The 72,089-nt window shown below is 34.5% G+C and overlaps 3 protein-coding genes and 1 non-coding gene across 10 annotated transcripts; 2 read left to right on the top strand and 2 right to left on the bottom strand.

The window, feature by feature from the left end:
- Positions 1-14,670: 14,670 nt before the first annotated feature.
- Positions 14,671-14,777, bottom strand: LOC125495294 (small nucleolar RNA R71). The gene has a single exon (XR_007271934.2). It is a non-coding gene; the product is annotated as a small nucleolar RNA R71 (small nucleolar RNA).
- Positions 14,778-27,297: 12,520 nt separating this feature from the next.
- LOC104887554 (probable prolyl 4-hydroxylase 10) lies at positions 27,298-58,239 on the top strand. 7 transcript variants are annotated; one of them, XM_048639714.2, is made up of 11 exons: positions 27,298-27,667; positions 31,459-32,036; positions 32,573-32,618; positions 32,843-32,940; positions 33,082-33,179; positions 35,334-35,466; positions 35,587-35,774; positions 36,490-36,554; positions 37,068-37,175; positions 38,195-38,299; positions 44,542-44,644. In XM_048639714.2, exons 3-10 carry the CDS (start codon positions 32,616-32,618, stop codon positions 38,291-38,293), a joined length of 792 nt encoding a protein of 263 aa, XP_048495671.1. In that variant the 5' UTR covers positions 27,298-27,667; positions 31,459-32,036; positions 32,573-32,615; the 3' UTR covers positions 38,294-38,299; positions 44,542-44,644. The 7 variants fall into 7 exon arrangements, with proteins under 7 accessions (XP_048495671.1, XP_048495669.1, XP_048495676.1 ...); XM_048639712.2 differs by lacking the exon at positions 27,298-27,667 and adding an exon at positions 27,990-29,530; XM_048639719.2 differs by lacking the exons at positions 27,298-27,667; positions 38,195-38,299 and adding exons at positions 47,481-47,540; positions 47,643-47,778 and having other exon boundaries at positions 27,991-32,036.
- A 1,619-nt stretch (positions 58,240-59,858) lies between these two features.
- LOC104887524 (two-component response regulator ORR9) lies at positions 59,859-62,527 on the top strand. Its single transcript, XM_010672177.3, has 5 exons — positions 59,859-60,342; positions 60,774-60,883; positions 60,998-61,075; positions 61,193-61,263; positions 62,033-62,527. The coding sequence occupies exons 1-5, from the start codon at positions 60,246-60,248 to the stop codon at positions 62,256-62,258; spliced, it is 582 nt and encodes a 193-aa protein (XP_010670479.1). The 5' UTR covers positions 59,859-60,245; the 3' UTR covers positions 62,259-62,527.
- Positions 62,528-65,672: 3,145 nt separating this feature from the next.
- LOC104887525 (hypothetical protein) lies at positions 65,673-69,565 on the bottom strand. Its single transcript, XM_010672178.4, has 5 exons — positions 69,364-69,565; positions 68,565-68,817; positions 68,349-68,444; positions 67,193-67,401; positions 65,673-66,089 (listed from the first exon to the last, which is right to left on the bottom strand). Exons 2-5 carry the CDS (start codon positions 68,749-68,751, stop codon positions 66,054-66,056), a joined length of 528 nt encoding a protein of 175 aa, XP_010670480.1. The 5' UTR covers positions 68,752-68,817; positions 69,364-69,565; the 3' UTR covers positions 65,673-66,053.
- Positions 69,566-72,089: the final 2,524 nt, after the last annotated feature.

Raw genomic sequence — 72,089 nt, 5'->3', positions numbered from 1 at the left:
TCATTGTGGAGTTTTACTGCTTAAGAATATACAATATTGTTCAAAAGGTGAAAAGCTACCTTTTAAGACGGTATGTTCCGTTTTTTTTTTCTTTTTTTTATCATGTGGAGTGTCAGACACAGAAGAGAAAGAAAAAGAGCATTTGATGAAAAACCTAATATCACAGAGAAATTGCAATCCACCCTCGATGCCGTAACTAAAAAAATACGAGATGAGTTGAAGTCTATGAAGCCACATATTTGTGGTGCAATTATTGATTTCATCGAAAAACATCATTATATGATACGGTGTAGAATGAAAAATTGAAAGACATTTGTGATGAGCATCGTAATATCCTGAAATTTACACCTATCAACTATAGCGATCTCACTTTCCTGACAGAAAATCAGGTAAATTGCATTTCGATTTCGATGTTTTGAACAATCATATAAGTTTTCCATGTCACAAATCACTCACTTTTTTTGGTAGGATGATGAACAATTGTACACAACACCTGTAGAAAAAATACGAGAGAAACAGACGGGAGAAGATTTGTATGTGATATTTTATCTGCTTTTCAATTTTTTATAGCTTTGTCTAGTTATTTTTCACGCTGATCTTTTATTAATGTTTGTGTTAGAGATTTGCTTTAGCCATTGCAGCATTATCGGGAGGAAAGCTCAATGCTGGATCCAAAAGTAATGTTTGTGTTTCACGTTGACCTTTGTTGAATTTTATTATGTTCATCTTTTCTTTGTTGAATCTATTTATTTATTTGTGTCATAGGTAGTTGATAAGTTCTATGATATTCTCTTCGAAGCTTTCAAAGACAAGTCATTCAAGTTTGTGGGTCCAAAAGTAATTTCAGCAGTGAACTATTTTTGCATTCTGGTCCCATTTCCTATCGAAACCCTACTTTTAGTTTTTTTATTGTTCTTATTTTTTCTGTGATTATTGGCCTTGCAGTTTTGGCAAGCCAATATACACCGGTTGACAAAAGAATACAATTTTTTCCATTCTATATATTTGAGGTTGATATTGATAAGGTGAACCCGAAATGAAATTAGTATATGTTGCTTTATTTCCAACGTGAAAACGGTGCTTGACTTATATTGTGTTGGATCTTTTCTTTTACCATTCAGATTTTTATTGGTGTGTTGGATGGTGAGCACTTCTTCAGTATCATTGTTCATGTAAATGAACAACAGATCTACATACTCGATTCTCTGGATAATGGCATTTCTCCATATACTTATATATCACATGTCTCTGTGTTGGTACTAGTCCATGTCTATTTCTATTTTGAATTGTTTGATATTTACAAGTTTCTAACAAAGCACTAATATATTCTCCACTTCTTAGGTAAAACATCTGTATCACCACCATAGTGTGGACATGAATTCTTGGAAACTTTTTACTGTAACAGGGAATGCCAGGCAGGACAATGGGTATCATTGTGGAGTTTTCATGCTTAAGAATATACAATATTGTTCAAAAGGTGAAAAACTACCTTTTAAGACGGTATGTTCCGTTTTTTTTTCTTTTTGATCATGTGTAGTGTCAGAGAAAGAAGAGAAAGAAAAAGAGCATTTGATGAAAAAACTAATATCAAAGAGGAATTGCAATCCACCCTCAATGCCGTAAGTAAAAAAATACGAGATGAGTTTAAGTCTATGAAGCCACATATTTGTGGTGCAATTAATTATTTCATCGAAAAACATTATTATGCATTTAAGGGCAGTACATGGGTATGCTTCTTGATAGACTTCTGCTCTATATTTGCTTTATTGAAAGAGATTTGTGATGAGAATCGTAATATCCTAAAATTTACACCTATCAACTATAGCGATCTCACTTTCCTGACAGAAAATCAGGTAAATTGAATTTCGATTTCGATGTTTTGAACAATTATATAAGTTTTCCATGTCACAAATCACTCACCTTTTTTTTGGTAGGATGATGAACAATTGTACACAACACCTGTAGAAAAAATACGAGAGAAACTGACGGGAGAAAATTTGTATGTGATATTTAATCTGCTTTTCAGTTTTTTTTATAGCTTTGTCTAGTTATTTTTCACGCTGACCTTTTATTAATGTTTGTGTTAGAAATTTGCTTTATCCATTGCAGCATTATCTAGAGGAAAGCTCAATGCTGGATCCAAAAGTAATGTTTGTGTTTCACGCTGACCTTTGTTGAATTTTATTATGTTCATCTTTTCTTTGTTGAATTTATTTATTTATTTGTGTCATAGGTTGTTGATAAGTTCTATGATATTCTTTTCGAAGATTTCAAAGACAAGCCATTCAAGTTTGTTGGTCCAAAAGTAATTTCAGCAGTGAACTATTTTTGCATTCTGGTCCCATTTCCTATTGAAAGCCTACTTTTAGTTTTTTTATTGTTCTTCTTTTTTTTTGTTATTATTTGCCTTTTGCAGTTTTAGCAAGCCAATATACAACGGTTGAAAAAGAATACAAGTTTTTCCATTCTATATTTGAGGTTGATATTGATAAGATGAACCCGAAATAAAATTAGTATATGTTCCTTTATTTGCTACGTGAAAATGGTGCTTGACTTATATTGTGTTGGATCTTTTCTTTTACCTTTCAGATTTTTATTGGTGTGTTGGATGGTGAGCACTTTTTCAGTATCATTGTTCATGTAAATGAACAACAGATCTACATACTCGATTCTCTGGATAATGGCATTTCTCCATATACTTATATATCACATGTCTCTGTGTTGGTACTAGTCCATGTCCATTTCTATTTTGAATTGTTTGATATTTACAAGTTTCTAACAAAGCACTAATGTATTCTTTACTTCTTAGGTAAAGCATCTGTATCACCACCATAGTGTGGACATGAATTCTTTGAAACTTTTTATTGTAACAGGGAATGCCAGGCAGGACAATGGGTATCATTGTGGAGTTTTAATGCTTAAGAATATACAATATTGATCAAAAGGTGAAAAGCTACCTCTTAAGACGGTATGTTCCGTTTTTTTTTTTCTTTTTGATCATGTGTAGTGTCAGAGAAAGAAAAGAAAGAAAAAGAGCATTTGATGAAAAAACTAATACCAAAGAGGAATTGCAATCCACCCTTGATGCCGTAAGTACAAAATACGAGATGAGTTGAAGTCTATGAAGCCACATATTTGTGGTGCAATTAATTATTTCATCGAAAAACATCATTATGCATTTAAGGGCAGTACATGGGTATGCATCTTGATAGACTTCTGCTCTATATTTGCTTTATCTTCTCATTTTTCGTACTAACTCAAATATGACACGGTGTAGAATGAAAAATTGAAAGACATTTGTGATGAGTATCGTAATATCCTGAAATTTACACCTATTAACTATAGCGATCTCACTGACAGAAAATCAGGTAAATTGAATTTCGATTTCGATATTTTGAACAATCATATAAGTTTTCCATGTCACAAATCACTCACTTTTTTTGGTAGGATGATGAACAATTGTACACAACACCTGTAGAAAAAATACGAGAGAAACTGACGGGAGAAAATTTGTAGGTGATATTTTATCTGGTTTTCAGTTTTTTTTTATAGTTTTGTCTAGTTATTTTTTACGCTGACCTTTTATTAATGTCTGTGTTAGATATTTGCTTTATCCATTGCAGCATTATCTGGAGGAAAGCTCAATGCTGGATCCAAAAGTAATGTTTGTGTTTCACGCTGACCTTTGTTGAATTTTATTAGGTTCATTTTTTCATTGTTGAATCTATTTATTTATTTGTGTCATAGGTAATTGATAAGTTCTATGATATTCTCTTTGAAACTTTCAAAGATAAGTCATTCAAGTTTGTTGGTCCAAAAGTAATTTCAGCAGTGAACTATTTTTGCATTCTGGTCCCATTTCCTATTGAAACCTTACTTTTAGTTTTTTTTTATTGTTCTTATTTTTTCTAATATTATTTGCCTTGTAGTTTTGGCAAGCCAATATACAACGGTTGACAAAAGAATACAAGTTTTTCCATTCTATATTTGAGGTTGATATTGATATGGTGAATCCGAAATGAAATTAGTATGTGTTGATTTATTTGCAACGTGAAAATGGTGCTTGATTTATATTGTGTTGGATCTTTTCTTTTACCTTTCAGATCTTCATTGGTGTGTTGGATGTTGAGCACTTCTTCAGTATCATTGTTCATGTAAATGAACAACATATCTACATACTTGATTTTCTGGATAATGGCATTTCTCCATATACTTATATATCGCATGTCTCTGTGTTGGTACTAGTCCATGTCCATTTCTATTTTGAATTGTTTGATATTTACAAGTTTCTAACAAAGCACTAATATATTCTCCACTTCTTAGGTAAAGCATCTGTATCACCACCATAGTGTGGACATGAATTCTTGGAAACTTTTTACTGTAACAGGGAATGCCAGTCAGGACAATGGGTATCATTGTGGAGTTTTCATGCTTAAGAATATACAATATTGTTCAAAAGGTGAAAAGTTACCTTTTAAGACGGTATGTTCCCTTTTTTTTTCCTTTTTGATCATGTGTTGTGTCAGAGAAAGAAGAGAAAGAAAAAGAGCATTTGATGGAAAAACTAATATCAAAGAGGAACTGCAATCCACCCTCGATGCCATAAGTAAAAAAGTACGAGATGAGTTGAAGTCTATGAAGCCACATATTTGTGGTGCAATTAATTATTTCATCGAAAAACATTATTATGCATTTAAGGGCAGTACATGGGTATGCTTCTTGATAGACTTCTGCTCTATATTTGCTTTATCATCTCATTTTTCGTACTAACTCAAATATGATACGGTGTAGAATGAAAAATTGAAAGACATTTGTGATGAGAATCGTAATATCCTAAAATTTACACCTATCAACTATAGCGATCTCACTTTCCTGACAGAAAATCAGGTAAATTGAATTTCGATTTCGATGTTTTGAACAATTATATAAGTTTTCCATGTCACAAATCACTCACCTTTTTTTTGGTAGGATGATGAACAATTGTACACAACACCTGTAGAAAAAATACGAGAGAAACTGACGGGAGAAAATTTGTATGTGATATTTTATCTGCTTTTCAGTTTTTTTTATAGCTTTGTCTAGTTATTTTTCACGCTGACCTTTTATTAATGTTTTTGTTAGAAATTTGCTTTATCCATTGCAGCATTATCTAGAGGAAAGCTCAATGCTGGATCCAAAAGTAATGTTTGTGTTTCACGCTGACTTTTGTTGAATTTTATTATGTTCATCTTTTCTTTGTTGAATTTATTTATTTATTTGTGTCATAGGTAGTTGATAAGCTCTATGATATTCTTTTCGAAGCTTTCAAAGACAAGCCATTCAAGTTTGTTGGTCCAAAAGTAATTTCAGCAGTGAACTATTTTTGCATTCTGGTCCCATTTCCTATTGAAAGCCTACTTTTAGTTTTTTTATTGTTCTTCTTTTTTTTTGTTATTATTTGCCTTTTGCAGTTTTAGCAAGCCAATATACAACGGTTGAAAAAGAATACAAGTTTTTCCATTCTATATTTGAGGTTGATATTGATAAGATGAACCCGAAATAAAATTAGTATATGTTGCTTTATTTGCTACGTGAAAATGGTGCTTGACTTATATTGTGTTGGATCTTTTCTTTTACCTTTTAGATTTTTATTGGTGTGTTGGATGGTGAGCACTTCTTCAGTATCATTGTTCATGTAAATGAACAACAGATCTACATACTCGATTATCTGGATAATGGCATTTCTCCATATACTTATATATCACATGTCTCTGTGTTGGTACTAGTCCATGTCCATTTCTATTTTGAATTGTTTGATATTTACAAGTTTCTAACAAAGCACTAATGTATTCTTCACTTCTTAGGTAAAGCATCTGTATCACCACCATAGTGTGGACATGAATTCTTGGAAACTTTTTATTGTAACAGGGAATGCCAGGCAGGACAATGGGTATCATTGTGGAGTTTTAATGCTTAAGAATATACAATATTGATCAAAAGGTGAAAAGGTACCTCTTAAGACGGTATGTTCCGTTTTTTTTTCTTTTTGATCATGTGTAGTGTCAGAGAAAGAAGAGAAAGAAAAAGAGCATTTGATGAAAAAACTAATATCAAAGAGGAATTGCAATCCACCCTCGATGCCGTAAGTACAAAATACGAGATGAGTTGAAGTCTATGAAGCCACATATTTGTGGTGCAATTAATTATTTCATCGAAAAACATTATTATGCATTTAAGGGCAGTACATGGGTATGCATCTTGATAGACTTCTGCTCTATATTTGCTTTATCATCTCATTTTTCGTACTAACTCAAATATGACACGGTGTAGAATGAAAAATTGAAAGACATTTGTGATGAGCATCGTAATATCCTGAAATTTACACCTATTAACTATAGCGATCTCACTTTCCTGACAGAAAATCAGGTAAATTGAATTTCAATTTCGATATTTTGGACAATCATATAAGTTTTCCATGTCACAAATCACTCACTTTTTTTGGTAGGATGATGAACAATTGTACACAACACCTGTAGAAAAAATACGAGAGAAACTGACGGGAGAAAATTTGTAGGTGATATTTTATCTGGTTTTCAGTTTTTTTTTATAGTTTTGTCTAGTTATTTTTTACGCTGACCTTTTATTAATGTTTGTGTTAGAGATTTGCTTTATCCATTGCAGCATTATCTGGAGGAAAGCTCAATGCTGGATCCAAAAGTAATGTTTGTGTTTCACGCTGACCTTTGTTGAATTTTATTAGGTTCATTTTTTCATTGTTGAATCTATTTATTTATTTGTGTCATAGGTAATTGATAAGTTCTATGATATTCTCTTTGAAACTTTCAAAGACAAGTCATTCAAGTTTGTTGGTCCAAAAGTAATTTCAGCAGTGAACTATTTTTGCATTATGGTCCCATTTCCTATTGAAACCTTACTTTTAGTTTTTTTTTATTGTTCTTATTTTTTCTAATATTATTTGCCTTGTAGTTTTGGCAAGCCAATATACAACGGTTGACAAAAGAATACAAGTTTTTCCATTCTATATTTGAGGTTGATATTGATAAGGTGAATCCGAAATGAAATTAGTATGTGTTGATTTATTTGCTACGTGAAAATGGTGCTTGATTTATATTGTGTTGGATCTTTTCTTTTACCTTTCAGATCTTCATTGGTGTGTTGGATGTTGAGCACTTCTTCAGTATCATTGTTCATGTAAATGAACAACATATCTACATACTCGATTTTCTGGATAATGGCATTTCTCCATATACATATATATCGCATGTCTCTGTGTTGGTACTAGTCCATGTCCATTTCTATTTTGAATTGTTTGATATTTACAAGTTTCTAACAAAGCACTAATGTATTCTCCACTTCTTAGGTAAAGCATCTGTATCACCACCATAGTGTGGACATGAATTCTTGGAAATTTTTTACTGTAACAGGGAATGCCAGGTAGGACAATGGGTATCATTGTGGAGTTTTCATGCTTAAGAATATATAATATTTTTCAAAAGTTTAAAAGCTACCTTTTAAGACGGTATGTTCCATTTTTTTTCTTTTTGATAAGAATTATGTGCTAAGATAAATTAACTTACAAAATCTTGCATTAGGCTAATGCTACAAATGCAAAGTTTATCATATTTTGGGAAATTTTGAATAATGAGTTGGCTTCCAAGGATTGCTTCCTCTAAGGTACGAGTAATGTGTGCCTTTACTTCCTTTATTTACCTTGAATTATAATAGATTGTTTAATATTGATTTTTTTAATAAAGATGGCCGCAGCAGGGTCAACGATGTATCAAGAAAAGTGGGCATCGTTCTAGATGGGGTTTTGATCTTCCTTGGTGCAAAGTTGTAGAAGCTTTTTGTTATTACTCTCATGGTTTTGATTAAAGTCTTAGAAGTATTTGTTATTACTTGATCATTGTTAATGTCTTAATGACATCGAGATTAGCCTTGTTTCTATTGAGAAATTAGGAAGGAGCTTTACTGATTTACTTAATAATATGATGAATGAATGATGTATTGATGATGAATTTAGATCATTAGGGTCCCCTTCAATTTGGCAAGGCCAAAAAATTATATATACTATACATACATATCTTTTAACCACAATAATTCCTGCTGAATCAGTATATTGACACATAATAACATATTGTTAAAAAGACATGAACTCAGAAAGAGGTTAGTAGCCTTATTATGTCTTTTCAAATGGTTGAACATGCACACGAACGCAAATATTCTGGAGGAGGAGGCCAACATGGTATTTATGTTGTGAATTACAAAAGACATTATTTAACATTGTTACAATTGGGTATTTGAGCATTAAAAATCTTAGGTATCAAAACAATAGATTTATATATATATATATATATTTATATATATATATATATATATATATATATATATATATATATATATATATATATATGTATATATATATATATATATGTATATATATGTATATATGTATATGTATATATGTATATGTATATATGTATATATGTATATGTATATATGTATATATATACATATATATATGTATATATATATATACACATATATATATATATATACATACATATATATTTATATATATATAGATGTATATATAGAGGAGGCCAACATGGTATTTATGTTGTGAATTACAAAAGACATTATTTAACATTGTTACAATTGGGTATTTGAGCATTAAAAATCTTAGGTATCAAAACAATAGATATATATATATATATATATATACATATATATATATACATATATATATATAAGCTAAAAATAAGTTGGAGCAAACAGGCCCTTAGGGTTGATAATTTTTTTTTTGAGGGTTAGGGTTGATTATTTAAATGTTTGATGTTAAATTTAATTTTTTTTTAAAAAAATTTGCTAAGGGTAAAATTGGAAAATTATTAAATTTATAAATCAGTTTACGGGTCATTTCGGTTCAGTCAACTAACAGTTAAAACCATTTTTTGGTTTAACTTAGTTCAATTAACCAGTAAAACCAAATAATTTTCAAAATGGGTTAACGGTACAGGTTCAGGATGACCCAAACAAATTAGTTTAATTTCAATTCAGGTTGAATCAGGTCGACTTGCCTGACAGATCAATTCAGTTCCGGTCTGGTCATTTCGGTAACAGGTCATAACAAACTATTTTTTTCGGGATCAATTCAGTTTTTGTTCAAGTCATTAACACGTGAGCCAAAATCAGTTCAGTCCAATACGATTCAAGTTAATAAAGGTCGACGACAATGAACAGGTTTATTTTAGGTTAAACATGGGTTCTTTCGGGTTTAAATTGGGTCTCCATTACGAATGACATTGCTAAAAATTTCGAGTACACAATGCTTTTGTGGTTGTTCCTCGAATTCAGTTCAGCTCATATAGTATAACAGATTGATTACTATTCAATTCAGTTCAGTTCAATTTAATTCATTGAATCTACGAGTTGGATACATGTTACCTTCAGTTTAGGTCACTTTTGATCTGGGTTCAGTTCATTTTAGGTTACTAATTTACAGGTCAAGAACAATTCAGGTCGAACTCAGGCAGGTTAATTTCAGGTTACAAGTCACTTTCAGAGGTTTATTTCGGTTGAAGTTTGAAATCGAGACACTGTTACAAAAAATTGGATTGGACTAAAATCTGTTCGAATTGGATCGGATCGGAGTCAACAAACTATCGACTCAGACTTGAATTCAAAATTTAAAGGTTGCATCACTTTTTCATTAGAGTTACATCACTTATTCATAAGAGTTATAGCGCGTGAAATTCATTCTGATTTCTCATGTAAGAATGGATTCTCATATGAACTCACTTCTATATATATATATATATATATATATATATATATATATTATATATATATATATAAATATATAAGGTTGTAACTAATTGCGTTGAATTGAGACGCAGAAAAGCAGTATTCATGAAAGTAAACATTTTGTTAAAGGAAACTTCTCATTGGTATACGTATACTTTCTTAGAATCCTAGAGGTGTATTTCAGTTTTTAAAATTCTCAATGGTATATTCGAACTTCTTTCATCTTCCTAGACATGGTTTTTTTTCACCAAAAATCTGTTAGATGTCATTGCACACAAATCGATATGATTTTGAAACATAAATCGAGGTGAATCTAATTGTTTTTTGCAAATTCCTACCTCAAATTTGATCTTTAAGGACTATGATGACCCCCAAAACCTTGAACAACTTATTTTTTTAGTATGCAAACAAATGAACGCAAATCGAGGTATTATGGAACACTAATCGAGCGAACCTAATTGTGTTTTTTTTGCAAATATCGATCTCAAATTTGACCTATATGACTAAAATGAACCCCAAAACTTTGATCAAACCATTTTTTTCGGCACGCAAACCAATTCGCGAAAATCGAGCTGAATCATTTTATTTATTTATTGGTTAACAATATATTCTGCTACTTAATGGAAAATTCCCTAAAAAGGTCATGGTTTGGAGCATCAATGAAGTTCAGTACACCAGTGGGAATTTTAAAAACTAGGGTATACCACTGGGATTATGAAAAAGTACGGGTATATTAGTGAAAATTTTCCTTTTCTAAAACAAGAAAAACATTCTTTATCAAGTAATTAAAAAGCAAAATTTTGGCAAAACAAACAAAATGATACTTTTAATCGGGTTGATGAGTGTAATTAGTGGATTGAGTCATTAAAGAGTCATCTTATTACAGTGAAATAAAGGGTCGAGCCATAATGGTTTGCGCGTCGGTAATGATGGGTCGACAAACGAACAAAGCAAAGAGATGTTTTTGATGTACTTGTATTATTTAAAGATGAGAGAGAAAGTTTTAGAGAGAGACACTCTAGGCAAAAAAGAAAACAGAGAAAACGATTCTAATCTTCCAAACCTTAAATCTACTCCCAAATCAATTTGGATTATTTCCAAAGTAATTCCAGCTATTGCTAGCATTAATTCCCTCCGAAAAGCTGTTGCAATCTATTTCATCCTTCTTCAATGTTATAGCCTCCTTGTAGGTTGTAGTGTTGCAGGAGGCTTTATTTCCCCAAATCAATTGAATGTCTATGGTTATGGCTATAGAGTAGCGAAATTATTTCAATCCCCCTCATTTGCTATAAGCTACGCTAATTTTTTGGATTTCCAGACTGAATTTGTCCATAAAACTTCCGAAAGCAACTTTAATTGGATTAAGAGTTTTGTGTTCTCTCCTATTAAGTACAAGCCAGCTGGTATTTTAGGGTCTGCTTTTTCTCAAGCATTAATGGTGAGTGACAATTCTCACTGGTATTTGGGAGTGTTAAGTCAGAAAAGAGTGAAATTAGATGGTAAAGTTTCGAATTTTCCTGATTTATTGTGTGTGCTGCTGGTAAAGCGTGCGAGGTTTGGTAATTATTATTTGTTCTTCCCTAAATGAAGCATTTAATGCGATGGAATTGCTCATTCCTTCGGCGGATTCAAGTAATTTCATACTTTCAATTTGTCTTCATGTTCGTTATCCCTATAAAAGGGATATACCCAGGTGATATCTCTTCATCCACAATCTCCCTTATCTCCTCTTCTTTATTCCTGTTTGGTAGCAATTAATATTTCTGCAAGTTCGTTCTCATTTAAGATGAATAGTTCTAGTAATTTTAAGGATGCTCTTTTATCAAACCCTAACCCTAATTTTGAAAAGGGTTCTCCTGTCCCTGCTTTAGATATCCCTTCTGATGATGGTATTTGCAAAATGATCCCCCCATCCCCCTTCTTTTCCTGAAGTTGTTGTGCTAGATTATTTGCCTCAAGTGCAAAAGGACATTTTAGATTTGTCCAAATCTTATCTTTTTGGCAAAATGCTCTCTGCTCCTTGGACTTGCGTATCATTATTGCAAGAATAAAAGCAGTTTGGAAGATTATTAAAGGTGAGGTTAATTTTATGCAAATGGGTAATGGCTGGATTATGTTACGTTTTGCTAATCCTCAGGATCTTTCTCTCCTTTGGAGTGAAAGACCTTGGCATATTCAGGGAGACCTCTTTGTGTTATCCCCATGGAAACCGTTCTTTGATCCCTATTTGGAAGAGATCAAATGGGTGGATTTATGGGTTAGGATCCCTAAACTCCCCAGTGAATTATTGAACTTTGATTCCATTGCTAATTTATTAGCTTCTAATGATATTGGTGCTCTTATTAAGCTTGATCAAAGGTCTTTATTAAGAAACAAAATTCGTTTTGCTAGAGCATGTGTTAGTGTTGATATTCAAGGTCCTTTACTTGAATTTGTTGAGTTTAGTAGAATTGGTGAGTTGATTCATGGGTATGTGATCTGATATGAGGACTTTTCCTCTGATTGTTCATTTTGTGGTGAATCTGAGCATGTGATTGAAGCTTGTCCCCTCCTGAATTCCCCTAAAAAGCAAGTTACCATTCAACTTATGAAGAACCCTAAACAGATTACTCTCTATGATACTCTTGCTAAGGCTACTGGGCAAGCTTGTCATGTTACCACAGCTGAGCAAGAAAATGTGGTGCATGTAAAGCCCAAGTACCTTACTAAGCCTCCTGTTGCTAAGTCCCTTTCAAAAAGTTTTTTGTCTAATTCTCTTACTGATGAGTCATATTAATGTAGGTATTTCATGATGCATTTAGGTTGCATTTTAGGATCATTTAGTTGCATTCTTAGTCCATAATTGCATATAGTTACTTAAGTTGAGAAGATATCACTCTTATGTGTGCTTTTGGTGTTTTTGATAGTTTTCAGGTATTGAGAACACAATTGGAGTATTATTGGACAAGCTTAAGCATGAGAAGCATCTAGGAAGGAGCTAAGTCAAATGAGAAGTCCAAAGGGCATCTTCAAGTCGGATTGCAACTCAAACATAGCGGAAACATATTAAAAGAAGTATGGAAATTGAGTCATGTGCACTCTTTTGATCATAACTCATTATCCAGAGATCGGAATTTAGTGATTCCAGTGGGGTTGGAAACTAGACTTGAAGAGCTTTCCAACGGTATATCACGCCCCGATACGACTTCTAGTTTGAGATATGGTCTTTCAAGTTGACGCTGTTTTGCAGGCCGAAAACCCGCGGCCGCGGTTATTCCGGGTTTCCTAGTCGAATAAGGCTTTATCTTTTGACGAATTAGACTCTATTTTTCTAGTTGTTTTAGGAAATAGAAAGGTATAAAGACTCAAGGGAATATTATTATTTCCTATCTTATTTTCTATTTTGTTTTTTCCATCATTAATTCATTAAAGATTAAAATTTTTCTCTCAATTAGTAAAGAACCCTAGTTTTGCTTTTTCCCGAATTTACATTGAATTTTCAATAGAAGCTTTGATTTTTGCAAGATTGGTTCTACAATTGGTATTATTTCTCTTCTCTTCTTATTCCTATTCAATCCTTTGATTATTAATTCATGTTTGCTTATTTAATTATGAATATGTTTTCCCAATTATGATTGAGTAGTCTATTTCTAGGGTTTAGGGGATCCATGATCAATTAGGAAGGGATGTTTATTAAAGTATTGATTTTTATTGATGCATGTTGATTCCTATTGAATGTTTTTATGTCTATTCAATCCAATTTGGCCAGATTTGATTGTTATAGTGTTGCAATATTAGGTTATGCGCCGAGAGGTATAAACTTGATATTAAGGCTAGTTTCAATAGGTAGATTGGTTTAATAAATTGCGAGAGCCTGTTAATACGTTCTATGTTGATTTAGACTTGAGAGAGCGAATCAATCTATTTAACTGCATTATTAATTGTTGATTTTTGTGTTTCATCCCGAAATATTGATCATTGGTGAACCTATGCCCTAGACTTTTTATTATTGATAATTCTTGATATAGTTATAGTTAGTTTAGTATAATTACTCACAAACACTCGTTCTATACTCTAGATTTGACTGACAATTAGGAAAAGAACACTGTTTCTCTGTGGATTCGACCCTACTTCCCTGACTACTATTTGTTAGAGGACTTTAGGATTACTTTTGATAAGGTGATACGACTTTAGCCTGTCAAAATTTGGCGCCGTTGCCGGGGAAACGGTTTTGTTCCATTTTCTTTAATTGTTTTAGAGTCTAGATTATATACTCTCGTCTCAGAGAACACTTGTTCTTTGGGACAAAATCTCTTAATTGTTTGTTCTTTAGTTCTTCTATGCGCAGGAGTTTGAGTTCAGATTGCCTACAATTTGATCCTGAAATCGAAAGATCCTTTCATAGACAGAAGAACTTTTCCAGACAGTTGCGAGATAATCCAAGGGAAGATAATCCTTTGGATTCTGACTCTGATTCTACAGCATTGTCTCTTTCTCCACCAGAATCAGAGATGGCTCAGAGGCTTACTGATTTTCCCAACCCTCTTTGGCTGAACTTCCCAAGAAGCAATCAAATGCCTGAAATCGAAGCTGTAAATTTCGAGATCAAACCTGCATTGCTAAACATGATCGAAAGAAAACAATTTGGTGGTGGACCTAATGAAGACCCAATCTTCATTATCAAGATTTCTGCCAATATTGCTCTACCATTAAGCAGCAGGGAGTGACACAAGATCAGATTCGGGAGATTCTTTTCCCATTTTCACTTCGAGACAAGGCAAAGATGTGGTACAATGGGATTAATCGAGCCACTCTTGGGATCACTGATTGGAATACCTTGGCTCTAGCTTTCTACAGAAAGTACTACCCTCAGAGAAGACTGCTAGGTTGCGTAGTCAGATTACAAACTTCACCCAAGGGACTGATGAGTCTTTACATGAGGCATGGGAAAGATTTAAAGATCTTCAGAGAGAATGTCCCCATCATGGTCTACAAAAATGGTTCCTAGTTCAGAGGATTCTACAATGGTTTGGGGAACAACTCGAGACTTATCCTTGACTCTGCAGCAAATGGGAGATTCATGAAACTAGAAATTGATGCTGCACATGATTTGATCGAGGAGATGGCTATCCACAACTCTCAATATGGTAATCCTCGAGGACTAGCTAACAAGGGTGGAAAGCATGAGATAGATTCTATATCCTATTAGCTGCACATGAATGCAATCAGCAATAAACTTGACAATATGCAACTCTCCTCTCCTGCAAGTGTTGCTGCTTTGGGTACTACATCCGGATTTTGTGTGATAATTGTGGTGCAGTTGGACATTGGGCACAAGAGTGTCGGAGTTCTCTCGAACAAGTTAATGCTTTTCAAACATATCAGCCGAACAACCCATACTCCAACACATACAATCCAGGGTTGAGAAATCATCCTAACTTGTCTTACAAGAGCACTAATGTCCTAAATCCTCCTGACCACAACCACAAGCACAACAATTGAACCAGAGGTATACACAACCTTCCCAACACCCTCCTGGTTTCTCTAGACCACCTTTCAATCCATCTCAACAAGCACCTCCTGCGATCCAATGATGGTTGAGATGAGAAACATGATGCTACAAATGCAAAAGGATCGACAAGCTGACAAGCACAAATTGAGTCCATTCTTGCTCACAATAAGATGTTGGAGAATCAGTTGGCACAATTGGCTACTTCGAACTCTACTCGCCAACAAGGTGCTCTTCCAGCACAACCTGTTCAGCCTACAGATTCGGCAAATGCCATCACTCTCCGAAGTGGTTCTCACTATAATGGACCACCCATGCCTATTGATGATACTTTGAGTGTGAAAATGATGGGAACAGGTCTCAGCTGAAGCTAAAAATGACAAGGAGAACTCTAAGCAAGCACTGAACATGAAGAGACCAATGAAGCCAAAAAGCCTGCTATTGAGGTTCCTCCTATCAAACTTCCTTTCCCCAATCGTCACCTCAAGAGTAAGCTAGACAAGCAATTTGGTAAGTTTTTGGAAGTCGTCAAGAATCTTCAGGTAAGTTCCTTTCACGGAATTAATTACTCAAGTGCCTGCTTATGCAAATTTATGAAAGATATCTTGACTAGGAAAAGGGCTTTTAACGAGGTGGAGACAGTTGCTTTTACTGAAGAATGTAGTGCCTTTTACAAAATAAATCTCCACCAAAATTAAAAGACCCTGGTAGTTTCTCTATACCTTGTCACATTGGTAGTTTGTCATTGATAAAGCTTTATGTGATTTGGGGGCTAGTGTGAGTGTTATGCCATTGTCTGTTTCCTCAAAATTGAATATGGGAAGTTTGAAAGTTACCAATATTACTCTACAAATGGCTGACCGTTCTGTTAAATACCCCCTAGGTATTTTAGAGGATGTACCTGTTAGAGTAGGTAAATTTTTATTCCCGTGGACTTTGTTGTACTTGATATGGAGGAAGATGGCAAATTCCAATCATTTTGGGTAGGCCATTCCTTCATACTGCAGGTGCCGTCATTGATGTGAAAAATGGTAAGCTTACACTATCTGTTGGAGATGATGAGGTCACTTTTAATCTAAGCACTGCTTTGAAAAGTCCTATGCTAGAGGAAAAGTGTTGGAGTATTGATGTGGTTGATGTAATTTGCCATGATAACATGCCCCAAGCTCTCTATAGAGACCCCTTGGAGGCGGTACTTTGTCTTGATTCTTCCACAGGTGATGTCAGTATATGGAGCAATGAAGTAGATGCTAGCAAGTGAAGACTTTGACCTTGATGGATGCCAACAGGTAAAGAGGTTCGATCAATCTGTGTGTAATGTAGAGGTAAACGGTCGTGCGGGACCTGCATAAACCAGCGCTATTCGGAGGCAACCCGAATCTCTAACTCTTCCTTTTCCTTCTACTCTTCATTTCTCTAAACAAAAGAAAAGAACAAAAATATTTGCATATTGAATTTACTTGAATTCAATTCATTTTTATTTTTTGTGTTTTTGAATTCACTTGAATTCGTTTCTTTTTTTTAGTTTAGTTAGTTTCTTTTCGTAGTTTCTTTTAGTTTTTGAATTCACTTGAATTCAATCTTCATTTTTTTATTAGACTAACCATGCTAACAAGTGTTGTTTAGTGGTTTTGGTGTGCTAATTTTGACCCTAGGTGAAAGCACAAGCTCAAACATGCGCCCGCGGGATTTACATGCTTTACATTAACAATTACTGCTCACCTGCGGGATTTATCCCGCGCCCGCGGCCAGCACTCTCCCAATCTCACAAATTTCTGCCCACCCGCGGGGTATAGCCCGCGCCCGCAGCCTGCACTCTCCCCCAACATCGCCCATAGTCTGTCCTCCCGCGGGGTCGAGCCCGCTCCCGCGGGTTTTCGTGCTGCACTACCACCATCCGCACAAAACCAAAATAATAATAAAAAAACCCCAACCTCAAACACTCTCCCAAAACCCCTCTCGACCCAGCACCCCTCTCGACCTCTCTCACCAGCCTCCTCTCCCGACGACCGGCAGGCGTCCGACGAGCCCCGACCCGCCGGCGCCGCGAAGCACCTCTCTCGCCTTCTCGACCCCCCATCCCTCTTGATGCTTCGTCGGGGGTCCGACCAGCGTCCAACCCGCCGGCGAAGCGACCCCCTTGGCCACTGGCCATCCACAAAGCCACCTTTCCCCCTTTTTCCATTCACATATTCTTCAAACCCTAAACCTTCTCATTGAATTGGGGTTTCTTCTTGAAGGTGCTTTGAAATTTCAATTGGGACTCTTGGACACATACTTGGATTTCCTCCCTCAAGTCCCCTACATCAATCAATCTTGTACATCACGTGGTAGTAAGTTTTCGATTTGTTCATTTTCATTCCGAATTTTGAACACTTATTGTTTGTGCCTACTACTCATTATTGATACTTGGTTGCTATTCAAGTTGTTTATTGTTGATCAATCTTGGTTGGTGTTTAGATCGTGGACGAAGCTCTCGTTGCGTGAGCTTTCTTTTTTCCCTTCCCTTACTTTTTACACAGTGAGACACTGTGTTGTATTTAGCTTGGGGGAAGGATATTCTATCCACTATTGCTTTCTAGTGTAGTTTTTATTGCTTTGTAGTTGTTACGCGCTTTTTCCTGTTCATTAGGAATAGGATTTTACGTGTAACCAAAAAAATGTACTGCTTTCTTAGTTGCATCATAGTTGCATTTTAGCTAGCTCATTTCATTCTAGTTTTCATCTATGGGACTATTGTTGGCACACCTTCGAGAACTTTGTGGATATCTCTACTACAGCTCTTCAGCTTTGTTGTACAGTGGTTTCATGATTCTTCATAGTATAATTGTGATACGATTGATTGGCCTTGGTAAGACTGTTTGATCTCTCTGGCTGGCTTTAACTTTACTGTGCAGACAAAATTGACCCATGTTAGCTTCTGTGCCTAATAAACTGACGAATCTGTGTCAGTTATGTTCTTTCATGAGTGATTAGTTCCTCAGTTGATGTATTGATCTTGATTTTGACCTAGTACTCCTTGATACTTGATTGTGTACACTATTTGATATGATTGAGGCGTTCATTTCATGATTTTAGCTTTGTTGTACAGTGGTTTCATGATTCTTCATAGCATAATTGTGATACGATTGATTGGCCTTGGTAAGACTGTTTGATCTCTCTGGCTGGCTTTAACTTTACTATGCAGACAAAATTGACCCATGTTAGCTTCTGTGCCTAATAAACTGACGAATCTGTGTCAGTTATGTTCTTTCATGAGTGATTAGTTCCTCAGTTGATGTATTGATCTTGATTTTGACCTAGTACTCCTTGATACTTGATTGTGTACACTATTTGATATGATTGAGGCGTTCATTTCATGATTTTAGCTCCAGAGTTCTACTTGTTTACATATTTCCCGTCTCTAGCCCCGCTGAGCTTTCCTGACCTTTGCTTGCTACTTTCACCCATATTACAACCCTTAACCTCATTTGACATTGTCCCAAGCCTAGCTTGGGGGAGCAAGTGTTAGTTTTGGTCATACTGTATTACATTGATGTAGTTAATGCGTGGTTTTGTTGAAGGAAAGTGTTATTAATGAGCTTTATCATCGAATTCGAATGTGGTTCAATTAGATTTTGGCAATATGGAAAAAGAATGAAGAAAAAGAATTGAAAGAAACAAAGAAAGTGAACATATTTTGAAAGAAAAGTGAAAAGGTTATATATGGGTTACTATGCATGAAAGATAATGTGGCAATATTTTGGTAATGATGGTGTTATTTGAAGTTGTGAATGATTTGTTAGGCCGTTTTTACATTGATATTTTCTCCCCTTCTTGGCTTTTCCACCACATTTCCCAAAATATGATCCATACCCTTAACCCTAGCCTCATTACAACCCTTGAAAGTCCTCTTGATCTTTGTGTGTTACACTTTTCGTGTTGAAAGTGAGTCAAAAGGTCAAAGTTAAAGAGTACTGCTTCTTCTGAGTTGATATATATAGGTTGAGATCGTTAAGTGTCATTGATTTTCGCCCTAAACACAAGAGAGTATTAGTTCACATGCCTATAGTGAGGTCTGTCAAGTTTTGTTAAGTCCAGCTTGGGGAAAGGGTTTGTGGTAAGATTGTTGAGTTGATTGGTCACATGACGTGCTATGCGGCTTTGTTTCATTGATACTCGATGCTTGGTTCGTGTAGTATTGATATCTCTCGTGTTTTGGATTGTGTGCTTGACCCTGTTTTAGCCCCATATTGTAGGTTATCATTTTCTTCCCGTGTCTATTGTTTGATTGCTTGAGGACAAGCAACAGTTTAGCTTGGGGGAGTTTGATGAGTCATATTAATGTAGGTATTTCATGATGCATTTAGGTTGCATTTTAGGATCATTTAGTTGCATTCTTAGCCAATAATTGCATATAGTTACTTAAGTTGAGAAGATATCACTCTTGTGTGTGTTTTTGGTGTTTTTTGATAGTTTTCAGGTATTGAGAACACAAGTGGAGTATTATTGGACAAGCTTAAGCATGAGAAGCATCTAGGAAGGAGCTAAGTCAAATGAGAAGTCCAAAGGGCATTTTCGAGTGAGATTGCAACTCAAACATAACGGAAACATATTAAAGAAGTATGGAAATTGAGTCATGTTAACTCTTTTGATCATAACTCATTATCCAGAGATCGGAATTTAGTGATTCTAGTGGGGTTGGAAACTAGACTTGAAGAGCTTTCCAACGGTGTATCACACGCCCCTATACGACTTCTAGTTTGCGAGATATGGTCTTTACAAGTTGACACTGTTTTGCAGGACGAAAACCCGCGCCCGCGGGTTATTCCGTGTTGCCTAGTCGAATAGGGCTTCATCTTTTGACGAATTAGACTCTATTTTTCTAGTTGTTTTAGGAAATAGAAAGGTATAAAGACTCAAGGAAATATTATTATTTCCTATCTTATTTTTTCTATTTGGTTTTTTTCCATCATTAATTCATTGAGATTAGAACTCTTTTTCTCTCAATTAGTCAAGAACCCTAGTTTTGTTTTTCCCCAATTACATTGAATTTTCAATAGAAGCTTTGATTTTTGCAAGATTGGTTCTACAACTAGTATTATTTCTCTTCTCTTCTTATTCCTATTCAATCCTTGATTATTAATTCATGTTTGCTTATTTAATTATGAATATGTTTTCCCGATTATGATTGAGTAATCTATTTCTAGGGTTTAAGGGGATCCATGATCAATTAGGAAGGGATGGTTATAAAGTATTGATTTTTATTGATGTATGTTGATTCCTATTGAATGTTTTTATGTCTAGTCAATCCAAATTGGCCAGATTTGATTGTTATAGTGTTGCAATATTAGGTTATGCGCCGAGAGGTATAAACTTGATATTAAGGCTAGTTTCAATAGGTAGAGTTGGTATTAATAAATTGCGAGAGCCTGTTAATACCGTTCTATGGTTGATTTAGACTTGAGAGAGCGAATCAACCTATTTAACTGCATTGTTAATTGTTGATTTTTGTGTTTCATCCCGAAATATTGATCATTGGTGAACCTATGCCTTAGACTTTTTATTATTGATAATTCTTGATATAGTTATAGTCTAGATTAGTATAATTACTCACAAACACTCGTTTCTATACTCTAGATTTGACTGACAATTAGGAAAAGAACACTGTTTCTCTGTGGATTCGACCCTACTTTCTTGACTACTATTTGTTAGAGGACTTTAGGATTACTTTTGATAAGGTGATACGACTTTAGCCTGTCACTTACTGCTGGTATTCTGCCTCCCCCTTCTGCTAAAGGGGTGATTATAAAGGATGTTGTTAAGCTTGCTAACAAAGTTTCTGATGTTGCTACTCTTGTTCAAGGAGAAGGTAAAGGAAAAATGATGGTTGCTCATTCTTTTTGTTCTGATGATTCCTCTGATAATGAGGTTGGGCCTATATTACCTCGGGTCTCTCCCCATCTTGCTCCTCTTCAGGGGAAGGTTGTAGGTGCCACTGGGCTGGCTCTTCCTCCTAAGGCTCCTTCTCCTACCTAGGTTTTCTGTGCTTCTGATCTGTTTGATGAGAATCAGTTCTTATCTTTGATTTCCTTGAGGTACCTGCTCTTACTGATTACTGCTAATGATGATGATAATGCTATGTTCTGTAATGAAGAACAAGATGACATCTCCCTTGATAGGAATAATTCTCTAGCTGAAAATTCCTTCCATTCAATTCACTCTGGCAGTTCAATTGTCAAACAGATAGAAAGGATGGGAGTGGATGCCTCCCACCCAGTGGAGCTCTCTTCCCCTTCAGGATTAACAAAGAGGAGGATCGTAGACATGGAGGATGAGGATGATGCCTCATCTGCCCTGAAGAGGAAAAGGAACTAAGTTCTTCTTATATCCACTTTGCCAAATTCCCTCCCTTTTGTGTTAGTAAATAATGTCTATTGCATATTGGAATATCCGTGGTTGTGCTAGAAAGAATGCCTTGGTAGAAACGAGAGACTTTTGTGTGTTCCATAATATTAAAATTCTAATGTTTTGTGAAGTAAAATCACAATCTTCCCCCTCCCAGGCAATGATAAACCAATATGGGTTTTAAGATTTTGACGTAATTCCAACATTAGGCTTTTCTGGTGGATTATGGCTTATGTGGAAAAAATGTAATGTTCACCCTTTTAATCTATCTATTCTACTAAAAGCTTCTCGTTTTATCTCTTATTTAGTTCATTTAACTGTTTCTAATGAAGAATATGTTATTATCTTTATTTATGCCACTGCTAAGAAAGAATTTAAGAACGAACTTTGGTTAGAAATTATTAATTACACGCTTTCTCTATCTCTTCCCTTTGTCATTATTGGTGATTTTAATGAAATTTCAAATTTAGAAGATAAACTAGGGGGTGCAAATCTTAAGTTATCTTCCTTGTATTGAAATTCCATTTACTGGCCAACGATTTACATGGCGTAAAAACAAATCTGGCATTGATAATATATATGAAAGGTTGGATAGGGGTGTAGCTACGACTTCATGGATTTCGATGTTTCCTCAAGCAAAATTGCATCATACTATATTTACTTCATCGGATCACTGTCAGATTGTGCTTAACTATCTTCCTAATACTAATGCTAAAGTTCCCCGCTTTAGATTTGAAAAAATGTGGTGTCTTAGGAAGGATTACGATACGCTTGTTAAGAAAACATGGTGTACTAATTTTTTTGGATCTCACATGTTTAGACTTGTAAAAAAGTGCAAATTACTAAAAGAAAAATTGAAAATTAAACTTGGAATAAATTCCAATTTGGGAATATCTTCCGTCAATTAAGAAAAGTGGATGACCAACTAAAAAGTATTCAAGCTGATCTTCTTAGCACCCCTCTTAATACTAAGCTCCTGGAAAAACAAGATTTATTTCTTAATAAACGTTCTAAATTATTAACATTTAGTACTGAATATTGGAAACAAAAATGTAAGTCTGATTACTTGTTATTTGGGAATTCTAATTCCTCTTATTATCATGCTCACGCGTCAATTCGTCGAAACAGAAACCATATCAAAGAATTATGTCTTCCGAATGGTGATAAATTTCTAATCCCAATGGAATTGCGCAAGAAATAACAAACGCCTTTGTTGACCGTTTCTCGTCTGATCATACTACTTCGTTTGATATAGACTATGATTTCACGCTTCTAGAACCAATTATTTCAGAGGATAATAATTCTTTTTTAACCTCTCTTGTTTCGGGAGATGAGATAAAGAATGTTGTTTTTGATCTAGCCCCGGATAAATCCCCAGGGTCTGATGGGTTCCCACTTTTCTTTTTTCCAAAAGTATTGGACTCTTGTAGGCAATAGTGTAATCAGAGCAGTTCAAGCTTTCTTTCATTCTGGCAGAATGCTAAGAGAAATTAATCATACTTTTTTGGCTTTAATCCCTAAAATTGATAATCCCTCGTCTGCAAATCACTTTCGCCCGATTAGTGTTTGTTCTTCCATCTATAAAGTTATTTCTAAAATCCTTACAAATAGATTAAAGGAAGTGCTCGGTCAAATTATTCATCCTCTTCAAGATGCTTTTGTCCCAGATCGGCTTATCCAAGACAATATCCTGATTGCCCATGAAGTCTTTCAGTCTTTTAAAACTAAATCTTGTGCTACTCGGTGGATAGCCATTAAACTGGATATGGAAAAAGCTTATTGTAACACCCCGATAATTCTCTCTTTTCAGAAATACCTTTATAACATAAAACTTAGAGAATTACCAAAGCATTATCGCCCGTATGATAACGTATCGGCTTATTCAGAATTTTACAGCGGAAAACAATTAACTAAACTTTAACATTTTATTATAAATAAATAAGTATTTAAAACAACCAATCTAAATGAGTCTACTCAAACAACATAAAAATATGTTCTTATAAATGCAGAAAAATAGAATATACTAGTTACACATTCTCTCAATTCCAGATTCCCAATGATGCACATCCGCGAACCTGTAATGTCAATACTTTACTGAATCTGCTCACCAAAATGGGTCATCACAGGATCAATAAGGCAAAGCCATGATCACACACACAAACAAAGCACGTAATCAGCAAAGCTGAGTACTACATACTAAACATAAGCATTCCTAACACGATGCTAAATAATAATGTGCAAGGATAATAATAATATAATCATATAACATTCTGCAAACAACTTTTATTTGAACTAAACTCTAAACATCTTTTTATTACTTTAAAATGGAATAGTTATTGGACCGAGCTGTCCTACCAAAAATGCCTTCACTAAGAAGACGAAATACGGGAGCTACCACGTATTCCAGAATGACCTGCGATATCGAGGAACCTTTGAAATAAAAGAGGGATGGTGATCAATCCATTCCTAGATTAAGCCATGGCACACTCACCATAACCCCAACTCCCCATGTCCAACTCTAGACGTGCACAAGTCTAAAGTCTACAAGTATTCTCGTCACACTTTACATTAATTACCAATTATTACTTGTTATAACACACACATACAAGCAACACAGAAATAATCAAATAATCACAATGAACTTCTTTTATATTAGGATTCAATAAGTGATCACTACTTACAACCCAAAATTAATTTTCTTCAATCCAATAATCCATCTTATTTGTTGAACTTAGCCAACAATCCAACTTACCTTTATATAGGCATAATTCCAACTTACCAAATAAGGCCCACAGTCCTCATAAGATAATAAAAATAATACTTGTGAGGAATACATGAATAACATGATTCAATCTCTATAACATATATTAATTCCTCATGCGAATTAATAAATAAAACTTTCTCTTCATGCTTGCATCAAATATTCCATACAAACATACAATCTAGTATTCATAATAAATCTCAAATCACATGCTTGCACACAGGCATAAAACATGTAACAATCAAATACTAGAAATCATATATGAATATAATAAGTTCCTATACATGATACTAAAATTCTTTCTCCTTAAATCATGATACTAATCACATAGCACACAGTATGTACAGTACCTTTGTAAACTAGTCGGCAGACCACTTTTAACTCCTTAAAAGTGTCCTACAAATATTCTCCGCCTAGAAATCAATATAACTAAAATCAATACCCTTACATAAAAAATACAACAACTCTAAAATATTTAAAATCCCCCTTAAATATATTCAAAAGCTGGTTTTAATATCAGAACTCCAATCACTTTTAATTCCTAGCATAGTTAGTAATTAAAATTCTTAAAACTCCATAAATAAAATCCTTTATGAAATTCCAGCAACTTTAAAAATCATAAAACCTTCTTTAAACATATATAAACATGTTTAAAATCATAATCTAAATCAATCTCATAGTATCTAATATGCTACTATGGTTTTCTAGTAATTAAAACCTAAAAATCATGTTTAATGATTAAAACTACAATCTAACCATAATAAACAAATCTGAATTTTTATTCTTATAATATAAAATATATATGAATCAAGATTACTTATTAAAACAGTAAATTAAAACCAATAATCATGATTAACATTAAAAGAAAGCATAAAAACATAGTCTTTAATGGAAACTTGAGGAAGAAGAAAAGAAAAGGGAGAAAAAAGGTGAAATACCGAAATCGCGAGTGAAATATGGCAGCAGAATTGCGAAACTTGCAGAGGTCATAACTGATAGATAATAATCGGAATCGAGTGATTTTTGAGCCTAAGTTCAATAATTTTCGAATCTACAATTTAAGAAGGAAGTTTTGGCTAAAAACAAACGGAACTATGAGAAATGTGGCCAATCAGATTCGGGTGAGAGAAAAAAACGAGTGAAGAGAGGGAAAGAAAACCGTGAGGAGAGAAGAAAGAATGGATTGGCCGAAATCTTTGAGAGAGAGAGAGAGAAATATTCTTTGTGTGGGGTAAAATAATTGGATATTAGGATATTTATAAAAAAGTTTCCTTTTGGGCTTAGGAAAAATAGATTGGGCTCAATTAAAATTGATGCTGAATAGGATAAGCAAATTAGAACTTTTATCATCAATATGACTCATTTTCCTTATCCATTTAGGATTTTGGGTTCCTCAAGTCCATTAGACTTCTTTTTCAATATAAATTAGTATTTAAAATTTTTATCAAAGCATGCTTAATTAAAATATTTTCACCTTTCTTAAATCCTTAAAATAATTTCATTTGACTTTGAAAATAGTCAACCTTTTTAAATAGTCAAATCATTTCAAAACTAGATTATGTTTAAAAATAAATATATAAATACCAAAATATATTTATAAAATCCTTTAAAATTATGGAGGATTACACTTATGATAGACTAGAATGGAACTATATCTTTACTACGCTTGATAAGTTGGGTTTTTCTGCTACGTGGATAGATTGGATTAAGGTCTGTATTGCATCGACCCCATTTTCAGTTCTGGTTAATGGAATTCCGGGGGATAAATTTTCCCCTTCTCAAGGTATTCGTCAGGGAGACCCTATCTCCCCTTATTTGTTTATTTTGTGTGCATAACTTTTAGCTAGATTAGTTTCCTTTGCTGCTAGTAGTCCTTCCAAGCCTATTGGTGTATCAATTGGTAAATCTGGAGTGAAAATTTTATTTTTAACTTCTGCAGACGATACCATGATTTATTTTTGCTAAAGCAACTAATTATAGTTGTTTGATTATCCGATAAATTTTAGATAAATATTGTTCTATGTCTGGTCAAGTAGTAAACTATCACAAATCAGCGTTTCAATGCACTAATAACGTTTCAGATGAAGATAAATGTGAATTTGCTTCCATATTAGGAATATCATAAACTAATAATTTGGGTGATTATTTGGGTTGCCCTATCATAAATTCAAAAGTCTTAAAAGAAACTTTTAGCTCAGTCATTGATAAAACTATGAGTCAGCTTCCCGATTGGAAGGCCAATGCTTTCTCCCAATCGGGTCGCTCAGTTCTTCTTCAATCTAATTTAGCCTCTAAATCCAGCTACCAAATGCAAAGTTATCTGCTTCCTAACTCTATTTTTTTGAACCTTGATAAAACATATAGAAATTTTTTCTGGAATAAGGATAATCCAAATACCTCTCCTAACCTTATTGGTTGGGACCGTATTTGTAAGCCAAAGTCTGTGGGGGGGAGGGATTAGGCTTCCGAAAAGCTATTGTTAATAATCACGCTCTCCAAATGAAAGCGCTACAATAATATTTTTTTTTTCTATTAAATCTTGTAAGTCCGCTTCATGGCAATGGCGCAATCTTTTAATTCTTCGTGATACCTTTACAAAGGTCTAAGGTGGAAGATTGGTGATGGTAAAAGTATCAATTTTTGGTCAGACAACATGGTTTTTCAAAACCTTCTTAATTCAATTATTACGCCTACTCCAGGATCAACAGATCTTTTAGTTCATACTCGTTTAATTTTTCGGCTGATGGACATTGGGACACCCAAATCCTACTTTCTTTGCACAACAAGAATCCGCGCTTTTAGCGTCTGAATTTACCATCCGGCCTCATCAGACGCAACTTAGCGTCCGTTATTGTAAAATTAGTGTCCGTTTTGAACGGACGCTAATTAGCGTCCATTTTTGTAAAATTAGCGTCCGTCTTCGGAGCGGACTCTAATTAGCGTCCGTTTTTCAAGTTTATCGTCTAACTTGACGGACGTTAATTAAAAAAAACACGACCCTTCCAACCCCATCTCTATCTATCCTTATTGCTTATTCTCTCACCTCACAACCGTCCTCTTTCTTCTTCTTTCTCTCACCTCACATCATAACGGGATTCAATGGACGGTATTTTTTTCTCTCTCACCGTCGACGGTATTCAATGCTCCGCTACCACACTTTCTCTGATGTGAAGGAGGTTCGATCGATTTCTGAGCCAATCACCGTCGCAGGTTTTCGTTTTAGGGTTAGTGATTTTTTGGGGTTTTTTATGTGGGTTGTTTCAGATCTATTTTTTTTTGTTAATTTCTCAATTCTCCTTCAAAACCTTTTTTCGATTTTTATTTGCGAACCTTTTTTCGTATATTTTTTTCGTTTTCTCGATTTTTGTTTCAGATCTGGTTTTTTCTTATTTTTTCGTCGGGTTTTTGTCCTAATTATTTCGAGGTTTTTTCTTCTCATCAGATGTGTGGTTTTTTGGGGATTATATATGATTTTGTGTCGAATTTTTAATCTGGTGTTTTGATATGTTGCCTTTTTTCTTATCTGAAAGTTAGTTTCAGTTTTTCTGGCGTGCGATAATTTTTTCACTTTGGTGAGTTTTGATTTTCACTTCACTTTCCTACCGTTTCCAGTATTTCTTGCCTTCCTCTTTCTATGAATTGGTAGCTTTCTTTAGTTGTCACCCAAATCAAGATGCTTCCAATGTTCTTTTGATTGCATGCTCAGCAGGTTTATCATGATTTTCTTGTTGATTTTGATGTAGTGGACGAATACATGATATATTATGAGTTTGGTATGTTTAGTTTGGTAACATCTCACAGTATATCAAACACAGTATATCAGACACTTCAAGATAGTATGTATGGTAGCTCTTAGTTAGTATCTAGCTGAGAGAATTAATAAAGGTCATATATGAGAGGTGACGATTAGCATGATTCATATGGTTTTTGCTAAACAGCTTTAAGACTTTCTCCTTTGCTGATCGTTTTAGTTTAGCTTGTATATACAGTAACGAGACAAACTTTGCATGTATAATCAAATTCGATAGAGCGTGTTGTGATCACCTTGCTGCCTTGACTATTGTTATTATCATCAGGCTAATCATGCCTTATGATTCTGCTATAGAGTTGGCAGTGAATAGGGGTGAGTGAAGGAGTTTTTCTAGAGTGAACACTTTACCTGCAGAGAAGTTAAATTCTGATAAACTAGAGCCTGATTTGATCAATCCTAAGTTGGATCATAAACCTGAAGTGTGATTCTTATTCTTTCTAATAATTAACATTAGTCTAAGTGTTACTGATTTCCTAGTAATTTGTGCTTTTAATGTAAACTCTGATCTGGTTTACATCTAATATAAACCTGAACACTTTAATGTTAAGAGCAGTCGAGGACTCGAGGTGGACTAAGGATTACATGGATAAAAGGATTAAAGAGGATAGGTAATAATTGGGTATACAGGTTCATATTGCAGTGAATAGGGGTGAGTGAAGGAAGATGATTTATGCGAATGACTGATGGGTGACATGTGGAGAGAATGCTCTTGCTGGTTGTTGATCATCTGTTACATTCTTACTTGTGATCACTAATCTAATTGGTGTTTCCTATGGAGACCATTTTTGTTTATAGCTGTTGGTCCGGTGCATTGAGCCTTGTGCAGCCACTTTGTGCATAATGCGTTTTGGTTGTGGCTTAAACCGGTCGCTAATTAGCGACTGCCTAAGCGGTCGCTAATGAGCGTCTGTCTTTGGCGGTCGCTAATTTGCGTCTCCGGTGAAGCGGTCGCTAAATTTCAAATATCGGACGCTAAATATTTAGCGTCCGCTTTGCGGACGCTATTTGGAGAATTAGCGACCAAGGTTTTGCATCAGCCGTTTAGCGTCCGTCGGCGGACGCTAATATATTTAGCGTCTGATTCCGTGTTTTTAGCGTCTGATTTTGGCGGACGCTAAAGTCTGACATTCTTGTTGTGTTGGTTCCTTCTAATATTGTGTCTCAAATCTGCTCTATTTATATTCCTTCTAAGTCCCAACCAGACTCGCTGATTTGGGGCCTCACTGCACGGCTGATGGTGAATATTATGTGAAATCAGGAACACTTCTTGCTCAAGGTATGCTCCCCTTTAATAATGAAAAAGTTGAGTATAACTGGATTTGGAGTCTTAACGTCCTTCCTAAAATAAAAAACTTTCTTTGGAAAGCTTGTAATGATGGTCTCCCTTCTAAGAGTCGATTAGAAAAGAGCCATATTTATTTACCTCAACAGTGTGTCTTTTGCAATACCAATGGGGAATCTATTGCCCACCTTTGTTTTGCATGTCCATTCATAATAGATATTTTTTTGGCATCTTAATGCTAGTTTTTCTTGGCTGATTCCCCCTTCATGCCTGCAGTCTATTGATCTTCCTCCTTTACATCAGTGTTAGAATCTTGCCATAGTATTTCTTCCAACACTACTACAAAACAGGGCAAAGATAACACCCCTAAATTAACACTTATTTTAGCAACTATTATGTAAAGTCTAAATTTAACGTTTTAACATCAAAACTGTTATCTTAACTTGTATTGATAATATATTCTTAACAATTATCTTAATGTGTGTTATCTTTGCTATGAAATTAGTATGTGTTATTCTATTATTATTATTATTATTTTAAAAGGGATGTGGTGCTTTATTACTAATAATAAAAAATATGTCAAAATAATTATATTATAGTCCATTTATTTGGCTAGAAATTAAGAGCACTTTCTACATAAACCACTTGCTCTAAAACATAAAATAGAAACCGCAAACCCTTTTCTTTCACTTTTCAATTGCTGTAATTGAAGTCTAAGGTATCGTTTGGTTGCACATGGGAAGTTGATCTTCCCTTGATTTTTCACTTCCCATGAAATTTCACTTCCTAGGAAGTAAAGAAAATTGTTTGGTAAGCTATGGGAAGATGGAATTCCCATGGGAAGTGGCACTTACCTAGGGGGAACTAGGTAAGCAACTTCCCCCATTGTGTGGGAAGTAGAACTTCCTAGGAAGTGCAAATTCCCATGATTTTGCCAACAAAACCACTTCATATACTTCTACTTCCTAGGAATTTGCACTTCCCATGATTTGTTTTGTCAACCAAACAAGGCCTAAGTATTGTACATAACCACTTGCTCGTACCTCCGATTTCCCCTTCAGTTTCCAGCTCCGGTGATCATCTCCGATGAAGCTTCATCCCTCACAGTCTCAATTTCATTCGAGAAGACAACGTGGATATATTCATCGAAATTCGCAACTTCATTATGCCCAGTAAATCGATTTGGGAGAAATCGACAACCATAATTGCCATTCTTAATAACAATTTATAGGGAATTCTTAATTTTCAAGCCCTTGTGTATTCTTAATACATAAAGAAACTGATATTTATGGCTTTATTGTTCGAATTTTGATAATTTAATCAATTTTCTAGTTTCTTTGATTGGTAATTTTGCTTTATTAGTGGTGGCCGATTTGGCGGAGAAAAAAAATGAGACGAGAAATTTTCACTACGTTTTCATACAAATTTTACTAATGAATGATAGAGGATATTAGTTTATATTGAACATAAAATTGCATTGTTTCTGGGTTGTTGTTGTTGCTCGTGTTTTCCTCCCTTCTTTCGTTGATGCTACTCTGTTGTTGTGTTGCTGTTGTCGTTGTTGTTTGTCGCTGATGTTGTTGTGGCATCGTTGGCACCGTCGTGTGCAGGTGGTGCTGTTTATCGTTGTTTCTTGATGTTTCTTGAGGTGGTGTGCACCTTTTCTCTAACCTTCCAGTCAGTTTTAGATTGTTTAGTATTGATTGAATTTATGATTAATTGAATGATGTTGTGGTGGTGTTGTTCTTGTGGCTTTGTTGGTGTTGCTTTACATGTCGAAGCTCTAATCGATTGCCTTAGGCAATGTTGCTATTGTTGTTATGTTATGTTCTGCTCCGTGATACTCCCTATACTTGAGTTCTTTAATTTTAATTTCTCTGTCTCCACCTGTTTTATATTGTTGATTGACTTTCATGAGATAGGGACACTTGGTGAAGCTTAAAGGGACTCCGATGCTTGCAAGCCCTGAAGATGTGGCTGCCATCCGGGCATTGAGGTTAAAAAGTTCCGAAAAGAGCAAGTTGACCCAAGATCATAATGACTTTAGGAAGTTGCTAATAGTGCTGTCTAAAGCAGGCAAAGTTTATGCATTGCATACTGGAGATGGACATGTTGTTTGGTCCTTTTTTGCCTAATTTGCGAAAGTATGAGACATGTGAAAACCCTGTTGCTCTTAACATGTACCAGTGGCAGGTTCCTCATCATCATGCCATGGATGAAAATCCAACTGTTCTAGTTGTTGGCCGCTGTGGAAATCAAATTGATGCCCTTGGCATTCTTTTGATTTGTTGTCACCTACTTGGGGAAGAAGCTTAACTCTTTAGGATTAACCCATTCTATTGTCGATGTCATTGCATTGCCATTTGCAAATTCAACAGAAAAGCGTCTTCATCTAATAGTTGATGTAGTTAAAAATATTCCAGGCTTTCCAGCACTAGTTTTGGGTGTCAAAGATAAGGCTTTGACCGAGTGGGAACTTCAACCAGCTTATTACTATCAGGTGACTATCTATATAGTGTTACGTTCTCTTAAAATTTGATAGTTAGTGAGGACTTTAAACTCTTTTTTTAAAATGAAGCCATGCAACTGAATGTTGTGTAAACTCAAAAATGCTATGTGGTCTGCTTTTCTTTTCATTTGTTCCTCTCTCCCAATATTAAGATACCTTTTGCTTATCCATGTCTTTTGGGTTGTTCTGTACTAATGAAGGATCAGAATTGTTGCTTATGTTATATATAAACTTTGTAATATGTGTAACAGCCCATTTGAGCAAGTTCTCATTTTCCTGTGGACTATTATGAAAATAGGAAACTTATACCTCGCTCATAACACTATCATAACTCCGTCTATTTATGCTTTAATTTCTGCTTTTAGGTTGCCAGTTGCCACTAAAGGGGTTCACACTTTGAGGTTGCATTAATGTTGTATTACTGTTGATCTTTATATAAGGTGTTGATGTGACTTCAGCTTATATTTCTGAAATTTTAATGTTCTTGCTGTTGAAATACATCTTTTGGTTTGTATTCCTTGAATCAGCTTTGATTCGGATTCAATTTTCGTTGCGACGCAGAATTATATAATGGTAGGTTATGCTTAAATCTTCAGTAGTTATGTACTTGATTGAGCTAACAATTAGTGATAAAACCACCGCATGCAATGCATGTAATCAAATACAATTTGTCGAGTTAATCGTTAATGGTAATTGAATGCTTCCTGAACTTTCTGATTTGTGCACTCTAATCAAATATAGTCTTATTTCCATTGAAAAAGATTTAAAGCTTAAGTAACTTTTATGGTTTTTGGCAGTCTAAAGATGAGTGTGAATATCTCATCAAACTTGCGTCACCTCACATGGAAAAGTTAAAAGTTATCGATGAGAAAACTGGCAAGAATAAAGACAGCAGGCATATTCTTAATACTCCTTTTGCGACCTCTGCCATTAATCTTCCTGTATCCTGTTTTTATGTTGCCTTTCTTTTGGCATTTTTCTCTTTTGTGCTTCTGTCTACTTAGCTTATTAGATTTTTGTTTTATTTTTATTGTAGGGTGCGTACTAGTTCAGGAACATTCCTTCCTAGAGGCCGGGATACAATCATCAGGGCCGTAGAGCAGAGAATTGCGAATTTCACTTTCCTTCCTGTAGGTATGTGGCTTAGAAGATTTTGTGAAGTTGCTGATTTTATTGTGCTCTCATTTAGAGCATTTTGCACCTCTTATTTTCAATTTTGTTTCCCTTGATGGTTGTGGGATTCACTTGAAATTTTTAGCTTGCTGTCTTGCTAGGTGAATTATAACATGCTTGTCATGGTTTTTGTGTGCTTGTCAAGTCATTGTGGTATTCGATGACTAACTAGCAATTCCTTGAATTGTTAATCAAGTGCCACACAATCCTTCATTCTTTAAAATTAATCGCTTGAAGTATGTTGACTAGCATTGAAGCATTCTCAGTAGTATAGGGATCTACTAGAGGCTTGACTTTATACCTGCTTATTGCTTCCTTTCCATGGATTCAAGAAACAGTAGAAAACTTGTTAAGAACCTATTGTCTCTACTAAATACTATTGTAATTGAATGTTCATGTGTTGTAACCTTGGTCAGAAGATCTGCCTATGTTTGAAACTAGTGTCTCTATCGTGTCGAATGAAGCTCAACCAGTATAAGCGCAAATTCTTTAGCTTTATTTCAGATCATGAAGGTTGTTTTTGCCAATCTCCTCAATAGTGTCTGGGTTTGGTCGAGGCCCATACATTGTCCACAAGTGTGCGTAGGCACAACTGTATATATCGGGTTGGATGCGATCTTCTTAATTTTTTTTTGGAAATTCAAAATTCTTATTGATAACCAAAAAAAGGTATTACAAACACCAATGCACCTAGCAATAGGAGAGTAAGCATCAATATCTATTTTAAGCCACCTTTTAGGAAGGGTTGAAAAAATAGACGCTTCATGTGCTTTCCTAAAGTAAACACCAGAACAACGAAGACAAAATAAGGCACTAACACTTGTGCCAGAATACTAGACAAAAGAAAGACTACGGCTAATGACAATGGATGTTTCAGCTTAATCTCTGTAATAAGAATAGTAGATTCCTTGAGAATATAGTTGCTGAGGGACGAGATATGGACAAACTTTTTACTCTTGCTCTTGAGCTTTTCTAGTTTTCTCCTTTATTACTTCTCCAGTTCTCGTATTTGTGTTCACTAACTGCAATAATTTGCAATGAAGTATTTAGTATATGGACCTGTGGATATGAACTTTCTTATTGTCTTTTCTTCTATAGCCAATATGTAGCCTCTAAGAACTTTTTGTGAGGCATTAACTGATTTATCGTAGACCATTGCTTTTGATAAATAACAATATCACTTGTCAGGTTAGAAAACTTGCCAAACTTTTCCATTATGGCTTGCATTCAATGAATCATGTCAATTTATGGGGATTCAGGTAGGGTCATACCTGCTCAAAAAGAAGGGGGGGGGGGGTAGTTATAAAATCACTTACTTTATCCCAGCTTAGAGTTGAGGCATGGAGATTAAGGAGATGTTAACTTTGAGTGGGACATCCTTCTTTTGGTAAGTGTTAACCTTAAATTGGGACATTAGGGATACTTTCTAGGTTCTATATGACAAAATCTTATTTTGTCCAATGACTAGAGATAAGAAATTTGTCAGAGGAATTTTGTGCTGGACTAATGGTATTTCATCTGCTATTTAAGAACTGGTGGCATGTGTTAGTCTTCAATAGGTTAATATCATGAATTATTTGAGGCTTGATTGTTCAGAAGCATGTGAACAGACAACTGCTGATCAAATTTGTGTGGACTCCCTCCCGAAAGACTGAAATTCTTAGTGCAATTATCTACTCCACTTCAAAGGTGTCATCACATCTGATGACTTGTCATGCTAGAATAGCTCTATAACCCTAGTTTGGCATGGTTGGTTTTGTGAAGAGTGTTATGTGCCCAACCCAACTAGTAACGAACCATGGGTTAAGAACAGGGAGACTAATGGCTCTTTAACTCATAACTTTAACCTTGTACATTTCTGGACCTGTGATTGCTATGCTAGCGCTTTTGTTCTCTGGTACAAAACGAATTATAGTTAATTTCTTAAAATCACTGTTTGCCAGAAAAATCGTTGTGTTAATATCAGTATTGTGTCATTGCTCAATGGCATATGCCTAGATGTTACTGCTGTTTGGTTAACTTATGGTCTATCCTTAATTCATGAACTCTTTAGCTTCTATTTGTCATGTTTAATATTGACTGGGGCCTTTTATTGCCTGATGGTGTTATTCACAGAGCATGGTGAAGGTCTTCAAGTTCTTCATTATTACGAAGTTGGGCAGAAGTACGAGCCTCACTTTGACTACTTCTTGGAAGATTATAGCACTGTCACCGGCGATCAACGGATAGCCACAATTCTCATGTATCTGTAAGTTATCTGTCTCTCCTGCTGTTTTGAAACACAACCTTATAAGAAATGTATACTAGTAGCTGTCTCCTTGAAATTTACGTACATACTAATTAATTGATTATTGTTACACATTGTTAGCTCTGATGTTGAAGAAGGGGATGAGACAGTATTTCCTTCTGCAAAAGGAAATTTCAGTGATGTACCTTATTGGAATGAGTTATCTAAATGTGGTCAAGAAGGCCTTGCGGTCAAACCAAAGATGGGTGATGCTTTGTTTTTCTGGAGCTTGAAGCCTGATGCTTCTTTGGACCCCTCAAGTTTACATGGTTAGTCATTTTTCTCTCCTGGAATTTTCTTATTTGGAGTTTTATGTGTCGTGGCTTTTCTGTTTCATTGATTTTGAATCTGCAGTCTGACAGATGAGGAGTTTATTCGCTATTCTATTGTGGAAGGGAAGAGATTTCAAGATTCTTTTGAAATCAACGCTCTTCTGAAAAAGTCTTGTGAGATATATTTTGGCTTAAAATTTCAGAGGGTGGCATCATATTGCAGTTTCCAAATTTCTAAAGAATATTTTTCTCTTGGTGACATAAATAATGCAAAACAATATTTTGATTCTACTGTTAGTTTGTTTATATATATAAAGTGAGGTGAAATTTAATATGCTATAAGTCTGAATCAATCTACTTGGGTCTGTATTTGTTTTGCGGATAAAAATTCTATATGAAGAAAGTGAAAAACGATACTAGCTAATAGTTATAATGGATATATAAGTGATAGTTTCGATCCTAGTATTCTTCTGATACTAAATTGAGGGTTGACACCACTTTGATATCCATCTACATAACTCTTCCTTTCTTTTAAAAAAGAGTGATAGTTATGACTTTATCTAAATATATAAGTTGTTGCACTTTAGAAGCTTCTGCTAGAGGCAGACAGTTCTGCATAATCTATGTTTTTGATCAATCTTACACTTTCACCAAGAACCAACTTCTATTTAGTTAACCATCCTATGAATTTTACAGATTGCTGTTTATGCAGAGTTTCGTAGAGATTGGGTTGAAGCACTCAAGTTTTATGAGGATGCATATCATGCGTTGAGGGAGGTATTAATATTTCCGTTCCTATTAGCATTCTTGCTGTAATTCTGTTGTCAGTTTATGAACCTAGTACACATATTTTAGATGGTCACTTTGGCCCTTTGGTATAGGTGATATCTTTTCCATGTTTTTTGAACTATTTATAATGCCCTTAGGGGTGGGTGGACGGGGAGGATTATGTTTATCTATTCTGAGCTCTTAGCACCGAGAAATAGGATAAATTAGTCATAAAACTTTCTCTTTCTTATTTCAGTGTGGACCAATGAACACAATCACAATTCTACTTGTTGTTCTGTCTAAATTTTTGGGTTTAGTGTGCATTTTGGCACCAACTTTCAAGGTCTTGTGCTGAAGCCTGAAAGTGCTTAATATTAGTTGAAAACACTTGATTATTATTTTATATCTAAATGATATTGCTACAACAATGATAAATTAATTTGTGCATGATTAATTATAAAGTTTAATTACTTTTCAAGTTTTTATATATGAATACTTATTTTGTAATTACCTTTATTGTAGTACTATCAAGACATTGGTCCAACCTATTCTCAGGAGAAAATTGATGAACTCGGAGAGTTGTGGATTACATATGTCGGAGATCAACACGAAGTACAAATGATGAATGAGGTTTAACTTTCTGCCTAATTTTTTTACCTTAATCCGCTTCTGAACATACATTATATTTTTGGATTTGGATATTGATATCATGTGGATGTGGCTATAGGATAGATTTGATCTTGTTTATGATTTAGATTAATATTGATATGTATATATAGTAGTTTTTTTAGAAGTTTAGAATTATGAATATTAGCCGAATTATTGTGTGATATAAAGAATTTTGGAAGTTTGGAATATCATATTCAATTTATTGGTTATAAGATCTTATGAGTTGAGTATTAATTATACAACAGATACATGTATTGTATTGCCCTATAAAAAAAAAGGAATCGTACTGTACGACATTGTTGTGCTGCGTGTTGCAACGCCTACGACCAATAATATATGCGTGAAATGATAATTTGATTTTTTTTAAATATCATAGATAACAGTTATAGGTAATATTTGTTATATATATTATAAGAAAACATAACAGTTATTCAAGATAAGTGTTAAATTTTCCTTCTTTCAATTTGTCATATAAATAGCAAACATAACACTTATTTACAAAATGTGTTATCAAGTGGCATAACGTGTATTATAAATGACTGTTATGTTTTCTCTGGCAAACATAACACTTTCGTCAGGTGTTATGTTTACTTTACATTACATTGACTTGGATAACACCTCAAAACTGTTATATAAAGTCTTATTTAACAGTTATTTTTGCCCTTTTGTAGTAGTGCAAGACAGATATTACAATTTTCTCCTTTGTCTGGTGGTTTGTTTGGTTTTTTAGATTTAAGCTTATTTTCAACGATGAAGTTGTTTCTTCAAGAAAGGCTAGTTTTATTATTAGTAACTTTGCTTTGTCTTGGTCTAAGGCCATTTGTGAAAAAATTGGTTCAATAAGCTGTGGGTCGGGGGTCAAGCTCCCTAGTGTCCTAATCCACGTTCTGGTCCAGCTACTTGTTGGTCTCCTCCTGCCAGTGGTTTTTCTAAGTTAAACTTTGATGGATCCAAACTCTCTAATGGTAATTCCTCTTTAGGTTTTATTATTCGAAATTATCAAGGTGATACCATTTTGGCTGGGGGCCATCCCCTTAGTTGCATCACCTCTATTCTTCAGGCTAAAGCTTGGGCTTTGAAAGAAGGTATCTCCACGGCTCTTTCACTTAACATCTCCAATATCATCATTGAAGGAGACAATCTTGCGGTGGTTAATGCTGTTAGAAAATTTTGGAAAGTTCCTTGGGAAATCCGTAATATTATTAATTATATTGAATCTAATCTCTACAATTTTACTTTCTTTCGGGTTCAACACTGCTATATGGAAGTAAACAAGGTGGCTGATCTAATGGCCCATCGTGCCCACTCCTTCCTCGATCTTTATTGTTGTTACCCTTTCTTTGATGTGGATTTCTCTCTTTTCATCCGCAAGGATGTTTTAGGTTGGTCTCTTGATTGAGGGGTCTTCCTAAACTTTTTTTCCTTATATAAAAAAAATAAAATAAAAAATAAGTGAGTACGAGTAAATATTAGATCTTGTGTTACTTTTTTTTACCGCTTCCTTTAAGTATTACAAAATTATTATTATTTTTTTGGTGCTAAAAGAGAAAAACTCAAGAGAGACTTCTCTACTACTTCTAAAAAAGTATTCTTAGTGACTCTTTCCACAATTATTGGGAAGCCCAAATATTTTCCCAAAGATAAAGCATTATCCATTCTAAGAATGTGCTGAAAAGAAAGACAATCCTGGGGAGAAATATTCTTTGTACTTGAAATGATAATTTATGAAAAAGTTTACTAATTGTCCAGACATAGAGCAATACTTATTAAGAATATTTTTGATAATTGTACAACTTTGAGTAGACACTTGAGCAAAAATCATGGTATCATTGGCAAACGTTAAAAAAGAAATTTTTAATTCTAATCTTCCAATCTTTACTCCTAACAATTTTGAGTTAGAAAAACTATGAGAATCGAGCTTTCAGGCAAGAAACTCAACACATCAAAAAAAAAAAAAGTACGAAGATAAATGACCACCTTGTCTTAGTCCATGAGAGGGAGTGAACACATCACTCGGATATCGTTAATAAAACCAAGAAAGACAGTCGATATACATTGCTCTATCCAATCAATCCAACGCTGGTGGAAACCTAATTTTCTACGGATGATTAAAACATAACTCCTTTCCAATCTATCACATGCTTTTTTCATGTCCAATTTAATGGCTAGCCAACCTTTAGAACCCGATTTGATTATGAAAGAATTAAAGACCTCATGGGCTAATAAAATGTTGTCCTGAATGATTCTTTCAGGAACAAAAGCGCCTTGGAGAGGATGAACAATTCGTCTAAGAGTAATTTTCAATCTATTAGTTATTACTTTGGAAATAATCTTATAGATCGTAGAACATAGGCTAATTGTACGAAAGTGATTTGCTGTCTCTAGATATTCTATCTTGGGGATTAGAGTTATAATTAATTGTATGATTAACTTCCTTAAGTAATTTTTAAGAATGGATAAAAGCTTTAACTGCTCGACAGACAGAATTACCCATTAATGACCAATACTTTTTTTTTAAAAATAAGGGATTGTAGATATTGTCCTTCCATAGAAGCCACATCCCACCCGAAAGACCTTGGGTAGGAAGGAACTAAAAAAACTTATTACTTGACCTCTTAAGACAAACATCAAATATTGGGGGGGGGGGGGTAGTTTCACATAACATCATAATACTAATACTATTTACATTGCAAAAGTTTTTAACTTCTTCTAGGGCATTCTTCCTCCTACACCCTCTAATGTTCCAAAACCCTACTGACATTTAACACCAAAAAAAACCTCCATTTGACTAAATTCAGGCTTTGGATCACTTCATACCTGAAGAGACATGGTCCTCCTCATCCACACACTCCCTACGCTTAGCTGGGCTGGAAATAGAGGAGGGTTCCACAGGGGACTCTCGCTCAACAACCAAGGCTCCAATGTGCTTAATAATAGAACTTTCCGAATTAATTGAATGTAAAGAGTGCTCAGGTTGGGAATGGTACTCTTGCACAAAACCATCATCAACATTAACCAAGAGAGTAGCATTCTCAACGCCAGAGTCATAAAAATTTGGATTTTAACAATCAATAAGAGGACCAAACTGATTAGCAGCAAATAATTCAGATGGGAAAACCACCTGAAAAGGGACTGGATCAAGCACAATATCCCCAACCTGGGATGGAGTATGAGCCCCCGCACCACCTCCTCCCACATGGGGAGTTTCCTAACCCAGACAAACTGACCTCCCAGCTAGCAGTAGAAGAAGAGTGGATAGGATGCATGGTTCTCTTTTCAGAATCATCATCAGAGCTAAGATCTGAACAGTACCCAGGAACAACAGTTAGCAAAGCTTTTCCCTTACCTAGGAATGGCAACAGGTCGGACTTGGACGGGATTATGCATTATCCGACGCTGACTCTACAAGAAGTCGGATTTTTAATCCGAGTCCGACATCCGACTTCGGAAATTCGAATCCTTAAAATCCGAAAACCCGACTCAGAATCCGATCTAACTTGAGATCCGTACATCCGACTTAAAATCCAAACATCCGACTCCGAACCCGATCCAACTTATTTTCCTGCCCATTTTTTTATATAATAGAACTAGTTATTAGGCCCGGGCTATGCCCCGGGTAAGAAAAAATTTCATTTATTAATATAATACTTTATGATAATAACAAAAAACACAACTTAGCCTAGTGGTTAAGACATTAGTATATGTACTTGAGGTCTCGTGATCAAACCCTATATTACACAATTTCTAAATTTTTTTATTGTACATAGATTACATGAACTAAAACTCCCTAGGGGTAGTACTGTAGTGGTCAACAATGCTCTTCAAATGGTATCATGCATACATAATTAATTTTAATGAACATGCAAATTTTATTTATTTTTAAGGATGTAAGGGATATGTTTGATAACATTAACTGTGGAAACATGGATCACCAAGAGAAGTTAGATGAGATGGTGATTCTTTGAAAACCCTTACATAAGGTCAGGGGTTTGAGCCCAAGCTTCAGCATATTTATTTTTGAAATAATGACCACTTGACTTTGTTGGTTGACAGACACGTGGCGAAATTCTGGTGGCAGGAGGAGGGTGCCACGTGGCGCATCAACGTTGTTAGGCACGCCTTTTAATATATTAGTATAGATAGTCTTCTATAATAAATAATCTAATCATTATAATTTATTCTAATAATCATATGGAAATCTTATATGGTACAAATAATCTAGATATTACTATTATTTTATAACAATCATTTCTTCAATGAGAAAATCCTATATAATACAATTGGCTGAAAGTCGAAGTCAGGTTATACATAAATAAGAAAAAAGTATTGATTAACTCAAAGTCGGATTTGGATGTTGGATTATTTTATGAGATCCAACTTCGACCCTCCTCCGACTCGGAGTCAGAATTTTTAAACGGGGTCGGATTACTTTTTTGTCAGAGTCGACTCATATTTATTTTCCTTTGGATCGGAGTGGACTAAGGTTGGATCCAGACTGGGTTGTTATCCCTACCCTTACCTTTACCATGCATAACAGGAACTCGAGAATCATTTTTTTATGGTCAACCCCTTTAGGTTGTTTGAAAGTGATACCAAAAGCATATTTGCTAGCAGGAGCATGGGACTTCTTCCCAGTAAACTTTGCATTCATAGAGGACTCAGGAAACATTGATGAATTTCTTACCATAGGCTTAGGCTTTGCCTGTACCAAATTGGCTTGCTTAGCCCTAGTACATGACTCATCTTGCCTAGAGGCCAAAGCACGCAACTCAACCAAGCTTTTCTGTTTCGAGCACTTTAACAGACAAATTTTAACAGCCTTTTGAGGGGCTGTTAACAAGGGACAAGCATCAATCGCATGTTCTTCAGCACCACAAAAAGAACAGCCAGAGGAAAAGTCCTCGTACCAGATATTATACCCACATACTTTACCTCCATCCCTCTTGATTTCAACAAATTCAAGCAGAGGCTCAGAAATGTCCACATGAGCACAAGCTCGTGCAAACCTAATGTTGTTTCGCAACAGAGAACGAGAATCCAGTTTTACCAGAGTGCCCACATTATTAGAGGCTAATAAATTAGACACTGACTCAAAATCAAGAAGTTCAGTTGGAAAACGTGGGATACGAACCTAAAGGTCCACATACTTAATTTCCTCCCAAAAAGGATCAAATTCAGGACCCCAAGGTTGAATGATAAATAGTTCGCCTTGGACATGCCAAGGTCTTTCAGACCCAACCAGAAAAGGTCAGCACGATTAGCAAATTTTAGGAGTATCCATTGATTACCCATCTCTACATATTCTACCTCCCCATTAACAAATCTCCAATCTGCTTTAGTTCTAGACACGACAGTACGAATATCCAAAGAAGTACCTAGAATCTTACCAACCAAGCAGGATTTTGAGAGCTCCTCTATATATTTTTAACTTGATTAAGCTCATCCAAAATCACCCCCTCAGGGAAGGTGGCATAGTGGGGAGGATCCTGAAACATGCCCTTTAGAGAGTCTGTAGGGTTAGACCCTTTAGTTCCAGTAGCAGAAGTGTCAGTACCCATAGGTTTGTTGGCGCTCTCACCCTTTACAGAAGAAGAATCACATTTTCTATAAGATGGAGTATAATCTATAACAGGAGAACACTTAACAATAAAAGAGCTGGAAAAGTTATGAGAAAAGAGAATAATAAGGAGGAGATAGAGAGATTTGCCTACCACATGAAAAGTTATGAGAAAAGAGATATATAAGCATAATAATAGTAATTGTAGTAATAGTAATAGTAATAGTAATAGTAATAGTAATAGTAATAGTAATAGTAATAGTAACAGTAATAGTAATAATATTAATGATAAAATAATCGTAATTGTAATAATAATAATAAGTATCATTATTTTATTATCAAAGAAATAAATTAGGAACTGAACGGAACTTAACTGATTGGAACAATACCCAACTGAATGTAACTAAACTGAATTGAAAATAAAATGGGAAAAGAGGCCCAGGAATAATAATCCTATCTATATGATAATATTTAGAGTCCTAACATATTTTCGGTGCAAAATGAAGAGTTTATCTTGTAAGAGACAACCTACTTTTAAATTAAAATTAGGTTATGGTAAGTCCAATATTAAAAAGAGAATTAGCCCAATATTAACTAAGTTAATTTCATTCGGTGACTAATTTAATCTATTTAATAATTAGGTTTAACCGTTCTTTTAATAATGTTTGTTGGCATAAAAAAAAATCATAAACTACATAGGTATAGGCTTATAGTAACACTCCATAAGACGCTCTAGAACCTGTCATACGCAAATTCGTCACTCGAATTGCAGAAACTCGTTCCAGGTTGTTGTTTTGTTCCTTAGATGAATTTACTTGTTTTGTTGCAGATTTTGGTGTGGGATTGCGATTTTTAAGATCTACTTCATGTGATTATGCATGCAATTGGTTTTATGCGGTTGTTATTGTTTGTTTAATGAATTCATCTTATTTTTTCTTTATCTCATATATGTTATTTAATGTTTTTAGGGATAATTTACATGTAATAAACTTATGATTCGAATTTCTGGTACAACTTCTTAATTCATGTTTGTTTCATGGAACTAAATGATGATAAAATTTATGTTACAATATAGGTATTAGTTTAGTGAATAGGGTATAAATTCTGATTCTTTAATAATGTTTCATAGATTTTGCAGTATTATGAAAATAAAGAGTTTTTGTTAGTAATATCAGATTACATTGTGTTTATAAAACTCTGCCTTCTATCAATTGTATATCATGGTTAGATTTCTAATTATGGGTTATTTAGGTACTGAATTCATAACAAGACTTCGTCATAGACTTTGAATTATTCTTGCAATTGCCATCGTAGGCAGGCAGTAGCATGTTAGATTATATATTAGTCCCTCCGTTCCTAAAAGATTTTCCGTTTCTCCTTTTTATGTTTACTAGTGCAGGTTTTATATCATTCGCATCTTTAATTACATATTAGGAAAAAAACTATAAAATTCTGATTTTCGTAATGTACTAAGATGAATTAAATAAGACCCCACATGAATATGTTTTGATTCTGTTTCGTAGAGAGATGATATCATATTAAAAGCTTGTGTTAGGAATTCAAGATACTTTCCTAATACAAGCTTTCAATATCGTATCACATGTCTACATGTTTACTTATGAATTGTGCCAAGATTAGAAATAGAAAATCTTTAGGGAGATGTAAGGAGTAGTATTATGTTAAGCATGTTTAAGGGAGAAAATCTTGGTGTAGTTGGTCTTGCTGAGTAATCTCACCTCTGTCCTGTTTTATGACTTTTTTTTTTCACAGTTTTCGTGCTGCTGGGTGGGAAGTTAAAATATTGCCTACTTAGCTTAATTGCTCGTTCTTTGCAATGTCAAATGCTTCAGCTGTTTATATCTACGAGGATAAGGTAATTCAGCAAATAAAAATCCTTCACTGTATTTTGCTTAGTGCTAATCGTCCTGTTTGCTGTGTTTTGCACTGTTTATAAGTCTAGTATTCTTATAGCACCCTTATTTTCTGTGTCTTCTATGAGAAATTAAGATGGCTAAGGCTAACTTATCAGTTATCATAAATGAAATATGATGTGAATCCTAAACAAGAAATTTTCGTCATGGAGATGAATTTTTGTACATGATTGTGATTTTCACTAGTTTGGTTTCTTTAAAGGTTATTCGAACCATTTTTATCGAAAGTAGATCAGATGGTGATGCTTTTTGAAAGTTAGATCCTCTGCTCTTCTCCTTAAGCACATATAAAAGGTTTAATTTGGATTCTTTTTATGTTCCACCTTGTATCATATATGCTACTATTTTTGACATGTCACCAATTTAAAATCAATTATTCAATTACATTGGTGAATGTTGATGATCTGACCAACCAAAGATATTGAATTTGAAGTGACTGAACACCAGTGGCGGATCACAACGTGGGTTCAAACTTCTTTAAACATAGAACAAAAAATTAGTCTTATATGCATGCGAAGCGTGTGGCTAAATTTTACTATTAATACTTATATTTAAAGGCGTTAAAAACACTTATACAAGTTTGACTAATAAATTCTTAATGCTATTAATAATTAACGACTCACCAACAGTAAAGTCATTGCAATATAGTTTCGCTAATAAATTACTAATGCTATCAGTAACTGATTGGTTGAGCAAGTTATTTGGAAGAAAAGAGAAATTAAACCAGATTCATTACCTATTAATACATTAATACCTGGTGGGAGTGGAATATTGTGAAGAACCAAAGCTAGAAAATGGAGGATCAAAAGAAAAATAACACCAAGAATAAAAACAAAAGTTGTAGTAATAAAAAATAAAGGAGGGAAAAAAGTTGAAAAAGAAAAATAAACAAAAAACATAAGAGAGGGAAAAAATTGAAAAAGAAAAAACAACAAGGTCTTACTGGGATTCGATCCCGCGACATTGATCATGCCAAGCATATGCTTCACGCAGCATCACGCTACACCACTGAGCAAAGTTTATAAAATTTGTATAATTTTCGGCGCTTTTTGTATATATCTTGTTTTATTCCCCTGTAAATTCCAGTTTCTTTCGCGGATCCTCGTGGGTTCAGGAACCCACCGAACCCAGCTGGTTGGTTGTTGACCTTTGGCTAGTTTAGTTGGTATGTTTGACTGGCAAGATTCCCACTGCTGCCCCCCGTGGGAGTCCGGGCCGTGTCTCAGTCCCAGTGTGGCTGATCATCCGAAAAGACCACTATCTATGCATGTATTTTCAGCCTGGACTCTCGAATCTTTTGCTTTTCGGGTTGGGGCCCAGGAAAGTCTAGGTTGGCTCCCAGCTCCATCTCGGCCGGCATCCTGCTCTCGAAGGGTTGGAGTGCATCAGCTGGCAAATAGGACCTATTCTGCTAAAGCGGGCAAGAAATTAGAAAAAGGAGCCGCAGCGGAAAGTACGTAGTTCGCTGGTATAGGGGCTTTTGCCTAAGCAGCGAATTCTAACTCTTTGGCACTCATCTCAGTCTCAAAGGCGGGCGCTAGTCTCACTCATCCTGGAAGCATTGGTTGTATGTATTGACTTTTTATGTGGTTTAAACCAACTGTTTGCAAAAGTGTGGTAAACTTAGTTGTGGTTGTTGGCTGTTTATTAGAGAGTTTTTGGGCCAACAAGCCAAAAACTAATCCAAAAAGCTGCTACAGACAACTTTTTATTGGCTTAAAAGCCAGCTTTTCAGCCAACCAAAAAGCCAATAACCAAACACCTTTTTTGGCTATTTAACCAAATTCAAAAGTCAAAAGCCAATGAAAAAGCCATTTACCAAACATGACCTCTTTTTGCCCTTCCTATTTTTGCATCTTTTGTGATATGTAAGCTCAAGCTATTGTATCATTATTATTTATACTTTGTTTTTTTCTCGTCACCTATAAGGATCTAACAATCTCTATTTCTTGCTTTCCCTTTTGATTAAAGGAACAAGATGAATATGAGGACCGACTCAGCAAATTAACAGATGATATTCTTCTTTCCATCCTATCCCGTGTTGATAGAAAAGATGCTACAAGAACTAGCATCCTTTCGAGAAGCTGGAGATATTTGGCAACTTATCTCACAAGTATGGACTTTGACGTTTCACAAACATTGCTTGTAGAGGATATGCTCCAACACAAGTCAAGATTTGTGAATTGGGTAAATCAGGTAGTGAGTTCGCATCGTGCCCCATTCATTAATGACTTTAGAGTTTGCTTTCCATTGGATTCGACTGATTCACATTATATAGATATGTGGATCAAATTTGCTATCTCGAAAAGAGTTAAGAAGTTGGAGCTGGATCTGGCTTTGGCTTTGAGTCACCAGATAGATGATGATCACCTTCGTTATTATTCCTTATCATCTGATGTTTTCAAGGGTTCTCCATGTGAGATTGGGATAAGCTACGACCTAACATCCATATTTTTAAAGGATGTTGACATAAGGGAAGAGACACTACAACTGCTTTTGTCTCGTTGTCCTCTAATAGAAAGACTATACATTAAAGGAGCAGAAAATCTTTCAAATGTGAAGATCATAAACTTGTCTGAGAAGTTGAAATACTTGGCAATACGCGATTGCCTTGGTTTGAATGAAGTTAACATACATGCTGCGAGTCTTGAATAATTTGAATTTCAAACCTGCTACACAAGGACAAGACTAGTATATGCTTGTGTTCCATCACTTGTTGAAGTATCTTTCAGTTGGCCATGCTATGATCACGATTACTTGTATTCAAATATAATGCAGATCAAAAGGTTCAATAAGCAGCTGTCTACTCTTTCCCTTAATATGAATATGGACCATATGGTATGTACCTAGCAAACATATTCAGCAACATCAAAGTTTTACTTTTCCTTTGTTCACACTAATCTTAATTACTTGCTTACTATTGACAGTTTATTTGTGAAGATGGTCTCTTTCCTTCGTTTCCTAATGTCAAATTCTTGAACTTGCGAGTTGTGGTCGAAAACCATGAAAAGCTTCTTTCGTTAGTGGGCATTATTGCAAAGGCGTGTCCTTTATTGGATGAATTAAAGCTTGAGGTGAATGAGCTTTCTTTTAGTAGCTGTACTTGTTTCGATCTTGGATTTAGTTTCTCTCGTTAATTTGATTGATCTATGGTCATGTTTTCTACTTCTCTTCACTCATCTTACTAAGTAAGATATATTTGCAATATAAACTTGGTCTTATCTATCAAAATTGATCTTTGATGCAGACAACTTATTTTTGTTTTATACTTAATTCTTTTTATTGGTAAGAGGAATAACCTTTGAGCTGCCCTCGCACATGAGCTAGAGGTCATTAGTTGAAATTGGAAATCCCCATCAAGTCAGCTAAGCCAAGCTTGGTATTATTATTTGATACTTATTAGAGTTGATTTAACCTATGTTTGCTAGTTCACTTGTATTTTTGTCACATCTAGATTGTAGTTACTGATATATGTTAGATCCGGTTGGGTCTTCAGCCCTCATTTTCTTCTTGGATTATTGGTGAACACCCCTAGTTCTTATTTCTTTTTTTTTGTTTGTTTGAAAAAGGACTAGTTTTTATTCCTATGTTTCCAAATACTTGCTAAACTTCTCATAAATGAAAATATAGTAATACTTGCTAAATAATATGATTAGAAAGTTTTAATATTAGAAACACTATAATTCCAAGTGGTGTGACCAAATTTTTGGGGGTACATTGTGAAAGGATTATGCTAAAAGGTGGTCATTTTATTTTTAACGTTCCCTTATTTGGAACATTAATTGCAACATTTTATTATTTAGCACTATTATCCCTCTATCTCTCCCCTCCTCACATGGCTTCCTCAAATAATATGCCAAGGAGTAATGTTGCAATTAAATAAGAAGTATATCACATTTGTACATTAGTGAACATTTAGTTCTCTCTCAGTTGCAAATCAAATGAGCATTTTGGTGGGTTAAAAGCAGAAGAAACACAGAAGAAATGTGTTTATTTCAGAGAGAAAGAAGACTCAATGAGTCAGATATTACATCAAGAAAAAAATTAGTTAAGAGCTAGTATTACACCCCTATTTATACAACTAACTCTCTAACAATATATGCTGACTCAGCAAATACTTGTAATAATTATGTTAATATAACTTATACACCCCCCTCAAGCTGGACATGTGAAACAAGTCCAAGCTTGGAGCAAAGAGAAGAATGTTGAGGAGAAGGCAAAGCCTTTGTGAGCACATCAGCCAACTGATGATGACTTGAAACATGAGCTGTAGTGAGAAAGCCTGCAGCAACCTGCTCTCTAACATAGTGCATATCACGCTTCAAATGCTTCGTTTTCTCATGAAACATAGGATTATGAGCCAAATGCTCTGCAGAAGTATTATCACAGTACATAGTTATAGGAAGAGAAGCAGTGATATGAAGATCTTCCAATAAGCTATGAATCCACACAATTTCACTGGCTGTGCTGGACATACTCCTATACTCAGCTTCAGTGGAAGATTTGCTCACTGTAGTTTGTTTCTTGGTTTTCCAAGAAACCAAGTTGGTGCCAAGAAACACTGCATATGCACTAAGAGATCTGCTGCTAAATTGACATCCACTCCAGTCAGCATCACTATAAGCATGAACTTGCACATCAGAATGAGCAGTGTAATATAAACCATGATCTAGAGTTCCTTTCAAGTATTTAAGGACATGATGAGCAGCCTGTAAGTGAGGGACACGAGGACAATGCATGAATTGGCTTAGGTGTTGAACAGCATAAGAGAGGTCAGGTCTAGTGAGCCAACCAGTCTTCTGTAAACATCAGGTTCTTCCAAGACCACCCCTGTGTCTATTGAAAGCTTCAAACCAGGTGAAAGAGGAGTGGATACTGAGCTACAGTCTACCATTCCTGTATCAGTAAGTATGTCTTTAACATACTTTCTTTGGGACAAAAAAGTACCATCTGAAGTTCTTGAAATTTCAATTCCAAGAAAATAGTTTAATTCACCCAAGTCTTTGATGGTAAAAGCAACATCAAGAGCTTCTTTGACAACTTGAATCTGAATCATAGATGTACCAGTCAGCAACATATCATCTACATAAACCAATAATACCAAGAATTCATCATCTAAGGTTCTTGTAAACAAGGAATAGTCTTGTTTAGATTGATCAAACCCAATAGAGAGTAAGAACTTAGTGAGCTCTTTATTCCACTGCCTTGAAGCTTGTTTTAAACCATATAAAGACTTCTTTAATCTGCACACTTCACCCTTTTGAGCCTTAGAATATCCAGCTGGAGGAACCATATATACTTCTTCATCAATGTAACCATGCATGAAAGCATTGTTTACATCCAGTTGACACATTTTCCATTGATGAACAGTAGCAAGAGCAATAACTACTCTCACTGTAGCTAGCTTTGCAACAGGTGAGAAAGTTTGAGTAAAGTCATGCCCTTCTACTTGTTGATAACCAATAGCTACAAGCCTGGCCTTATATTTATCAATAGATCCACCTGGTTTAAGTTTGGTTTTATAAACCCACTTAGAACCAATAGCTTTCTTCCCTTTAGGAAGAACAGTTAACTCCCATGTTTCATTCAGTTCAAGAGCTTGTATCTCTTTCTGCATTGCATCAATCCAGTTAGGGTCATATTTAGCTTGGTTATAATGTTTAGGTTCAAGAGTTTGACATGAATTGACAGCAAAGGATTGAGATTCAGTGGTAATAGAAGATAAAACAGTAGTTTTGTGAGGAACATATGTATTGACAAAGTCTGTAAATTTACATGATGGAATAACATGTCTAGTACTGTGTCTGAGAATAGGAGGAGAAGGGTTAGAATCATTTTGAGATGTATGAGAAGAAGAATGAATAACAGGAGAGGTAGAGATAGGAGAGAAATTGTGAGAAGAAGTATTAGAAATATGTGTGTTTGAAGGAGTATTAGAGATGTGAGTATTTGAGGAAGAGTTATGAGCAATATGTGAGTTAGAAGGGTTAAGAATAGGAATGTCATCATTTTCACCAAATGATACCAGCTCAATATTAGGATCAGAAGAAATAGATTTTTCAGTTTGGAAAGGAAAAGAATGCTCAAAGAAGATAACATCTCTGGATACAAACATAGACTTTGTTGCAAGATCATAGACTTTATATGCTTTCTGACCATAAGGGTAACCAAGAAAGATGCATTTTCTGGCCCTTGCATCAAATTTATCTCTGTGAACAGCCATATTATAAGCATAACATAGACAACCAAAACTTCTCAAAGCATCATAATCAGGCACTTTATTAAACATAACCTCATATGGAGACTTCCAAGAAAGAACTTTAGTAGGCATTTTGTTGATGAGAAAAGTGGCTGTTAATAGGCATTCTCCCCAAAATCTTTTTGGCAAATTAGCCTGGAATCTCAATGATCTAGATACTTCTAATAAGTGTCTATGCTTCCTTTCAACTCGAGCATTCTGTTGTGGAGTATAAGGGACACTTTTCTGCATTAGAATACCTTCAGAGAGAAATATATTCAAACATTCCTGTTTGATTATTTCAGTACCATTATCTGTTCTCACCATCTTAATAGATGTATTAAACTGATTTTTAACCATATGAAGAAAATCAGTAATGGTTTTAGCAACTTGAAGCTTATTGTGTAATAGATAGGTCCATGTTACTCTACTGTGATCATCAAGTAAAGTGAGAAAGTAACTAGCCCCATTTATGCTATGAACTTTATAAGGCCCCCAAAGATCAATATGAAACAAGTCAAAGCAATGTTCAGCTCTACTTTTACTCACAGGAAAGGGCAATTTATGATGTTTAGAGTTCAAGCATATATCACAATTGTATTCTGATAACTCTTGACAATTAAAACCAGGTACATGTTGCATTTTAGACAATGACAAATGACCTAGTCTATTATGCAAAAGGTCAAGGTAATCTCTCTTATCAGTACATTTATTCTTCTTACTAACAGTGTCCTTATTCAGCCCACCAGTAGCAGTTTTTGTAGCTAACCTCCAAGAATCAACTGAATTACATGAAGATTTCATACCAGTCCCAACTTGATTATCAGCAGAACTGAAGTAGTAATATAGACCACCATGTTTCTTACCACTTGCAATGATATGCTTCTTATATTGGTCCTGAAAATAGCAAGCATCATTTGTAAACTGCACCAAGATACCAGCAGATTCCACTAATTTGCTTACAGAAAGCAAATTATGTTTAAAACCTTCTACTAATAATACATTGTGTATTACTAGATTTTTATTCAATATGACACTCCCAGTCATTTTTACACATCTATGTGAACCATCAGGTAAGCCTACTCTGATTTCTTTCTGCAACATTACTTTGTTTATCAACAATCTATCATCAAATACCATATGATCACATGCCCCAGAATCCACAATCCAAACATGAGCAATATTATGACTCAAAGCAGAAAATGAGTGTTTATGACTATTACCTGCACAGCTAGCAAAAGAAGCATTACTGTGACCATTTTGCTTGCCTTGCATAGCTTTCATCACTTCTTGACATATTGTACTCAGCATATCTTGATTAATATGATTCCCACCATGATTATCCCCATAATTATCATCAAGAGGAGTATCAGGCTGTCCATCTTGAGATATATGAACATTAGCTGCAAACTTCTTGCCTCCAGAATTATAACCACCTTTGTTACCAAACATTCCAGGAGCACCAGCTTTAGCAGACTTAATGGCATTATACCATTCAGGATATCCAATAATCTTGAAGCACTGCTCAACAGTATGACCTTTGCCTCCACAATTATCACATTTTTTATCCATTTTCTCCTTCTTCCAATCTCTCTTTCCTTGGAATTTCTGTCCAGTCATAATACCTCCATGATTAAACCTCTGTGCAGCCATAGCACTACTTTCAGTAACTTCCAAAGCACCTGAAATCTCTTTCTGTTTCTCAATTTGCTGAGTAATTGAGAAAGCTCGATTTATAGTAGGCAGAGGTTCCATTGATAATATGTTTGTAATAATGTTGTCAAAACCACTGTTTAAACCTAACAAGAATTGCATTAACTTGTCCTCATCATCAAGATCTGTCAACCTTTTAAGAAATTGACAACTACATTTGCTTAAGGCACCACATTCACAACTTGGAAAAACTCTTAAAGATTTGAGTTCATCCCACAGCTTCTTAATTCTTCCATAATATGCAATTATTGTCATATTTTCTTGCCTTAATCCATCAGTTTCTTTCTTTAATTGATAGATCAAAGGACCATTGGTCTGACCAAATCTTTCACGCAATTCTTTCCATAATTCAGCAAAATTATTGATATAAGCAAAATCATCAGCAAATCAGAGAATTCATGGAACTGAGAATCCAACTTGTAACCATATAATCAGCTCTATTCCACCTAGAATAGTCTTTATGAGTAATTTCAGGTATAGGTATCATTCCAGTTATAAAACCTTCTTTGTTCTTGGCAATAAGTGCTCGTCTAACATTTTTACTCCACCTATTATAATTCGTTCCATTGAATGTAGCAGAAACAAGAGAAGCAGTAGGATTGTCCGAATTTGAAACAAAGAGAGGATCACAATTACCTCCATTGTTCGAATTTTGGACATTTTCTTCATTGATTCGAGTAGAATTCACAACCGAATCTGCCATTATACAATTCAGAAAGATTCAAGAAAACTTCAAGATAATCTTCAATTTCAGAATAATTTGCAATTTTAATATTGCAAACAGCAATTTCAATCGAAATTAAGCTAATAACCTCAATCTCACGAACGAGATTGTAGCTCTGATACCATAAAAGCAGAAGAAACACAGAAGAAATGTGTTTATTTCAGAGAGAAAGAAGACTCAATGAGTCAGATATTACATCAAGAAAAAAATTAGTTAAGAGCTAGTATTACACCCCTATTTATACAACTAACTCTCTAACAATATATAATGACTCAGCAAATACTTGTAATAATTATGTTAATATAACTTATATGGGTTTTTGCAGGTAATATGGTGGTGTGACTGTACATCTGATTTCGAATTAAGCGATATAGATTCAGCTTCTGAGTCTGATTCAGCTTCGGAGAACGATGATTCAAATTCGGTGGACGATTCAGTTCCGGAGAACAATTTAGATCCAGAGTGCAATTTAGATTATGTGAAGCATTGGTTGGAGACACCAGAGGTTTCTAATGCAACCCTTCCTAAGTTACGCAAATTTACATGGATTAATGCATTTAGTCATCATGAGGATTTAGAAGTTCCACTGATGTTGCACATTCTCAAAAATGCCGTCGTACTTGAGAAGTTGATATGTGAACCACGAGGACTATATGGTAGACAGCGGGCAAGGAAACTAGCTGTGGTTATTCCATCTCAGGTAAACTATGTGATTCTGAAAATCGTAAACATTGAGACAGTTGGGAGGATTAATTTTGAAACAAATAATTTATTCAATCGTATTTGAATTATCTACTCTCTGTGATTTGATCTGTTTCAAGCCTTAGTTTCAATTTCTATGTACATTTTTGCCCATGCTATGTTGTCGCACAAAGGCATATCAATCATCAATGTCACTCTTTTAGTCTTTATTCAGTTATGGCAGCCCTACACCGAAAGTTTAAGTTATAACTTTACTATTATGTAAGCTCTGTTTACGGAAACATCTTAGGTGCGTAAAATAATAAGGTGCTATTATGAATAATTGATCAATGTTTGACTGGTTTTGTTTAGAATTGAAGGCTTACTGATGATATTTCATGGTCATAATAATACGAGTTTGGATAGTATCTCTATCCAACTCTCGTCAAAGTAAAATTTTTAGTGTTACATTCTTATAATGGTATTTAATACTTAGAAAGCATAATATAGATTCTGTACATGGCAAGATAGGTTGGACCATAACATTAAGACCATAATCTGTACAGTAGATCTTATTGTGATATTGGCCCTGATTGAAGTCAAGGACCAAAGTCCCAATATGAATTTGTTAGTTGGTGTGATGGGAGCATACCTTAATCTTCTTGCCAAAGCTTTCAATCCTACCTAGCTGTGTAGAAGCCGGTGAGATAAGTCCTAGTTGTTTTTAACAGTAGTCATTTTAGCGGCGATTAGTCATTACTTAGCCTAAATTCTGAGTTGTGTGACATACGAGGGATCAAACATTAAGTGGTAAAAACAAGACTGCATAATTGATCTCTGAATGCTTGTTTCATGAACCATATAATGGAAATACTAGACTTGTCTACGAAGGAGAGACCGAGAGTTGAAAACGTATGCAAAAATTTGCCTTGCCTTGTATAGAAGGAACGAATTCGCATTAGATTCAACTTATTTTTTAGCTAGCCTAATCTTTTATGTGGTTTACACAAAGCTCCACCTTATCCGAGTTTGTCTTACCTTGCCCCAGGGCCTATCACTAACTGTCTTCTGTAAAAGAATCGTGTCCCGTGTGGCCGTCAGGCTGTGTCGAGTTATGTATATCAGCTAATTCTTCTACCTGTGCTCAGCTTCCAGCAACATATATACTTATGTATAATGAGAGTGACAAAAGTAAAGATGCACCAACTTGCAGGTGTGAAGAATTGTTTTGCTAGACTATTTGAGATATCTACAGTCTACTACTTGCATTATCACCTTCCTTGTTATTTGTTTTACTTGAGAAAAACATCTTATAGGAAAATCTCTTTATAAGTTTTACATTTTTTTGTTACTTGTTGTAGTTCACCTGAACTTTTGGCACTCAGATTAGATCCAACATATGTATTGTCTAGTGTACAGCCTTTAGATGCAGAGTTGATGCCAAATGCAATAGACGAGTTGAATAATTCCTCCATCTCTTTGGAAGTTCATGATCTTCATGATTTGGAAGAACTGTCAATATTTGTTGAGCTTATTCATACTGCCAAGTCCTGATTTGTGTTGAGGGAAAGCATAATGCTAGAATTTTAGATTTCCTAGTCTCCTTTTGGAGTCGAATCTCATCCTGCAAGCAGATTTTAAATAGTTTTAGTTGCTAACTACGATTTCAGGGAAAATAAAGAATGGGATGAGTTCAATGATTTTACTTTACTCACATGATCAAGTCACACACATTAGGATTTAGCCATTAGAGTTATTTGAATTGATATGTTAAATCCTTAGAAACCAAGTAATACTCCATAGAAACCAGTGCGTTTCATTCTCAATATCTCAAGTTTCAACACTCAAGTTATCAATTCGCGATTCTTTTATAATTTTGTCTTGATAACGTCCCATTAGAGTGTTCGACAAAAGTGTTATTTCGATTTTCGATACTATAATCCAACGGTAGCGGGCATATTTTAGTGGAAATTGTTCCATATTTGTCTCATCTTGTATTTAAACACTTTCAAACTGCCATATCACTCACTTATCTAAATTATTTAATTTGATTAATTATTTCATCATGTTTTGACTTTTTTGTACCATATATAACTATATAAGGACATAAAGGGTTTCTCTCGATTTCATAAACCCTAATATACACAATCGTGAAGATTACCTTCACATTGCTGTTGCAATTTCTTCTACTTGGTGAATGTGATTCGCAATTTGGTTTTTGAAGAAAATGCTAATCTAATTTTTCTTGAAGTGTTGATAATGTTGTCAATTTTTCATTTCTTTTGAGCTTCATTGTTCTTCAACTTTAATTGACGAAGTAGGAAGAAGAAAATTGGAAAGGAAGTTGGGGAAAAAGAACCGCTGAATTCCGCAAACGAATCCATGGATGGAATTGGTCATCTGGTGGTGATTCAATGAAAAAGTGTGTATCAATAGTAAGGTGGTTATTTCAAAAAAAGTTTATATAACGTGGTTATCTAGAAAATTTTGACTTTCTATTGTGGTTATTCTTAAAATATCCATAGAAAGATGGGTGGAACATATATTGATGTAAAAAGTTAACTGCATTTGCAAGATAGAGTTCAACAATAAAGCTTTAGGTCGCTTCTAAAGGTTCACTAAGTCAAATATCTATTTATGGTGAAAGGTGGTGTAATTAGTTAGTATTTGATGTAATTAATTACTTTCGAGAACCAACAATTAGTACATACAACAATTAATGTGAGCTAACAACTACTATCGTAACTATTTTTGTCGAGGCTTCTCTCTCTCTCTAAAGAAAGTTTTCTCTGCCTTCTCTCTACCAAAACACACACTCAACCCTCCTAACCCTAGAACTCGCCGGAGATCCGGTGCCGCGCAGGTTTCCGGCGGGTCTCCGGCGAGTTCCCTTATGTTTTTTCTTCGGTTTTTTATCTTTTTCCGTTGATTTTCCTAATTTCCTTCTAGTTCGTCGTTACCTGTACGCGGCGATTTTTCGGTCGTTTAGGTTTGTTTTCGGGCGTCGATTTCCTCCCCCCTCGTCGCCGCTTCCCTTCGAGTTCCACCGTCCACCGTGAGTTAATTTATTAGGGCTTCCCTTCCCCTTCCCCCCTGTTTTTTGTGGTTAGGCTTGTTAGGGTTTCCCCTCCCCTTCCCCCTGCTTCGTGGTTAGTTTCCTTTCCCCCTACCTCTAATAGTCAGTTTCGGGCTTCCCCTCCCCCTCCCCTTTCGTGTTGTGTCCGGTTTAAAAGAAACAGTTGTAGGGCTTCCCCTCCCCCTCCCCCTTCGTGTTGTGTCCAGTTAAAGAAACAGTTGTAGGGCTTCCTCTCCCCTTTTCCCCTTAGCGTTGTGTAGGCAGTAACTTAAGTTGCAGGGCATCCACCCTCCCCTCTTAGTGTAGTGTATTATGTCCTCCGGTGGTCGTTGTTGGTTGGTTAGTATGGCGTCGTTGTTTGTTCATTCAGTCTGCTTTGGTTGGCTTAGTATGGTGTTGTTGTTTATTATGGTGGTGGTAATTGTTACTTCAATCTGTCTATGTCGTTGGTTAGGGTTTGAGTGGCAATCGATTTCATGTTTGGAGTTTGGTTTCCCCGATTTTAATAATCGGATGGTTCTTCGAAATCTAACTTTGGTTAGATTTCATTCTCGCTCGGTAATGATTTCATTTATCATTGCCTTGACAAAACGAAATCTGAAGGCGGCCCCCCAATTTATCAACTGGGGTTACAGCGCGTCCACTTATTTGCGCTTCTCCTCACAGGAGAAGCCTGCAATACCCTTCCAAAAGGGTATGAAGTCACACAAGAATGTGACTTTTTCAACAAACTCGACCATCGGATTCCAGGTGACAGCAGGTCCCTGGCATTGATCTAGTCGCGAGTTCATAATCTCGCTGTCCTTAGTTCCCCCGCTCGTGCAATCAGCTCTCTCCTCCTACTATGTTTAGCCGAATTCAGGCGATCGTCATCCACCAGAAGCAGCGTCATCCACCAGATCGAGCCACTTTGTTTTAGTTTATGTTATTTATGTTTTGGCGGTTGTTGTGTAAGAGCGAGTTCAGCTCAATTTAGGTTTTGTGTTTATTTGGTTGTAATTTCGTTTTTCATTAATGCAAATTTCTTTGATGTTAAAAAAAAAAACTATTTTTGTCGGAGGTGTTTCAAATTTTATCCTAACAAGCAATTCGTCCCTAGCTTAAACACGTCCGGTATGATCCTTTTAGTAGCCATGCTGTACTTTTAGCATGGATTGATCATAAATTCCAAGAAAGAATATAATAGAAATCGTAATACATGATCTTTGATTTGGATAAGATCCAGGAAAAAATGGAGACAAGTTGAGCGGACCACTACACAATTACAATTACAATTACAAGAAGTTGCGATGGCTACAGATACAGGCCTACAGTTGATTGGAATAATACAAGTCATGTGGGAGAAGAGTTACTTGAAAGTGTGGGCATATACCCATGCATATTGGATTCGACTGCTCCTACAACTCATTATATATTATTTCTATAAGATATCAATGCCTTAGAATCACAATACAGCTTGCAACATCAATTATTTTGGCTGTAATCACTCATCATATATTCACATCCATATCTTATAAGTTATATATCACATTCAGAATTTTCACAGTATCTCTTTTTTAGAGGAAATATTGAGCCATAGTATCTAATCACTCTAAAATACATAGAAGCTCCACCTTCTGTTTTTCCTTCCCCTTTTATCGAATTCATTTATATTATATTATATTATATAATTATGGAGAATTATTTATGTGAGTGATACAAGTTTAACGAAATAAAAAAGAATGTAACATCATTTACTTATATTTACTAGATAAAATAATATATATTCTCCTAAATTTAGCCTATTAACAAATTAAATATGAGAAAATAAATAAATAAACAATTAACATAGTGTCCGTTTTTGGCCATTTTATTTTGAGATGAGTTTAGTAATTAAAATTAAATGCGAATAGATAGAACACTTAGAACTTAAAAGTATTACCCAAGGGACCATATATTCTCCAATCTCTAATAGCACAAACTATGGATATATAGACATGAAATAACTTATGCAATATGATACATGCATGTATCCCCTCAACAAAATAAATAAAAATGCATGCATGTATTGTACGATATAAGCTAAGCAAAAAGAGTTTGTCTTGTAAGAGACCGCCTACTTTTAAATTAAAATTAGGCAATGGTAAGCCTAATATTAAAAAAAGAATTAGTCCAATAGTGATTAGGATAATTTCTCTCGGCGACGAGTTTAATCCATTTAGTGACTAGATCTACTTTTATATTAAAATTAGACCGTCTCTTTTAATAATTTTTATTTGTTATTCCTAAACTTGTAGGAGAATCAACAATTTGATATTTTCCCAACAAATTATTAGTGCACAATGATTTTCCACAATGTACTCCAAAATAAAGATTCATGGGGATTTTGATTTTTGATTTTTGATTTTTGATTGTTTACACCCAAACAAGAAAGGATATTCTCCTTGGTTGGTCCTTTCCTACCATTAATTAACCATCCAAACTCAAAGTGGAATTAACACTTATAATAAGAATAATTTTTAAAAAACCAAATCTTTTAATTTCCCAATATGAGATCTTGTTTAGGGATTGTTCATATCACCATTTTCTTAAATTTTTAGTGTATGATAATTGATAAGTGGGAATTGGTAATTGCACGTGCAAATGGAGTGTGCTCCACTTCCATTATATTGCCTATATATTATATAATATATTAGGGTCCCATACTCATATAACAAAAAAAATCCCTAAACTTTTATTATAATAAGGACAACATCCATGGCTTAATCTTTATTCCAGAGGGTCATCAAATATTATATAGTATAGTATAGTATAGTAACATATAAATCGAAGATATTGTTGTTCTTTGAATCTTTTTCTTCACAAAAACCAAAGCAGATTTTGAAGATACCGTATCACACATGGTCTGATATCATTTTCTTCAAACTGTTGAGATCCCCAGGATTACGTACATCATAGTCATACATAATTATGTACATATACATATACATATACATATATATATATATATATCTTCTACTTTCAAATGGGTTTTCATAAACTCAAAAATTCATATATATCTTGTATTGTATTTTCAACTTTAATTTGTTTTGCTCGTTAGTTTATGTTAGTTGATCACTCTTGCAAATTGCAATGGCTGTGGATGCACAATTTCATGTTCTTGCTGTTGATGATAGCCTCATTGATAGAAAGTTGATTGAGAGACTCCTCAAATCATCTTCATTTGAAGGTAAACTTCGTTTGACAATGTATATATTAATTGGGGTGATTAATTGTTGTTTTAGATTTTTCTTATCAAATGGGGAGTGGGGACTATTGATCCCATATTCACGATATCCTAGGATTGAGTCTCGTTTTTGACGACTTGGGTATGTCTTTTTATTCTCAACACGTCTCTAATTTTTATTAGAGGTGAACCCATACTTTAAGTTCGGGTTCAAGTTATAAATTTTTGGATTAGTAATATGGGACCGCGAAATCTACAATCAACGCAATTTTCAAAAAAACAGTTTCTCGCGTGCCGTCCTATGTGGACGGTACGCAGGGAAATTTTTTTTTTTTGGCACATTTCTGAAATTAAAACACACTTTTACATTATTCAAGGAAAAAATTCATATATATTGGTTACTAATGATGACTTAATTCTTAACTTTGTTGCAGTAACTGCAGTGGATTCAGGCAATAAAGCTCTGGAATTGCTGGGGTTGGTTGATGAGAGTAACAATGATGAAGATAGTGATTCTAATATTAATCTTCATTATGATCATAATGTATGGCTTTATTCATTGTCTTTAGAAGTTTTAATGCTCATCTAAAAACAAAATACTTAAAGAAGTTCATATGATCAATCTTATTTATTCTATTCTTATTGATCAATTTTACAGGATATTGAAGTTAATTTGATCATAACTGATTATTGCATGCCTGGAATAACTGGCTACGATTTACTCAGAAAGATCAAGGTATATGATTCAATATATAACTGCTTTAAACCATAAAATCAGTTTTTTTGTGAGAATTATATAATTTTGGATAAAACAGATGATCTTATATATCTTGTTATGGTTTTTTATATTCAGGAGTCTAAAAATCTTAGAGACATTCCAGTGGTAATTATGTCTTCCGAGAATATTCCTGCACGAATCAGCAGGTAAGATACATGTTCTTTTTGATCCTGCTAAAGGCTAAACATTTTTTAATCTTGCTGAGGTTAATTTACAGCGTCTTTTACATGAATTTATTGAGGAGTAATCATACAAGATACAACAACAATTAGTTATTTACCACACAAATATTTGGTATATGTCATGTAATTAGTATATTATTAAACTAAAAGAAAATGATATATGCAGCCTTAAAAGCTTCAATGAAACAAGTATTTTTTGTGGAAGAAACAACGATGATAGATTAAGTTCTAGGCATAGCACTAAAAGGAGTTACAAACCCGCTATTTGCCCTATATGAGAAATGAATAGGTATTAGTTGCACTGATTGACGTATAGTTATGTCATAAATTCCTAAATTATACTCTAAGAAATGTATTAAATGTTGATTTGCACCTTAACTAAAATAAAGATTGGTTGAGATATTATGCTAGATTGATAGTTTGTTAGTGTGTATGGGAAGGAAAAAGTTGCCCTAAACTTTAATTTCCTTTTAACTCTTAAGAGGTCAATTTAAACGCCATTTAATATCATAACTAGTTATTAGTTTCGGGCTATGCTCGAGTAAGGAAAATTCTCATTTATTAATTATACTTTAAAATCATAATAGTAAATATCAATTGCCAATTGGTTTAGCGGATCAAACTTTATACTGTACAATTTCTAATTTTTTTATTGTATCCGGATTACATGGAGTAACACACCCTCAGGGAACACCAGATTACTAACATGGTTTAACTTAATTCCGTTGTTTAGGTGTTTGGAAGAAGGAGCGGAAGAATTTTTGTTAAAACCTGTTCAGTTATCGGATGTTGACAAGCTTAAACCCCACATAATGAGGAGCAGATCAAAGGAACCACATTACATTGAAAAAAATAACAAGAGAAAAAGTGATGATGATGATGATGATGATATATCTCCTAATAAGTCAAGGATGAAATTGATCACTGATCATGAAGTACTTTCATTCCTTGCATTATAATTACTTGTTGCGTTTCAGATTACAATTTTACTACGATATTTCATCCCTTTTTCGTTTTTTAAATGTCATCTTCCAATTTTTATTATTATATGTAAGGAAATTCTACAATAGAGAGATTATCAATGTGAAAAGAGTCCATTTTTCCTTCTAAAGTTCATGAAGGTGTAGTACAATGGTAAGAGCGTAATTAGATTGCGATGAAGCATGTAATACTTCATACTTGTATAGAGCTATGATTAAATACAAATTCCTAATTTTGTTTTTCTGGATTTGTTTTGGGATTCTATTTTTCCTTCTTATAAACACTTTGTGGCCGTTTTCTTTGATTTACTCATAAGGATAAAAAAAACTCAAAATACAAACTATAACCTTCAATCAAGATCTAAGCAGTTCTCATAGTAATTTCAATCTTCGATATCGCTTCGTCCTATCGGGATAGTTGTGTTACCTTAGGGGTGTTTGTCACTTGGAGACTACGAACTGCAAAATACGCTTTAAAGACAACCGTATAAAGGTTCACAACTAGTTTAAGATCTACTTAGGCTATGTTCAGTTCACCTTATTTTCGCTTATTTTAGATCTAATCAGATCAGATCAGATCAGATCAGAAAAAATAAGTTCAGATCAGATCAGATAAGTTTAGATCAGATCATGCTTATATATAAAAATTCATTATTACTATTAATACTATTATTTACTAGTACATTTGTTCAAAAAGATTATTATTGTTGCTGTTGTACCTATTAATTATTAATATTGGTAATTATTATTAATCTCGTTGTTATCATTATAAATGTCATTGTTATCATTATTTAAGTTATTTTGTTATTAAATAATACAAAATTAAAAGCCACGTGTTAAGAACATAAGATTGGTGCAAATATAAGAAATATATAAAATATGATAGGTCAAATTCATGACAATGAAACTACTAAGTTTGGATTACATTTCAAAATAAGCTAAGTGCGAGATACAAATTATAAATTTATATCCGGTATACCTCTTCCTATCGAATTCCAAATTTGTCCAGCTATTTGAAGTTCCACGCTATCCATTTCTTTCTTGTGCAAGTCATAGTTATTATTATTATTTTTCTATAAACATGGCATTTCATTCATTACCTAATAATGTTAAACATAGTATAATCCGAAAGTAGTTGTTCCGAACAATAACTAGGGGGGAAGGGAAAATTCTAGTTACAATACTATCACCATCCATGTATATATTATTTTACATCTTATTTTATTTTATATGAAAAAAAGAGAGTTGAGTCTGCCGAGTTCTCAAGTGTGAAATATTTTTTTAAGGAAAAGTGTGTAACATTTTATAAGTGCTCTTATGAATTAATGACTTGGGTTATACAATTATTTTTAGTAATAATTATTATTATTATGATTATAATTATTATTGTTGTTATTATAATAATAATGATAATAATAATAATAATAATAATAATAATAATAATAATAATAATAATAATAATAATAATAATTAATAAAAGTTGCATAAAAGTTGTGATAGAAATAAAATGATAATGATAGTGATACTATAACTAAGATCTTATAATGTATTGCATAATAATGAATTACAAAGTAATAATATATTTTATAAAAGATAAGATCTTGTAAATCAGATCAAATAAGTTCTAATCAAATCAGATAAGTTCAGGTGAACTAAACATAGCCTTAATCAAGTAATTCTTGTTTGTTATTTGTTTTCTTTAATTTCAACAATATTATTCTTACACCTTATATCCTATATTCTTTATGTCACCCTCTCATACAAAATAGACTTCTGAGACATACTCTTGATCCATAATAATGAAGATGATCACTAATATCAGAGTTTGGGGACACGTTTAGGCTAAAATTTCTAAAAAACAAAGACAGTAATTGGAGGGTTCTTGTGAGGAAGTAAATGGATAATTGTGAATAATATCACATAACAAAAATTAAGCTTCACGGTTCAAAAACAAAGCAACAACTTTGAAGACAAGGGATATCAAGATCAACCTGTCACGAGAAAAGATTCAAGCCAGCACAAAATAAGATGAATGGAAATTAAAGTGGTACTCGAACAAATTAATCAACAAGCTTGCAATTGAAGCACAAATTCACAAAGCACGTAAATCATGCGTTTTGATGTTTCCTCATATACTTTTCTAACAGTCTATCCTAATTATTTCTTGACAAGCAACTAACCAATTTTTGGTATTTATTATCAATTCTAATTTCTGATCATATTCAAAATCAATTTATCGAATACCATCTAAACAAAAATGAATCTAAAAAAGCGAGGTTGTAAGAATTCTAAGCTTACAAATTGATTAAGTAGAAAAAAGTTGCAATTTGCGCAATGAATTGTGCGATAGTACACAACAACCAAGTAACTATATGAGCCGAGGGAGCCGAGAAGTTATTTTTTACGAGCGGAGAGAGCCGAGAAGTTTTTTTTTACGAGCAGAAAAAAAGATGTTTCAAGTATAATTCTTTTTCTCACGAACAACTCTCTTTTTATCCTTTATTTTTTTTTTGTTTCAAAATTGTCTTCTCTTTTTCATGTTCCCTTTATGTGTTTTTAAATTTCAAGTATCAAATTATATTTTAAAAACTAACCCATGTTAACCTTTCTCAAGGATGTGATCCCTAACATGTAAGACGAATACTTTAAGCTATTGGCAACCAATTTTCTAAGGGGAACAATCTTATTCAATCATCTCCAGTTCCCCACGCTATATTTCTTTTTAAATGTAAGTGGTTGTATTGAAGATCAGTTTCTTTACAGAACATTGATTTCAATCTCCCATGCACTCCAAATATATTGATGGTAAAAAATTTGTCTACGAGCATGAAAATCAAATTGTATATTAAGAAAAAATGCTCTTTGAACGCCATATATGATCTTGTTAAATTCAATATAATGTACATATTTAATAATTAATTTTTCTTAATTTTGACTTAAAACATACTTCAAATTATAACAAGGTGAAAGATGTAATATAAGATCGTGAACATTATCTTTAGGAAGATCAAAATCCAAGGGAGGAAGCATGATACTGAAATAATCATCTTAAAAGAATATAGCATTATGCAGTTATGAAGCAGCTTGTGCAGGGCAGGGCTAAAGCAAAAAGTCATAGCAATATATAAGACATTATAAAACTCACTGGAACAAGTTATTTCAACTTCACCATAAGAATGCAAAATAACAAATAAGTTAAATGCAACAATACTGTGAATGCCAACTAGTTTAGTTGGTAAAGACTTGCGGAGTCTGTAAATATATCCAAGACCTAGGATCGAATCCCATCTACATTACTGCACTTAGTAGCTCTCTAACGCCAAATAGAAGGCAAAACTATGTACCACCAAACCAATTAACTTCAATTGGTCAACTTAACGCAAGTGGTAGGAAATAAGAAGGGTGTGAAAATTTCACAACTTTCAAATTACATAATGAATTATGTACAATAAAAGTTCACTCTCCAGGAAAATGTAAGTCAGTCAGATACATACAATGTGATGAAGATGCATCTTCTTAGGTAACATTAAACAAGAAATACAAGAGCACATCAACTTGGTGCAAGGATTAGGCAAAGAGTGTAGATTCAAACAATGGTAAATTGTAATGCGTCCAAATATATGCCGATTTTGTCTTCATAATACATGGATCATATTACCTCTATATCAGAAAGATCTTTAGCTTGATCACTGTAAAGAAAGTTGCATACAACCTCGCAAATTGTTGCTCCGCCCAGCAATGTCATTATTCCAAATCTACAGTTTCAGATGCTGATCAAGTCAATTCTTCGGTACTCACTGGCTCGTGCAACTACAAGTGTGAGGAGATATGTTAATTTGAAACTCGTGTATTAAGATCAAGTATCCTCTAAACAAACTTCTACTAATCACAAAATTAGAAACCAAAAACCAACTTAGCACATAAAAGAAATTTGCATTTCTCAATTTAGCCCATTAACAGAGAGATTGAAAAGGCACTAAATTGTCATGTCCCCTAGCATCTAGGCCCTATGGATTCAAACATATATGATCATGCCACACACAAAAGAAATCATTGATTCTTTACCTGTGGTTATATAAAGACTACTAATTGCTATGTTAACCAGTTTAAGTGCACGTCACATGCCTTTCACCACAAAACCTCAGGCTGCCAAAAAGTGTAGAACAGTGTATCTGCTCCTAGCATTATTGGCTGATTGCTCGAAAGTCTCACATTTTAATGTTATTACCTCATTGATGCTCCAAGGTCATAATGCTGAAGAGCTCAACCAACAAGTAATCAATTTACACAAGTACTACTTGCACACAGAACAACTTAAAACACAGGAAGAAAATGCATTCAAGCACCTTAAAACTTTGTTAGGACAACAATATGGAGAGAAAGGTAGGCAAAGAAATAAGAGGGATGATGAAGGAAAGGAAGGGGAGCAAACGTTAAACTTGCATTCTCCTTCCAAATCTTACAAACATTGGAAGGATTTGGTTGACACTAACAAAACATGGGAGCTATAAAGTTCCTATGAAGTAAAAGAATATAAAGTTGTTTGGTTAAGTTCTACTTCCCACAAAATTGTTTGGTTACATACCTAGGTCTCGCTAGGTAAGTGGCACAGCGAAACTTCCCATGTTAAGTTTTATGGAATGATCAACCAAACATCTTGAACTTCCTAGATAATTGTTTACAAAGAAAAAACAACTTCCCAAGAAATCTTACTTCATATGTTCAACCAAACGACCACTATAGAAGAAAACGTAATCCTTCCAATTCCTTTCCCTTCCCTTCTCCCATGATATATATAAACAATGAAAAAAGAAGCCCTCCCTTACCCTCGTTACCTCTGAATTTCCCTATCCAAACAAACTCTTAAAGATCAGGAACTTTATCTAGAGAGTGTTGTTAAACAATGGACTTACCGCCTTCGCAACAGCAAAACAATGAAACAAACGCAGACTGGCATCATCTTGCGAAGGAAGACTATCGTGGTTCCAGAATGCTATATCTCCACATTTAGCTAGCGTCTCCCAATTGTTTCCACTGATGTCGGATATATCAGGAACTTTACTTCTTCCAGCTGTTTTCTTATTCTTACTTTGACTGGAGTTCTTCTTTCCCAATATAAAGCCTGCAGATCGATCAATGAACATTTATCATCACGAATGACCTCATTACTGGTTATATACTTGTTGATATGTCAATAGGGCTACAGCAATATTATCTTAGTGACTAAATTCACATCTAGATAGCTACAGTGGTTTTAGTTTCATAAAAGTTATCATTTAAGAATATCATGGCTAGAGTACATGTCAATATGTCAAAGACTCAGACACAACCAAAATATATAATACAAGTCTGCTATTTGAATGTTATGGCATGAAAACTTATTCAAGACTCCCTTTTCCATGACTAAACTCAACATACAGTGTACAGCTTAAGATATACACTAATTACATCAACTACTTTGCGAGCCCAAAACTGATGGTAATTCACAATTCCAATAAAGATGATATTTTCAAGAGTCAAGACGAATGATTCATTGCTAGATAAAAATTGAACAACCTAGCTCCTTACATAAAACGCATATGCTACAAGTAATAGTAGACTCAAACAAAAACAATAAGATGTCAAGTCCCAGTTAATCTATTACTCTCGTAGTTCAATATGACTATCTCATTTTTAATTATTTGGAGTCCTCTAAAATATTCTTAAGTCTTAACCATTTATTTATCCCTTTGTAAAAGAGTCAAGAATTTAAATGCCCTCATTTGAAACTATTTTTCAGAGAAACTCTAATGATTTCAGTTTATATCTGCAAGCTTTAGATACAATATGCATTTTAATTCATTAAATAGTAGAAGTAGCACATTCAATCAGCATAAATAAATTTCCTTTCAAGCCAAGTTTCAAAAACATATATAAATAAATATATATATATATATATATATATATATATATATATATATATATAATATATATAATATTATATATATATAATATATATATATATAAATTATATATATTATATATATATATATATATATATATAAAAGGCGAGGAAAGAAAGCTAAAGACCAGCATAGCCCTCTGGTAGAGGAACAGTAACCCCTTGCAAATTCCTGCCCCTAAAGAAAGCTTCCTCCACTTTTAAACCACCATCAATCTCAACTCCTGCAATAAGTAAGAAGCATGCATAAAGATAATCAAAATAAAGCAACATGGAATAAAACCAAAAAAAACCTAAAATTAAATAATTGGAGGGGGGGGGGGAGGGAAGTTTCGAGAAACTACCGAAAGATTTGGGCTTGAAATAGTTGGAGACGTCGGAGGGACCATTATATTTGATGCAACATGGGAGATGATGCACACACCCAGTGAGATCTACTGCTTCATCTTGTTGTCGTTGTGTAGGATAGAGATCGATAGTTCCAGTACTCCCTATAATTGATGCTCTACCTTCACCATTACTGGCCTCCATTTTTTATTCTCTCAAACTATAAGGATATTCAACTAAGCCAGAGGCTCCAGAACCAAATGAAATTTTCTGCATCCATTGAAAGATGGTACAATCAACCAATCACATAACTCCAAATAGCCTAAAAGTTTCCAAGAAGAGTAGGGTTCTACTCTAATCAACCAACACTACTGAAAACGAAGCCGGCATTGTTATAAATTTCATTAATTCCAATATTTGAAACCATAGTGTATATTATTTCTTCATTCAATTTCAAAATGGATTCTTTAGGCACCAATCTCAAAAATAAGATAGCAACTTTGCAGATTTTGTTTATCATTATATAGATTAATCAAAGTCTTACAGAAGTAGAACATTCAACTGAAAGAACACCATAGTTGCCAGTAAAAATGCCCATAAATCAACATAAACAACTATTGCTGAAAAACAACGATTTCTTCATACATGAGCTAACTAACAAACAGACTAATTAAAAGGGAATATACCCAAATTAAGACCCTAATCTTAATATTGGTTACTTATACCAATATCTTAAACTCTAATAAAGAAATTGATGAGTAAGAACTAAAATTTAGACAAATTATGTAGATGGGATTTAGGTTTAACTTAAAATACCTAAATTCGAATATTTGGAGTTGGCTGTGAAGAGGGGTCGGTGCTGCGGTGGTGCGAGTCGACGACGCGTGGGATTGAACCTTCACTTACTTCAGTAGTTCATGGTGGCTCGTCAAGTGCCGGCAGCGGTGCAAAGTAGTTTTCGGCTCGCAAACTAGTTGATGTAATTAGTGTACTACAGTGTACTTCCTCACTTCTTTGTAGTTCTACTACTCCCTCCGTCCCAATTTATTTGCTACATTCACTTTATCACAAAGACCAAGGAGGGAATGGGGACCATTGCCATAACAAGAATTAACAAAAAAACAAATAGGTAAATTGTGGGACCTATATACTATATATGGAAATATTTACAAAAAACAAGGAGGGAGTGATGGCAAATTGGTAAATAAAGTGTGGGACCTATGTACTATATATGGAAATGTTTGTAAATGTAGCAAATAAATTGAGACACACCTAAATGGCAAAATGTAGCAAATAAATTGGGACGGAGGGAGTATTTGTTTTGCACGTTTGTCGATGAATAATTTTAAACTTGTATAATTTTTACTAATATTTAATTAAAGATATCTATACAAATATATTAAACGGTTATTTCACCAAATACCCCCGACAAATCAAAAAATTCACAATATACCCTCAATGTTTCAACAATTCACCATATACCCTTGACTTTTCATTTTTGTGCACCAAATACCCTTTTTTTAACCGCCGTTAAGTCAGCGTTAGCTTTATTTACGATTTTGCCATTATTAACTCCTAACCCTAACTTTTAAACCTAATTCCTAACCCTAATCTAAACCCTAATCCCTAATCATAATCTAACCCCTAAACCACCCCACCCCCACCCCTTCCCCTCCACCCTAGCCCAGCCGTACCACCTGACCCCCCCCCCCACTGCCCACCCGTCTGCAGCCCCCGCAACCCCCTCCCCCGTCAGACTCGCAACCCCCTGCAACCCCCTCCTCCTGCCTTGCAACCCCCTCCCTCTGCCCCGCATTTTCGACGGACCCACAACCCCCTCCCCGCCTCGCATTTCCGATGAACCCGCAACCCCCCTCCCCCGTCAAACTCGCAACCCCACTCCCCACTGGCTCGCATTTTCGACGAACCCACAACCCCCCTCCATCACAACACCCTTTCTCCCTTCAGATCTGCAACCCATTTTCGACGAAATTGTAAATAAAGCTAACTGTGAGTTAACGGCAGTTCGGCAAAAGAGTTAGGTTTAGGGTTTAGGGGTAGGATTAGAGTAAGGTTTAGGATTGGATTAAGGTTAGGTTAGTTAGATTATTTAGGTTAATGATGGCAAAATTGTAAATAAAGCTAACTGTGAGTTAAGGCTTCGGCAAAAGGGTATCTGGTGCACGTTTTCGAAAACTCAAGGGTATACGGTGCATTTCTGAAACATTGAGGGTATATTGTGAATTTTTTGATTTGTCGGGGGTATTTGGTGAAAAAACCCTATATTAAAAGGTATCGAACATGTGACATTTGAAATGAAAAGTAAGAATTTAACCATCAATACACTATGACTTTGTTGTTAGTTCAATCTTTCAACTCTTTCAAATAGATATGATAAAGTCTTTTAATAATTATAGTTAATTAAGAAGACTTAACAAGTATATACTCCCTCCGTTTTTTTATTGCTACATTGTTGTATGCACAATAATTTATGCAATGTCACTTTCAAGCTTTTTGGAATACACTTTTTGATGCATTTAATGTAAAATAATGAAAAAAAGATGAAAAAGTAGTATTTTTGGATGGAAAAAGAGAAGAACAAATATAAAAGTATTACTTTATGGTGGGCCAAGTACCCCAAATAAGAAAAATGTAACAATTAAAAAGAAACAATCATTTAAGGAAAATATAGCAATTAAAAAAAAAAACGGAGCGAGTACATCTTTAAAACTCTTATTACGTAACTTACAAGATAATATTGATGTCATATTCTCTTACCACAATTCCTTTTAAGTTATTGTTTTCAAACTCAAAGCTTTCAAATATTTTTTACTTATCACGTCGTGACGTGAATTTTTCAAATTCTTAATGGACAAAAAAATACGAAAAGTAGCAAAATAAATTATGAAATTAAAAATAAGAACATATTTGTTTATTGTAACTGACCCGAAGCATCGTCCGGGCAAAAAACTAGTTAATAATACAAAACATGTATTAACAAAGGTCAAAAGTAGAAATGAGAAGTTTATTGGAACGGCTAAAGTATATGTTTAATTAGGTATAAATATAAATTATAAAAGTTGATATATTGAAGATATATATCAAGATGAGTCCAACAAGATTTTATATGATCATGTTTCATTTATGAGTGAATAATAAACTATTTTTTCACTAGATATTCCCGAATTTTCAAAAAATTCACATGGTACCCCTATGTTTTCAAAATTTACCAAGTACCCCTAACTTTCAAACTAATACGCTCATATACCCTTAATGACTAACAGTATTAATCGCCATTAATTTGAACCCCAATTATCCCCTAAATAAACCCTAATTAACATAATTTAATGCTAATTAACCTAATTAAATACTAATTAATCTAATTATACACTAATTAACCTAATTATACACTAATTAACCTAAATAAATCCTAAAGCCTAACCCTAACCCTAACCCCGGCCCCCTCTCCCACCCTCCCACCACCCCTACAGCCCATCCCCCTCCCTCACCCCCCGCTGCACCCATCGCGAGCCCAGGTCGTA

This window comes from Beta vulgaris, chromosome 2, assembly GCF_026745355.1.
Source record: "Beta vulgaris subsp. vulgaris cultivar EL10 chromosome 2, EL10.2, whole genome shotgun sequence".
NCBI classification, from domain to species: domain Eukaryota; kingdom Viridiplantae; phylum Streptophyta; class Magnoliopsida; order Caryophyllales; family Amaranthaceae; genus Beta; species Beta vulgaris.
This window is presented reverse-complemented; position numbering and strand designations above follow the sequence as displayed.

What these genes read in the sequence shown, in the direction of transcription:
- LOC104887554 (XM_048639714.2), top strand. An exon ending in GGACCCCTCAAGTTTACATG is followed by an intron (nt 35,775 to 36,489) that starts GTTAGTCATTTT and finishes CTGTTTATGCAG; the next exon opens with AGTTTCGTAGAGATTGGGTT. An exon ending in CATATCATGCGTTGAGGGAG is followed by an intron (nt 36,555 to 37,067) that starts GTATTAATATTT and finishes CCTTTATTGTAG; the next exon opens with TACTATCAAGACATTGGTCC.
- LOC104887524 (XM_010672177.3), top strand. Translation starts at nt 60,246, where the DNA reads ATGGCTGTGGATGCACAATTTCATGTTCTTGCTGTTGATGATAGCCTC. An exon ending in CAAATCATCTTCATTTGAAG is followed by an intron (nt 60,343 to 60,773) that starts GTAAACTTCGTT and finishes ACTTTGTTGCAG; the next exon opens with TAACTGCAGTGGATTCAGGC. An exon ending in ATTCCTGCACGAATCAGCAG is followed by an intron (nt 61,264 to 62,032) that starts GTAAGATACATG and finishes TCCGTTGTTTAG; the next exon opens with GTGTTTGGAAGAAGGAGCGG.
- LOC104887525 (XM_010672178.4), bottom strand. Translation starts at nt 68,751, where the DNA reads ATGGAGGCCAGTAATGGTGAAGGTAGAGCATCAATTATAGGGAGTACT. An exon ending in TCTACCAGAGGGCTATGCTG is followed by an intron (nt 67,402 to 68,348) that starts GTCTTTAGCTTT and finishes ATCGATCTGCAG; the next exon opens with GCTTTATATTGGGAAAGAAG. An exon ending in GTTTTGCTGTTGCGAAGGCG is followed by an intron (nt 66,090 to 67,192) that starts GTAAGTCCATTG and finishes TCACACTTGTAG; the next exon opens with TTGCACGAGCCAGTGAGTAC.